The 72,089-nt window shown below is 38.7% G+C and overlaps 2 protein-coding genes and 1 pseudogene across 3 annotated transcripts; 1 reads left to right on the forward strand and 2 right to left on the reverse strand.

The window, feature by feature from the left end:
• Positions 1–13,831: 13,831 nt before the first annotated feature.
• Positions 13,832–15,382, forward strand: LOC140798458 (rust resistance kinase Lr10-like; annotated as a pseudogene).
• Positions 15,383–15,531: 149 nt separating this feature from the next.
• LOC140798468 (uncharacterized) lies at positions 15,532–20,816 on the reverse strand. Of its 2 annotated transcripts, none has more exons than XM_073152307.1 (4): positions 20,296–20,816; positions 20,094–20,191; positions 15,880–15,950; positions 15,532–15,792 (listed from the first exon to the last, which is right to left on the reverse strand). In XM_073152307.1, the coding sequence occupies exons 1-3, from the start codon at positions 20,591–20,593 to the stop codon at positions 15,891–15,893; spliced, it is 456 nt and encodes a 151-aa protein (XP_073008408.1). In that variant the 5' UTR covers positions 20,594–20,816; the 3' UTR covers positions 15,532–15,792; positions 15,880–15,890. The 2 variants fall into 2 exon arrangements, with proteins under 2 accessions (XP_073008408.1, XP_073008417.1); XM_073152316.1 differs by having other exon boundaries at positions 15,875–15,950; positions 20,296–20,761.
• Positions 20,817–63,951: 43,135 nt separating this feature from the next.
• On the reverse strand, positions 63,952–70,780 carry LOC140780493 (uncharacterized). Its single transcript, XM_073126092.1, has 7 exons — positions 70,483–70,780; positions 69,659–69,810; positions 69,494–69,544; positions 69,105–69,156; positions 67,652–67,710; positions 65,085–65,130; positions 63,952–64,304 (listed from the first exon to the last, which is right to left on the reverse strand). Exons 2-7 carry the CDS (start codon positions 69,722–69,724, stop codon positions 64,174–64,176), a joined length of 405 nt encoding a protein of 134 aa, XP_072982193.1. The 5' UTR covers positions 69,725–69,810; positions 70,483–70,780; the 3' UTR covers positions 63,952–64,173.
• Positions 70,781–72,089: the final 1,309 nt, after the last annotated feature.

The following is a 72,089-nucleotide window of genomic DNA, read 5'->3' on the forward strand; positions in this document are numbered from 1 at the left end:
TTCCTCCGCTGAGTCCTCACCGATGGGACTTCTATCACCGCCCCCACCTCCAATAGCCGCTTTGTCGGCGAGATCTCCCCTTCTCAACTTACCTCCTGCAACAATGCATCTCCATACTCCTATCAGTCTCTCCCCTACCTCTGATCTGATCCATGTCGTCGAGTCCATGTCACACGATGTCATCATTGGGATCCTAGACACTAGGCATCTGGCCCGAATCTCCGAGCTTCATTGACAATGCAATTAAATCGCTCTAGCTGGTGGTGGGGGATGGTGAGGGGCGTGCGAAGCTGGGGTGGATAATCGAAAGCTAGTCGCTGTGGATAATAAAAAGTTGGGGTCGATAATCGTGGATTTCTTCCTATCACTTTGTAACTTGAATCTAGTCGGGGCTCGAAGCTTCTCGAAATGATTTTGCACCGCCGGTAATGGGAAGGAGTTTGCCTCACTGTGTAATTGAGCTGCATCCTATGGATTGCTTACAAGCTGTCGAGTCGAGCTCAAGCCTCATTGAGCTAGATCCGAGCTGAGCTTTTTCAGCACAAATCGAGCTCGAACCAGAAAAATATACCTCTCAAGCCGAGCTGAGTCGAGCTGGGCCCAGCTTGCTCAAGCTTGACTAGTTTACACCCCCTACCTAGAATTTGATGCCCTTCTTGGAAAAAAAAAGCACATTTATTTAACTTCATCAAAGCATGACAATGAACTCGGCATGCTCATTGTCATGCCGAGCTTATTCTCTTGAATCTTACATGTACTTTCCAATAGCACAACGGATACAAAGGATACAGTATATTCTCTTGAAACTTACATGCTCGCCCGTCTCACTGAGTGTTACTGTGAGAGAGTAAAATTGGGGAGATGCTCACTTCAATAACATGCCACAACTACCACATATACCTCAAACTTGTAAGTTTTTCATTCGATAAAAACACAGGATAACAAAAACCAGAAGGAAGTATTTTTTTTATAATTGAACTGCCACAATACAGGACCAACACGGCACAAACCAAGCAAAAAGCATGAAACAGGTAAGCAAATTTGGATGACTGGACAAGAGATTGATATTATTATGACAAAGGTGGCCTTTGAAAAGTGCTTTAGACCGAGGACTGGAGATGGTTGATCTGCCACGTTGGACATAACTTTATCTTTCTTAAGTGTGGAAAGCACAAGTTATAACTTATTTAGCCTTTTATTTTATTTTATAATTATATATTTAGAAATACTCTCATATAAAAGGAAACATGCCTCTTCTCCTTATGTTATAACTAACATTTTATAATAATACTAGAATTATAATATTTGAATCGTATCTATATTATAGACCTAGTTATGTAATCAAAAATAAAGAAAAGTGATTCTAAACCTAATAAACATTTATATTTTAACTGAATTAATTCTAATTAGATAAACGGCTAACTTCATACTACTTAAATATTTTAGATCCCGAACCCCCTTATTTGAGACCCCGTGGACCTTGCTAGCGATGAGTGTCACTCGGTTATCTGACGGACATGAGAGATGCGTGGTTTGTGTCTTCTGATCAAACTGTGAGTAGTCTTATTCCCTAGACGCCTTTCTCAAATTAGGATATATTATATCTTATGTACACGCATGTTTTGGCCTCCAGCATGATTATATGATTTTATCTAGAGATGATTTCAGTCAAGCATATTTTATCATACATTTGATTAGGTTGATCTGAGATATGAGTACATTGGTGATATATAGAGATGATTATACTGTTATGGTTTTTATGTCGGGATGATCTCTATATGAGTATGCATGTGATAGACTAGCAAAAGTATACATAGTTAGAGTCGGCATTACATCATTTTTCTCTCGGCTTATTTACTATCTAAATTCCTGAGTTGCATGATTTGTTGTCGTACTGGATATATTCATATGATTTATCATGTATAGGAAATCATAAAAGTACATGTGTATGTGATGTGATGTGATATGATGCAATGGCTGGAACGGTATCTGGTCCGGACTAGTACTGAATATACTCTTAGCGTATGGCAGAGTATGGTGATAGCTGATGGTTGTACTCTTAGCGTATGACAGGGTACAACTATCATTAATATACCCTTAGCGTATGGCAGGGTATGATTTATCTCCAGAGATACTCTTAGTGTATGACAGGATATGCTCTGTGTTTGTGACATGATGTATATCGAGTTTGGGGCCGAGTACCGTAGTCCAGCATGGTGGATGATATTTAGAGTTGAGACGGATGATTGTGATAGTGAGAGATATGTGGATTATATTTGGCTCTGACATATACGATTATTTAGTGGTTGGCATGCATTATGCATCATCATTGATGTGACCAGTTTCATTGGATCATAATTGTTATACATGATATGTTGTTATATTCGGTGATGTTATATGGTAATTTCATCATGTGATATATTTTTGGTAATATGCTCATTCATTAGAATTTATTTCATTCATATATATGTCATTAAGGATACATATATACATGTTCATATATGGCATCATGCTACTTTCTGATTCATATTATACAATACATGATTTATTCTCTATTTGACATCACTGATTCGGGGTAAGGTCTATTCAGTGAGCCTTTTGCTCATGACTCTCTTTATTTCTTTTCTAACCCCCTCAGATATGTGGTATGTGATAGTGACTTGAGATATCTTGAGAAGATATTTTAGAGCGATGATGAGGTGAGTTATAGATACGAGATGGTATAGATGATAGTTTATATAGGAATTGAGTTGTACTAGTATTTGATATTTGTACTCTGTTGTATTAGACGATGAATTGTATAATACAGGTCGAATCATAGTTGTATTTTGATGGTTTGTTGTGGCCTGTGTGGGTCCTGCTAGATTATGTAGTGGTTTAATGTATATTATTATGGACTGGGATATTCATATGTTAGCAGGTAGTATTTGATGATGTCATGATTGTATGTGTACAGGAGAATATCTGTACGTGACGGGCCTCGCCCGTCCTGTCGCATGCGCCGCGCGTGCCGTGTGGGCGCGTGGGTGTGCACGTGTCCGTGCCGGGCGGGGGCGTTACAAAACCGATCCCCCATCTTCCCCTCCTCCCCCTTCTCCCACCTAACCATCGACAGCATCAACGATTGCATAGATCTTGAGGGGCAACGTAGACGGATTCATCCGCTACCCTTGAGGAGAAACTTTTGCTTGTGGCTGCCGAGGAGGATGTCATGGCTCCAATGAGACTAGCCATGGGCAATGAAGGCAAGGGCAAAGTTGGCCACCACCTTGATAGTGGTGGCACACTAGGGCACGAGCCTTTCTCCGATAGCATAGAGGGCGGGGATTGTAATTAGAGTTTGATGGGTTTGAGATGAGGAATGATAGTGGGGCCTTAAAAATTGATACTAGTATGATCTCCCCTTGGGCTAAGATTTGATCTATTTCGTTTTCAGATCTGGATAGGATCTGGCATGAAACTTTGGAAAAGAATCCCAGAACATATAATCGTCGGATCAACGTGAAAGTTTGATATTGTAGCCCCGGAAAGGGCTTTCCAAGAAATCTAATTTCAGGAAAATCGGACGGTGGGATCCTAGGTGATGATGGATGGTGGTAGACCAGCGGTAATGGGGTGGCACCGGTGAGTAAGTAGTGGTGGAAGGATTATGGGTGATGGAAGGGGTCAGGGAAAGGTAATAGATAAATTGGAAGAAGGGGGAGAAGTGGGCCGCCGCCTCTAAGGGTCTAGGGTGAGTGGCCGGTCAAGGGAGGCTAAAAGTTGCGACGCTAGGGAATGAGAGAACGAGAGAGAAGAGAAGAAGAAGACTAGGGCAAAACTCAATTCATTCAATAATGACTCTTTGGTTGCCATCCACACCTCTAGAGGCTAACCAAGCAATTCATAAATGGCAATTATTAACCCTAGAAATAGTAGATTTTCGCCGACCGCATTCGAACAAACACACATTTTGCGTTCCTTGTATTTACGAACCTAATGCAAGCGCTCGCAAGCGCGTTCGAACGCACCCCAGCCGCGTTCAAATGTGACATAGAGAAAACTTATTTTTCTCTAAATTAAATAATAAAACAAGAATAAAAGACACTCATAATAATGTATCGACGCTCGAGACAACATCGGTGAATTTCGAATCGTATCAATCCACCACATTTTCGCAACCTTGTTCTCAAGGTGTGAAATTGGGGAAGCGATCATTGAACTCTGACTCAAGCTCATCCATGACTCGATCCTCTGCACTGGTTCCCCACAGATCTGAAAATAGAATGGTGCTGAAAAGGAAGCAAGCTCACTTGTGTCCGGTTGGCGCAAAAGGGCATCAGCCGCTCGGTTCTCGATCCCCTTTTTGTATACTAGCTCGTAGTCATACCCAAGGAGTTTTGTGACCCACCGTTGTTGTGCTGGGGTGTGTACACGTTGCTCCATGAAGTAGGGTAAGCTATGTTGGTCCGTGCGGATAGTAAATCGTTGGCCAATCAAGTAGGATCGTCATTTTGGTGACGGCGTGTAGAATTGCTAGCATTTCACGCTTGTAGGTGGATAGCTATTAAGACTGGTTCGATAATACCTTGCTCATATATGCCACGAGCCTGCCCTCTTGCATCAAAACAGCTCCAATGCACTCACCCGAAGCGTCGCATTCCACCACGAAGGGCTTACTGAAATTCGGTAGAGCCAAAACCGGTGCGGTAGACATAGTTGTCTTCAATGCTTCAAAAGCCTCCGTCGCCTTGCTCGTCCATTGAAACCCTCCTTTTCTAAGGAGATTAGTGGGGCAGTGATCTTGCCATAGTTGGCAACGAATCACCGATAGTACCCCGTCAACCCAAAGAATCCCCTCAATTCCCGCTGATTAGTGAGAATCGGTCAGTCCACCGTGTTTTTGATCTTGCTTGGGTTGGCTTCCACTCCTCTTGCTGAGATTATGTGACCCAAGTACTCCACTAGTAGTTCACCCCAAAGGCACTTGCTCATCTTGACTTTCAACTGGTTTAGTCGCAAGATATTCAACACCTCACGCACATGCTGTAAGTGTTCGCTCCAATTCCTACTATACACTAGAATATCGTCAAAGAAGACGAGCACATACCGATGCAAGAGCGGGCAAAAAAGGTCATTCATCAGCCCTTGGAATGTCGTCGGTGCATTGGTAAGTCTAAACGGCATGACTCGGAACTCGTAGTGGCCATCGTGAGTTTGAAACGTCATTTTGTGCACATCTTCTGGGTCGACTCATATTTGATGGTACCTTGCTCTTGAGTCAAGCTTACTGAAGTAGGCTGACCCTGTAAGTTCGTCCAGCTGCTCCTCGATCACCGGTATTGGGTACCGGTCTTTGACGGTGATCGCATTAAAGGCTCGAAGTCGACGCAAAACTAGCAACTCCCATCTTTCTTTTGAACCAGCAACACCGACGATGAATAAGCACTCCTACTCGGTTGAATGATCCCTTGATCTAGCATCTCCACCACTAATTTTCTACTCTCCTCCTTCTAGATATATGGGCATCGATATGGCTAAACATTTGCTGGTTCAGCCCCTAGAATGATTTGAATGCGATAGCCATGTCGATGGGTCGGCGGTAGTCCTCAGGGCTCCTCAAAGAGATCCCTGAATTCCTACAGCAGCTCCTTCATGTCATCGGGTATTTCACTTGATGGTGGATGTTCTGATTCAACAACAGCCATTTGCAAGAGTAGAGCTCGGTCCCCTGCACATGGAAGTCCCAACAGCGATTGCAACGTCACCCTTGCCATGGTTGATTTCCATCCAGCAGCACCATTCGACTATTCCTCCGAAATATAAGTGTGAGGTTTGAAAAATCAAATGTTACGGGCCCCAAGCTTTGAAGCCATTTAGTCCCCAAGACAATGTCGGCACCTCACAAGGCCAACGGATAAAGATCCAATGTGAAAATTTGGCCTTGCACCTTCAACTCCACACCACAAATAAAATCTGCTCACAAGGTGGTGCCATCTCCAATCGTCACATCGAACCCCTCCGTGGATCCGGCTCGAGCCCAATCTTCCTAAGAAGCCTCTTGTCAATGAAGTTGTGGGTGGACCCGGTGTTGATCAAGATTCTCACTATGGTTTTCTTGACTATACCGTTCACCCGCAAAGTCTTTGGCGCAATTGTCCTAGAATAGGCGTGGAGGGAGATTTTGGCCATCATGTCCTCCATGGGTTGCTCCTCAACTACTCCTTGCTGTCTAGCCACACCCTCATCTTCAGCTGCAATCTCATCCTCTACCTCCTCCAACCCGTCTATTAGCACCACCGATCCCATCGATTTAGTGCAGCGATGTCCGGGTACAAAATTCTCATCACAACGAAAGCATAGGTCTTTAGCTCTTCGCTCCTCCACTTGAGTTGGTGTGAGTGCTCGACTCGGACCTCTAGGTGAATACTTTACATCTTGGGATGGCTTCAGGGGTGCTCGAGGAGGCACCATTGCAGTAGTGGCTCTTAGTACGCTGGTAACATTTCCTGCTGCTATGGTAGGACGAACCGAATTGCGGCTTTCATGGCTCATCTAGTTTTGTTTGAGGTGTAACTTCATGGCTCGATGTTTGTCTTCCATGAGTACTGCATCTTCGAAGGCCTCCTTTAAGGTTCTAAGCCTTAAAGTCCTCACGTCGTCTTGTATATCTCCCCACAGCCCGAAGATGAAGGTGCTGCGATGTTGTTGATCCATCTATGGAGGTTGGTATCGGCTACTTATCTTCTCAAATTCTTCTTGGTATGCCCCGACATTGGTCCTTTACACCATCTTTGAGAGGAGAGCATCGAAGTCTTCATATCGCGACGCTCTAAATCGCCGCGTGATATCGATGCAGAAATCGGCCCAACTTTCAATCGTTCATGGGCATTGGCTGCTCCAACCCAATGAAGTGTCTCATCTTCAAGGTGGAAGCTCGCAAGCATCACCTTATATTCTTCCATTGTACCCTGATATGTAAAGAATTATTCCGCCCTATATAACCAATCGATCGGGTCACCACCTTTGAACTTGGAAAATTTGAGACACACGATTTGCCCACGGATACCGTTATCTTGATCTGGATCATTTCCAAGTCCTTGTCTAACCGGAGGAGGATGCACCATGAATGGTTGATGATCTCTCCTTCGGTGTTGGTTAACTCGACACGGTTCCGGTTTGTATTGCCCCACCCAAGGATCTAGATCTCCAAGATGATCTCCATTTTGGTTCGCTCGTCAGATGGGCCCACTCGCAACTTGGCTTGGTGGAACCATACTTGCTTGTCTCTGCCCATAGGGTGGTGGCAGCAAAGGTTCTTGTTGGTCCAAATTCTGAACCGGTGGCGGCTAGTTCATGGAGGTGGACTCGCGTCGTGGGGTCGTTGGTGCATTTCCGTTTGACATGGCTTCTCTTGTCACTCGTATTTCCCGTATCATCTCTATCATCGTCTGGTTATTAATAGCCATTTACTCTGAAAGAGACCCAATCATGGCTTGAACGCTAGTCTCTTCGGTATTTAGATTTGGTCGGACGGTTCCACAGGTGAAAGTTCCTACAGCCGTCTCCTCCTCCTCTATTGGGGAGATCTATTCCTCCTCCTTTTGCCGTGCTGCCATAGCTCTGCTAGTTGTCATCGGAAGCGCGTGTCCGAGAAACGGTGGCTCTAATACCACTCTTGGTACGATCTCCCCTTGGGATAAGGTTTGATCTATCCCGTTTTTAGATATGGATAGGATCTGGCATGGAACTTTGGAAAAGGATCCCGAAAGATTAGTCGTTAGATTGATATGAAATTTTGATATGTTGTAGCCCTGAAAAAGAATCTAATTTCAAAAAAATCGGATGGTGGGATCTCGAGATATTGTCCGAGAAGTAGACAAACGTCACGGAGTCTGTCTATGGATCCGTGGATGGAGGCACGAGATCCTAGGTGATGATGGATGGTGGTAGACCGACGGTAGTGGGGTGGCACCGGTGAGTAAGTGGTGGTGGAAGGATTATAGGTGATGGAAGGGTTAGGGCAAGGTAATAGATAGATTGAAAGAAGGGGGAGGAGTGGGCCGCCCTAAGGGTCTAGAGTGAGTGGCCGGTCGAGGGAGGCTAGAAACGACAACGCTGGGGAATGAGAGAACAAGAGAGAAGAGAAGAACAAGACTAGGGCAAAACTCAATTTATTCAATAATGACTCTTTGGTTACCATCCACACTTTTAGAGGCTAACCAAACAATTCAAAAATGGCAATTACTAACCTTAGAAATAGTGGATTTTCGTCGACCGTGTTCGAACAAACGCACATTTTGCGTTCTCTCTATTTGCAAACCTGATGCAAGCATTTGCAAGCGCGTTCAGATGCACCCCACCCGAGTTCGAACGCAACATACAGAAAACTTATTTTTTTCTGAATTAAACACTAAAACAAGAATAAAAAACACTCATAATAATGTATCAACGCTATCAGATACATATTGGTTAGAGCTGATCCACAACAAGAGTCTATTCTAATACCAAATTAATATGAACCGACCTAGGTGGCAACCGAGCTCTGGTACCAAATTGATATGAACCACTTTGAAACGGCTTGATTTGGTCCACAATGATCTCTAGACATATTCTAGGACAAACTTTTCAAAGGAGATTGTGGAAGATCTATCTATTGAAACCTCTTGAAATTTGGATATGTTATCGTTCTAGAATAGAGCTTTCTAACGAATATAAAATCGTGAGATTTGGCTAGCTAGATCTTGAGATATTGTTTAATAAGTGGATAAAAGTGGAAGAGCACAGATTTACAGAATGGAGGTCTTAAGCTAGTTGTAGGGATTTTGTGGGTGGAGGCAAGGCTTTTTAGGTGCCAGACGGAGGTGAGAGGCTGATGGAGATGGGGGTGGGACAGTAGAAATGAACTTTGGCTTGTAGATACTGATGCAAATGCAAGATGCAATAAATCTTAACCGCACAAGCCTAGGCTGGGCCTATCCCCATCCCTAGAGGAGCCGTATGAGGCAGGCCCAGTTCTCCTTAGAATAAGCACTTGATTGACAGATTGTTTGACCGAACTACTACTACCAAGCCAAATGGGATAAGACAATACATAGTTTTTGTAACTCTCACAAGCAAATAGGATAAGTGTAAAAATAAATTGAAGCATTGACCCTTAGTGGGTAGGGCTGTCAAAATAATCAAGCCAACTCCGGTTTAGCTTGATAATGCTCTATCAAGCTCGGCTTAAAAATATGTTGAGCCGAGCTTGATCATTAAAGCTAGGCTCGAAATTAAATTTGAGCCAAGCTTAATCCCGAGCCGGCTCGATCGAGTTGCTCGATACGGCTCGAATATATATATATATATATATATAATGAGTAATATTAAACTAATATGAATCATCAGATCAAAACCCTTTTACCTATTCAGAATTTCAACCATTATTTTCTGACACAATTGTCTTTATTGTTTGTAATTTATATTTTAGTTGCTTGTAGTTTTTTGACACAATTATCTTTGTTACTTGCAATTTATATTTTAGTTGCTCGTAGTTTTTTTAACCCATTTATCTTTTTTGCTTGTAATTTATATTTTGGTAATATTTATATCTTTATAGTTGAATTAGATTTTATTTCAAGCTTAATTCAAGCTTACTTAGGCTAAAAAATAGTTTGAAATTGATAAGGCTTGAAATTGCTAATTGAGTAGCTCATTTTAAGCTCGTTTAAGCTCGAAATTGGCTCGAGTTCGAAATTAGCTCGGATTAAAATTATTTCAATTCAAGCTTGATCACAAAGACAAGTTCAAAATTAATTTCAATCCAAGCTTGATTAGAGCCAGGCTCGATCAAGCTCGGCACGTTTACACCCCTGTTAGTGGGAAATGAGTTTCCACCAACTTAAGGTATGTTGTTCCACGTCTTTTACTATGCCTATCAGAGGCTTTGCCTCTAAGTTGACTAGTTAAAAGCTATGTTTGCCGTACAGCTGTGGTAGCGAGCAAAGACGAAAATTATACGGGAGATAAAGACGATCAAGGCAAAGAGAAGAAAAAAGGGGGAGAAGTTAGAGATGAAAGGTTTATGTATGGTGAGAAAGAGTAAAATTTGTAGTGAAAATGAATATTGCTAAGAGGAGAAAGCGGCAAGGGAGAAAATAATTTACTAGATGATAGGGAGAAGCTAGGGAGAGAGACAAAGAGATTAAGTAAAACACTCAAACCTCCAAATACACGTGTAAATCGCATGGGTAAATCCTCCCCCACCCCCACGCGATGTATCACATGATCTGTCAGTAATAGGATTTCACAAGGCACATAGCAGCACAAATTCATACTATAAATAAACTCAATCATAAGAGTCTGAATACAAGTTCCACATGCCACAACAAGTCTTCAAGATACACATCCAAAATACAACTCTAAAGTCCAAAATACATCGTCAATCATAACGCCCTCGCAGGGGCTCAATACAACTAATAAACATACTGAATAAAAAGACAGCTACTCCTTGCTACCCGCACCGAGCACACAGCCCAACGAGTAGGATTCATACAATCTATAACAATGAAATCACAGGTGCATATCCAATGCATGACTATAGTTGCTAGTAATAACAATACGCTCGTTTAAATGATCTACTATGAGTTACTAAATCCATGCATCAATAAGGACTACACGTTACTATTTTAGAACATGTCAGTTCCTAAACGTATTATGATAAGTCCACACAGATATCATGCTTGACACAATTTTTTATTCGTACAAATCTCAATAATAGTATTTAGATGTTATGCATAGCAATAAAAGAGTAATTAGTCATCTCATGCTTACCAAGGCATTAATCATGTTTTATCATAGCTCACTGAGCCATTCACCACACAGGATAGATACTCTCAAGAAAATCATCCATCATATAACTATCCATTATATCATACATCGAGGGGGGATATATACACATCTAGCGGTAATGTCACCTACACATGCATGGTGATACTGCATGTAACCAATTGTCTGTGGCCATCAGACTAAGGACCCTGGTCGTAAGCCCATATCTCACTCTCTCTAAATTATCACCGCCTTCAGCGGGAGAATCGGGAGCCCTCAGCTTATCAATGGACACCCTAACTCTTCGTCGTCGGGTCCCGCTAGAGATATATCCCCACCTCACAATCATGTTCTTCTATCATCATAATCTAGTCCTGACTATGCAATATAATTACCTGAATATCATGCAGGCTCTCAACCTCAAGTGTAGGCCGCTAATAGTATAGTCATATAAGACACACTCTATCCTTAACTCTAGGCTGAGTGAGTAGGGGCACTGTCTAGTCAGAACCCGATTACTAATGATAGGTGAAAATGGTGCAGTGTCTGTGAGTGTATAAGGCATGTTATAGTCATCATAATCATTACATTCTATATTCACAACAGATATTTATACAAAAGTTTATCATACAGGATACATGTAGAGCATCGTTACACTAATGCATATGCTAACATTCTCATAATATCATGATGAGTAAATTATCAATAACTACACATGTCAATACACTAGATGCATATATTAATACCGACATTTCCTACAGTGTCATGGAAGGTATAATAATTGTAACTATATTATTCTAGACTTGTATAAACTCTACTCGCTTGGGGGTCTTCACAGTACACTAAATCTCGTCAGCTAGCCGGCTCCTCCGGAATCCCAAAATTCTCCTCACGTAGTGTCAATCCTATTAATTCACATGAGTCAAGGGTTACCTAGGGTGAGTTCTACGTTATCCTAAAATTTACATGATAATAAATTGTCATTATTGGGGTGGTTAGGCTAATTAATCAAGTGAAATAGAGAAATGGGGCTATAGGGTACAAATGGCCCTAAATAGGCTAGGCTAGGAGTATTGGGTTAGGCCCATGCCCAACTCAACAAGTAGGGAGGAAATAGCTCGTGGGCTGCAGTCCAAATTGCAGCCCACGAGCTCCATAAGTTGTGGTTCAAACCACAGCCCAACAGGCCCGTGGCTTCATGGGCTACGGTCTGAACCACAACCCGTTTAGCCCTATGGGCTACGGTTCAGACCGCAACCCACAGACCTTGTGGGTTCATGGGCTACGGTCTGGATCGCAGCCCGTTTAGCCTTATGGGCTCATGGGCTGCGGTCTAAGTCACAGCCCAGTGGGGGTGTGGGTGGGGGTTAAACAACCCCCACCCTCGCACGCCCTTCCCTTCTAAGGGAAGGAGATAGAGGGAGGGGAGAGAAGGCCCACGAGGCCGCAGTGCCGGCGGCGCAGCACGAGGCCGAGAAGGGTAAGTAAAGGGGAAGAAAAAGAAAGAGAGAAGGAGGGCTCGACGGCGGCGGGGCACGCTCCATGGCCGGCGGCCATGGAGGTCCCTCCTCCCTTCACCAAGGGCCCGAAGCCCATTTAGAGAGGGTTTCTCTTTTTCTACCAGAGCCCTCGGATTGGCGGTTTGACGCGGAGTTGTTGGCCACCACAGACTCCAACGACGGCCAGGGGGAAGGAGGTTAATCTATTGAATTTAACGGCGGGGTAGGAGGGCTTATCGATTCGTGCGCTTGGCCTCGTCGGCTCTAGTGTCGGCAACTCGCGAGAAAGGAGAGGGAGAGAGGTAGCGAGGTGGAGAAGAAAATATGGGTTGGGATGGCTGCGGTGAGTGGAAGAAGTGGAGGATTTAATGGAGGTGGGGATGGTGGCATGCATGGCAAGGGAAGAGGAAGAAGAAGAAGAAGGACAGGGGTGGCAGGGTGCTACATTCCTAAGCATTCCAAAGAAACAAGAACCCTATTTATAGATAATCAAACCGAAGAGTCATAAATCAAATAATAAACAAACTAATAAACTTTGTTGAACCAATCTCCTTATATTTCTCGAATTAATTCTCCATTTTGCTATAGATAGAGTTTAAATCTGAAGAATCTTTAAAAATTTTAGATCATGACATCACATAAGCTAATTAAATAAATTCTAATCTACTAGGATTCCAACTAAATTACCTAAGCTAATAAGATTAATAGACTTAATCTATCGAGCCCAATGTCTTATGAGGTGATTCGATTATGTTCGAATCACATCAAAAACTATAAATGAGTTCAGACTTTTTGGTAATTTACTAATTTTATTTTTTTTTATTGGCTAAATTAATGAGCTTGCTTATTTATTAGAGATATAATTATTATGAGGCATTTTTTTAAAACTATCATAAGCCATTACTTTGCTCCAAAGTTTAGTAGGAACATAATAACGAAAAAAAAAATTTAGAGTCCCCATAAAAGCCAAGTATAGTTCAGTGGGTATAAATATAATTAACCCTTAAAATATAATTAGTCAGGTTGAGTTTTTTGGGGGTTAAAAAAACTATGCATATGATTCCGGGAGGATTTGAGAGTGGCATCATATATTTTTTAGTATTTCACTACCTAAGAATCGGAGACTTTTATCAAATTAGAAAAGCCAACTCCAAATAGCACTTTATGTGCATACATCCAACATGGCATCAACAAACGTTAAAACTAGCTAACATATCCAAGTGAATAAGTTTCAAGCTGACCAATTGGTTCATAATTTGTAACTGGGCTTAGTTTGATCAAAATCTCTCCGTACTCCTGTGGAAGATTCAAAGAGATAAGAACAAAGAAAAAATTGAATAGATAAAGCCTCAATCCCTATTATTCAAAGTTATACCGCGCCTTTTTAAGTGAGTCAAAAAAGACTATATTTGCCCTGACGTAAAAGTAAATAGACACCTTGGACCATTCAACAAAGAGAGAAGAAGCAAAACGTTTTCACACTTCTATTACAGTGCACATTTATGAGCAACAGCCATAAGAATGGTCATTAGAAGCAATGGCGTTTTCACACTTCTATTACAGTGCACATTTATGAGCAACAGCCATAAGAATGGTCATTAGAAGCAAAAGCGAGAGTTCTACCTTGAGGCTCTTTGCATTCTAACTGAGCAAATTCATACAGGAACCCAACTAATCAATGGCATCATCAAACTCGGATTCCGTTTCAGGGGGCGATGTTGCAATTGTTATTGGTAAGTAGACTCTTCTTATCCACGATGCAGAAAGTTCTCTATACATATTTTTCAGTTCATCAAACTATGTACCTCCATCAATTCTTTTTCTTTTTTTGCAGTATCAGTAATCACGATTGGCGCAATGATAATTGCTGTAACATATTTCATATATAAGTGTGTCAAGCAGTTCAGATCAAAGCGAAACAATGCATCTATAAACACAACTATCAACAGCTCCACTGCCATCAATGATGTGTCCACTTTGATCACAGAATCATGGGATACTGAAGTAGGAACTGTGAATAGGTTCATTGATGACATCTTGAAAGAGAAGCCGATGAGATTTACTCCACAGAATCTAAAAGAATTTACATCAAACTATGCAGAGAAGCTGGGATCAGGCGGTTTTGGTGTCGTCTACAAAGGGAAGTTCCCTAGTGGAGTTCAGGTTGCAGTGAAAATTCTAAATGGGACTCTGGATAAGAGGGCTGAGGAGCAGTTCATGGCAGAGGTTGGCACCGTTGGTAGAACAAATCATATTAACCTGGTCAGGCTTTACGGATTCTGCTTCGAATCAACCATGAAAGCGCTCGTGTATGAGTACATGGTGAATGGATCGCTTGACCGATATTTGTTCAACACAAACTACGAGATCAAATTCGAAAAGTTGTATGAGATTGCAGTAGGAACAGCAAAGGGGATCAGATACTTGCATGAGGAATGTGAGCACAAGATTGTGCACTATGACATAAAGCCAGGCAATGTTTTACTCACTGCAAACTTCTCGGCCAAGGTTGCAGACTTTGGACTTGCAAAGCTTTGTGATAGGGCGAACTCACAGCTCACAATCACAGGAGCCAGGGGGACTCCAGGCTATGCTGCACCAGAGCTGTGGATGCCAATGCCAGTGACTGATAAATGTGATGTGTATAGCTTTGGGATGCTCTTGTTTGAGATCCTAGGGAGGAGGAGGAACCTGGAGTTGGATAAGCAGCCTGAGAGCCAAGAATGGTATCCGAGATGGGTATGGCAAAAGATGGAACAAGGGTTAATTGGGCCAATTCTATTGCAATCTAGGATTGCTGAGATTGATAGGGAGAAGGCAGAGAGGATGTGCAAGGTTGCATTGTGGTGTGTTCAGTACCAGGCAGAAGGAAGGCCTCCAATTAGTACCAGGCAGAGGGGATGAGGAGATTATTTCGCCCATAGATCCATTTGCATACTTGGCTTCTTTCAGTCCAGCATCTTACTCCAGTAGTAGCACAGGGGATTCATCTTCGCAAGCGCTTATTAGTGGTAGTAAACTAGCTGCATAATTTGAAATTTTTTGTATTATTTTATGCTAGTGAGTGCTATTTTTTCATCTTCTTAGCATTTGGTTGCTTAAATATCTTAAAAGAAATTTAGCACAATACTAGTTACTTCAGTTTCATTGATAAGAAATTCAGCTAAAATTGACATCGGCAAACAGGCAGAGCTGAACAAATTTCTCTATACAACTTATTACCATCGAGAAAAGAGAGCTGGGATTTTGAAATTGCAATTGCATTAGATTTAGCTGAACAGCCAGAACTTACAGGTTCTAGAGAGACAATGCTTAACGGATGATATACGACCACCTAAATTAACAACCACTCTCTGCTATTGGCAGTGAGGCAGGAAAGATATGGTTACACCAAAATGGACATGTGAGAGAGATTTCCTTTCACTGCCTCCGAGATCATAGCAATGATGCTACAATCATATGAAGTTGCTTATCATTGGAATTACACTTCAATGGCCAAAACATACTGCATGAGAAAAAAAAACATATAAATGATTCACATATTGCCGCAGGCAAAGGAAGAAAATGGAGAGGGCAAATGAATTTACCATACCATCAACATATTTAGACAACTTGCCCTTTGCCGACTTCCTTAGTTTTGCTACATTTAGTACCATCCTTGCCCTAGAAGAAATTACAAAGGGGAGAAAAGATAAGGAAACTCCATTTGCATAATTAGAAAAACAAATAGATATTCAAGTCTTCCTGTGTTTATCAATTAGCAGTGGCATTGAGGATTTTCCTTTTTATGAGGAAAGGACACATAACAAACCCTTCGAGTTGTGGAAACAAGAAAAGCCTTTTATATATGAACAAGTACACTAGCAATATAATTTATCATAAGGTAATGGAAAATAAAATATTGACAGTAAAAGTTTAAACTTGAATGAGTATTAGATCTGCAATGCACGTGCATAACCATTAAGTTATCTCATGCAGGTAAGGGCAGAGATAGATTTTACTACACGAAGAAAGCACCAAGTATTTTACAAGAGGATGTCTTCTCTGTCTGATCCTATATGTTTTGGAACATTGTACCACATTGTGGCGGTAAATAATGAGTAGCCAACAGCAAAACTTTTCTTATGTCTCCTGATGACACCAATAGTTTAACAAGATGAGCCAAGATAAGAATGATTGTACCTTCAAGAAAAATATTACTAAATTTTAAAGCTGAGAGAAACCCTCCAAATACTAAAGGCAAATTACAAAGGGAGCTAATGAATATCCAGAAATGCACACTACAAGGTACAAGCACCGATTTCACATACCTATATGGATCTACAAAAGCCAAGCTGTAAATGAAGTGCCATAAGTCATTTATGTATGTCTTCTCTGATATTCATACTCCAATTTTAACAACATTAGCAGAAAGAAAATTTCATAATTCTGATGATTTTAATAACATCATAATATACCATTTCATGAAAACAAGTATTTGAGATCAACAAATAGAGTTAGAATTTGGCAACTTCAAAGACCAAAACAACCAGGATAAGCTTCGTAGACAAAATAATCAAATCACCATGGAACCTATTATTCAATTCTCCAAATAGTGCTACTTGCTAACTAATCAGAATCTACCGCACCAATTGAAATTTTAAACACCACAATATAATTAATGTTAGCTTGCGAAAAGGAATGAATACCTTTAGCTCTTCCTATGGCTCATACTTAATAGACTTGCAATACTTGTAAACATTGATTTGAGCTTAGGTTCTATTTGATTCTTCAGATAGTTTACACCTCAGAGAAGAAGACAACTCTGTGCATTAATAGACCAGCTTTCTCCTCCACATAGGCTCCTTTTATTCTAGAATAAATTCTAATGGGCAGATCCTCAACCCAAGGAAATAAAACACTAACCATTCAGCTACTAGCCAATTGACCTACTAGATTTTAAGACGAGCTCCACTCTACTCTCGTAGATATTAAAAGTTGACATTGAAGTTCACATTGTTGGCTTGTTGCCCACTCACTATCCTAGTTATTATAGAAGTAACTTTAAACTGATTTTCCATCATATTTGTCCATTTTTCTCAATATGGTCTTGTTGCAAGCTTGGTTAGCCTTTAGCATTTTCATACTTCACCTTGTACCAAAAACCAACTTGTTTTAACCTGGTGACTGATGTATCATTTCTACCCATTACTTCTCCCTTTTATATGCGATACTTCTGCTGATGTGATATACTTTTGAGTTTTGAGCTTTACTTATTATATTTCGTCATCATTATTTATTGTTTTTTGTAGCATATTCTCCTAACTTATTTCAACATTTATATGTTTTATAGGTAGTAATATTTATGCTTTCATGTATCAAATGAAATAGCATATGCTCCAATGGCAGTAGAAATAGAGATTGAAGATCTACATAAGAGCATGATAAAAAGCTTGTCTTGACGTGAGGCACCAAAGAAAATCTTTAGAGATTTCTACTCTGGTCACTGTTCAGGATTGTATATCTTCAACATAAGATGTACCTTTAAAATTTCTTTAATATAGCAGAAAAGAAGGTAAGTACCTTCAACAACATAGTTACTGAATGAGTGTGACTAATTATTTGATCAATTTTATGAGATCATATCCCATCTAAATAGCAAAGATTCTCAAATATAAGCCCACGGATCATTCTTCCAAAATTCAAACTTAGAATAAAGCGTCTAGTAATCAGCTTATGGTTTACAACATAATTTATTAAGATAAACCTTTAATTCTCAAGCTTCAAGCATTTTCTTGAAAAAACCATTTTGCCTCTTCTTGTGGCCACTGCAAAACTATGTAAAGATATAGGGAGAAACTTTGTACTGGTAAGAACTGGCACCATACACTAGAGGAAGGGATATAAACTTCAACTGTAATGGGTCTTAGGTTAGGACCTTCTACTTCACCTTTCTTACACTGCTGGAAACAAATAAGTCATGCAGCTTGAATTGCACAAGAAAATTACCTCAGTTGCTAACAATTATCAAATTTTCTACTGCTAGTGATATGTGACTATAGCCTACTTTTCTCATATGCCCATTGTTATTTCTCATGAAGTGTACTCCTTAAACTATGAGAATTAAGAAATTTCTGTTTCTGTAAAATGTGACAATATTACCCAATTTACCCTATTCCCTCTAAGGCAACCTAGATGAAGTCTTGGAACTATCCAAGAACATTGATGGAACAGAATAACATGCTATGCAACTATCCAAATGAATGGAGAACAAGACTCCACAAGCAATCAGAGATGGTGATATCCACGATAGACTAATCAATCATGTGATGGTCTTTTCCAATGCAATGTCCTTTCAAGCAAAAAATATAAAGCATGTTGGGGAAAAAACCTACATGGCAGGACGAGAATGATAAAACTGAAAAGGTAGTTCCAAATTACATATAGGATCCATAAAGCCAATCTCAAATTCTTCTGATTGAAAATTTAAGTGTTCCAGGAAAAGAAACTTCCAAATTATTTCAATATGGAATTGTGTTATCTAGTAAACTATCTAGCGGGATGGGGATGATGAGAATGATACACTATAGCATGAGTTACCTCAATAGTCAATATTATGACCTTAAAATCATATCTGTGTGCGAGAGTCTCATTAAAGATCAGTGAGCATACATTATGAACAATACATGAGAATCATGAGATTACCCTCTTTTTGTAAAGTTCACCTATCACTACAAAATTTACTTAATTCTTCACAAAATCATCATCTGAGCACTTAGATCTCCTTTGTTCTTTCATTACAAAAACAAGTTCCAAGTTTCAAGATACATCCTATTCACAAATATTAACGCCCAACATTGCAAAGAACTGCAAATCCTCATCACTCACTGAAGTGGAAATTTTTGTGTCTCCTACCAGATACTTCCTTGGGTCAAAAATATCATGGCAAACATGATGACATGTAACACATGCTATACAAATATAGATGCACAAAAGAACCATTGCAGGAAATTCACTGACCACATTTTCCCTAAAAATAAAAAGAAAACGAAAAGGTAGAAGTCCAATTTCCATAATATCAATGACCATAAATCTTATATAAAATCATGTCATGGAACCTAAGAATAATGTTCTGCACCTTCAACAAGACAATTATGCCCCAACTCCTACCCCATTGACCAAAAAAAATATATTTTAAGTAAACAGCACAGGGAAAGAAAGATCATGCAGAGCTTTTAACAGTAAGAGTGTAAGGCACAGTAAAGTCCAATCACCCAAACTAGATGACAGATCTAGAAGAAAAGCATGCGATGTAAAAGCGAAAGGTAAAACAGTTTGTTAACATTATCAGCATCTCCACGTCACTATAAACTGTGGCTTGTAAGAGATCACAAGTTGCACTTAATTTAGGACAAATCATTACAAAATGTTCTCATGGTAAACAGTAGGTCGCTACAAATTTTCTACAAAAGGTCTGGCCAAAATCAATTCAGCCACCCTTTTGTGTGTGAAAAGATAACAAGTGATGGCTCACATGTGACTTCCAAAGAAAGGTACAGATCCAATCAATTGATCTAAGAAAGCAATCCTTAAAGGTTAAAAAAACAATCACGCAAGAAAACAGAGAACTAAGCTTTCTCCTTTCAAATCCAAATTATCATAATTTCAACTCATAAACCAGAGTCAAATTAGCAGGACAAAAGGAGGGGGATCGATTTAACGGGAAAATACTCTACTAAAAGTGCAGCTAAATCCAGATTTTGAAGCACAAAAGATCCATTGAGGATAAAATCCCACAAATTATCAACAAAAAGAAAAAGGATTCACCTTTCCATTGTTCTCGTAGTAATCATCCAACGCCCACTGATACTTCGACTGGTTCAACCCAAACCAGTCCGCCAAGTACTCATCCAAGCTCGAATGCACTGCCAACCAATACCACCAAAAACCTCAAAACCTATACGAAAGAAACCCTAACAACCCATCACACCAACCATCCAACTCCAACCACCAAACACCAAGAAGTTACCATCTTGGACTTTTGCAACGGCGTCCCAGAAGAACCCAAAAACGGAATCCGACGACCTCGCCGCCGGCTTCTCGAACTGCTGCGGCGGAACCTGAACCGGCGGGGGCGGCGCCACCGCCGGCGCCGGAGGCGCCTTCTCCGTTAAAGGAGATGCCTTTGTTGGGCTAGGTCTTGCTATCTTCGACCTCGGGGACTCTGACAGCCTCGGTGTCGGCGGCGGTGTGATGAAGACTGTCAACCTCCCGGCTTTTCCGATCACCGGCGGCGGCGTGGCCTCCCGCGATAGCGATGAGGCCATTAACGGCGAAAAAGAGAGAAGGAATTAGGTACAGGTTTAGGCTTAGGGCTTTGGAAGAGTGAGGGAGGTTATGAGGAAGCTCGAGACGCCATTGTAGTGGGAAAGGGAGGATAGCTTTTAAACAGCATCCAATGCGGTTTCCTTTTTTTTTTATTGACCTTTCGATCCGAAGACCTTTGTCTTGGTTTTCCTTCAGATTCCGGTTTTCCTTCCGATGGGGGGTGAGGATATCATTCCACTGGTTTGCCCCTGGTTTTGTACATATTAGCAAAAATGACACTGTTGCCACGTTGTTGGCGTTCGGATTGGTCATAAATTTGGGAAAGTAGCTTTAGTTTTTATTTACCAAACTAAGGCCGTTTGAGTGCGACCGAGGTAAAGAAAATTTAGAATGGGAATAAAATAGGTATATTATTTCAGAATTTTAAAAAAATAGTTAATTGAAATAGGTTTATTTTTATAATTTTTGGCTAAATAATAATTGGACTTAATTCATCATAGTTTACATAATATAAATATAGTCACAAATGGATATTTTATATAAAAGTCTATTTTATTATAAATATATTCCAATATATTATTAAGTATATGATAGTTATATTATATCATTAAACTTAAATCTAACAGTAATATATAACTATAAATAGTACATAGATAAACTGAGGACAAATTGATTATTTGTTTTTTGAAATAAATGGATGACATGTTTTAAAAAAATTATTGTAACCAAAACTATAAAAATATCTAAAATAATAAAATTTATAAACTTTATTTCACTGAAGTATCGATAAGTTAAACATTTTACTTATCAAATATAATATTAAATTTAGTAATGCGTCATCATTAACTATCCATTTGTTTAGGTTATATTAAACTTCTAAATTTATTAGTAATTTTCGATCAGATTTATGAGGTGAGCTATCTAGAATAAGACTCGTATTAAGTTGGTAAAATACGCGAGGTAATTTTGTGGTGAAAAATGTCGGGCACCGACAAGGGTAGAACAGGAAAAATAGATTTTAGTAACGTTTCATGGATTGTTTGGGCGGCGGTTGCCGTTCTGACACGAATTTGAACTGTGTAATTGCCGTTTAATACAACTCAGAGGAGGATAAGATCATCTCGTCCTTTTTCAAGGTAAAATTTGCATATAATGCCATGTTATTTAATAAAATTATGATTTACTGTCTATATTTTTATTATTTATATAAAAAAAAATCTGTTTACTATTTATAAATTGAGCATTATAATTTAGTAGGCAAAAAATATATTCCGAATTTTATTTAAAGTGAAAATATTTTATTAATTAGAAATATTTTATTTCTATATAATTATAATGTTCATAGGGGAGGTCCGAGTTAAAGTCAAAAGACATTTTGATCTATAAATTTTATATATATATTTTTTTTCTCTATAATTTTTTTTACTTTTTAATATTACATTAAATATGATAATTATATTGTTTGCGTAGTTCACAATTAAATGTCATATTTTCTTAGTGTAGTTTAAGCTACCTAAACAAATAATGCTAGCTAGCCACATTCAGTGTTTAGATTCAACTCAAATTTGATGAGATTACTTAATTTTCCACTTTGATTTATAGGGTGATTTGCATTAGAAATGCATAATTATTTTATTTTTATAAATCAGAATCTCTTTATATTTTTCTTACAGGGCAATCTTTTTTCTTCTTTTAATTTTTCTTTTGGAGTATGATAGAATGGCTGGAGTTTATCTATGCAATTAATGACTTTAAATAATAAAAAATATGTTTCGCAATTTTATTACGTAATTTGTGGTCATGGAACACAGTGCCTGTTTGTTTTAAGATTATATTATTTTTCTATTTTAGATTAAAAAATAAATATCAATTATCTCTGCTCTAGTACTAAAGTTATTTCAAAAAATTTATATTATCTTCTAACATCTACCTATCTTATTCCACAAATTAAACGTTCTCATTCAATCTTTTATCTTTTATCTTTCTTTTTCTTAAGTATGCATTGTGTACACACAAGAAATTAGAATACTTTAATTTAAATACATGTCAAATTAAGAGTCCTTGAATCAATTTCCACTTTTATTGTAATTTTATATCAACTTTATGCCACATTAAATATAATTATTACATTATCCTATACTATAAGTAAATACTAGAATATTCTACCTTTAGATTAGAGATATAATATTAAAAGGAAGAATCTATAATCTCTCTATAAGTAGGGGTGGGATACGTTAACCGCAATCAATGAGTCTAAATAAATATTTAATTATTTTTCATAGTTTTATTGTGTCACTCTTAATTATTGAACACTCGTATTATTATGTCACTCTTAATTATTGAACACTTATACGTTAACCGCAATCAATGAGCTAGACAATCGAAACGTTTGTCGTCAATGAGTTTGACTAGAAAACTAATTATGCTTTATAGTTTTATTATATATTTTATTATTAAACACTTGTATTTATAGGAATTTCGTAGTTATTTTATTTAATTTCTAGTTTTCCCTCAATTCTTACGTACGTCCATTCAGTAACTTCTATATATAAAAAAAAATCTTGTGTGCAATATTTATATTTAGTGAGGCACTCGTAGAATGATAAAGTTGGAAAAAGAAAGAAAAAAGAAATTAATATGCAAGAAAAACATAAAATTGGCATGACTCACAAAATAAAAAATGTACGATGTATTTTTTTAAATTATCCTTAGTTTACATGTTGATTGTGATCTAAATCTCGTTTGGTTTGTAACATAATTTTTTTTAAAATAATTTTATGCACATCTCTTAAATATAAATTAGATATATTTATAATTTTATTCACATTTTATTATAAAATATAATTATTATTAATAAATTTATGTAAGAAATTGTGTTTAGTTATCAAACAGTGATTAAGTATGTCAACTCCAATAGAAATATTATTTAAAAAATATGCATAATTTTATCGCATAAAAATTCCTTCTTTTATTAAAGACTTAAATGGTAATATAGGTTCAGATGGTTGACAGTTGGGAGAACAGGTACTTTCCTAGAATACAATATTCTATAAATTTTCTTAATGGCAATTATATATATATAAAGTAGCAGAATCAAATACTATTCGCCGACTAGAGACTTTACTTGAGTAACAAGTCAAAGTACTAATATAAATGAGCAAAAGTTCCTAGTCAAAAGTCTAGTACTGAGAAATTTTCACCCTATATTTTAGTAATTTTTTAATCTTTCATGTCACATCTAGGATTAACTAATCTCTAACAATATTCCATTAGGCTGCTAATTTTGCTTTTTTAAAATAGTCGAAGTGGAAGTAACGCGTGATATAAACTTATATGCAAAAGAAAGGACCGGATTATAAATAACTCAAAAGATAAGTGTTAATAAATAAAATATCTAAAATTTAGGGTGATTCTATTCTCGTGAAACTAATAAAGCACGTACATGCACTCAATCGTCAAAGTTGCACATCAATGAAGAGATGCCCCACAAACATACATAGCTTTTGTAGTCATCTTTGCCATCAATGAATGTGTTATCTATTCAAAAACTTTTTTGAAGATCGTCACCGACGGAGAAAAGAAAAGCTAGTTGTCACTTGGATAATACTAAATTATTTGTTTAGATTCGACTCCCAGGGTAGTGTATTTGCGAATTTGGTCTCTATCTAAAAAGATTAATAAAGGCTATTAATTAAATTCTTACTTCTCTCTCTCTAAAAAAAATTTCTCATAATGTCAGTGTTGACAATGAGCCCCAAAAAAGCTGTCTCACTGCAAATTGAAGCCTTTGGCAAAATAATAATAATAATAATAAATGAGAGAAATTTGCAAAACTAACTGGAAGGCAATTATTTTTTTATTGTTTATGAGCTTGAAATTTAAATATGGGTTGGTTAAAGAGCCAACTAACCATACTGTCGAGCCATCAAATGAATTGAGCTAAGCCACTAAATCACTAAATAATTTTTTTACAATATTATTTGGAGTTGGAATCGAACTCATAACCTCCTTAGTCATGGGTTTTGAGTTCTTGTGGAGATGTTCTTTATATCCCACAGTTCAAGTTCAATCTCCTCTCAATAAGCTCTTTGCTTAAGAATACTAATATTCATGTTAGATTCTTTGATGACTATTATGATATTTAAGATCTACACAACCAAAAGATGATTGTCAGGGGTAAAAAGCTAGTAGGTCTCTATGTTTTTGAAGCTATTTTCAATTCTAACATATGCCTACTTCCATTGATTGGAATGCACTTCAATTTGTTGCTAATGATGTTTCTTCTAACATATGATATAAAAGACTTCCATTTATCTTTTAAAAGGCTTGACTTGTTGAAAGATCAACTTCAGTTTGATTCTAATAAATCAAATTTAGCTCACCCTTGTTCAATTTGTCAATTAGCAAAACAACAAAGATTGTCCTTTGTTTGTCACAATAATATAAGGAAGAATATATTTGATCTTATTCATTGTTATACATGGGGCCCCTATCATGTTCCATCTCATACTAGTTATAGATTTTTTTCTCACTTTGGTGGATGATAGCACTAGATTTACCTAGATTTTTCTAATGAAGCATAAGTCTGATGTCAGTTTCCTAGTACCAAGATTTTTCAAACTTATTGAGACATAATTTGGTAAAGTCATCAAGCAATTTCGAATTGATAATGCATCTAAACTCTAGTTCATAGAGTTTTTTCATTCAAAAGGGGTCATTCATCAATTCTCGTGTAGAGAGTCATAAGCAAAATTCAGTGGTTGAGCGGAAACATCAACACTTCCTCAATGTTGGTCATGACTTGTTCTTTCAGTCAAGAGTTCCTATTCAATTTTGGGGGCAATGTGTTTTGACTACTGCATTTCTCATCAATTGAACTCCTTCACCTCTCCTTCATCATGAAACTCCTTATTCTCTTCTATACAAAACTCTTGTGGAAAATAGCTCTCTCAAAGTTTTTGGAAGTCTATGTTTTGCTTCTACCTTGCCTGCACACAGAACCAAGTTTCAACCTCAAGCTACTCCATGTGTTTTTGTTGGCTATCCACCTGGTAACAAAGGTTATAGATTATATGATATCATCTCTAAGTTTTTCTTTAATTCTAGAGATGTCTTTTTTCATGAACATTTTTTTTTCTTTTCATACTATTTCCTCTACTCAGGATGTAGTTGATCCATTTCCTGATTTAGCATTAGCATTTTCTTTTCCTGATTCCACTCTGTTAGGTTTTTATTTGTTGGCAATTATGTACAAAATATTCTAAGTGTATTTTTTCATGTATATGAGCTTTATACAAGTCTAGAATATCTCTGGTTTGAAGAATTGCAAGATTATTGGAGAAAAGCCGTTGAGTTCACATTGCGTTCACAAACGCGTTCGAACGCGGGTACTACGTTCACACAGACCGAGAATTGCGTTCACAAACGCGTTCGAACGCAACCTGAAGAATTCAAGTTGTCGCGTTCGAACGCACTCGGGCTCGTTCAAACGTACCTGAGATCAAGTCATGCCGTTCGAACGCACCCGAGTCGCGTTCGAACGCACCAACGAAGTTTGATAAAATTTGGACTTTCGTAAGTACGGATAAAACTTAGATTTGGCTCTATCTTGGAGATCATATATAAGGATTGTGTTGCCCTATCTCTAGGGTGGTTGAAGAAGCATTATTGAAGGAGACTTCTTGAGGCTACATCGGTTCTTCAACTAACAAGGTTCTACTGATCATTAAAAAATTAATCTTTCGTCTTAAGGGTTATCTAGACGAAAGATTAATCTCGAGGGTTACTGAGGTTGGACTTCAATCACGAGAAGTAGTGAATCGTGGGTTCTAGCGAGCAAGACTAAGAAGAACAAAGTCGTTTGGATCGACAGGTTGTCTTGTGAGTCAGTCTTGTAACTGCTACTATTCTAGTGATTGGTTTTGATCCGAGTTTGGATCTGTGGTTTTTTCCCGTTTGGGTTTTTCCACGTTAAAATCTTAGCGTTCATCTCTGCTTTCGGTCTTAATATTTCTATGGACTTTTACTTAAGCGAACGAGTTATATCATTGCCTAGTATTTAGATACATACTTGTGTCTAGGGGTTTTTCAATTTGTATCAGAGCGGGTTCTCTCACTCTTTGAGAGAGATCAGATAGGCATGGATTTTCATAGAGATGGACCATCATCTATTAGATCTCCTATCCTAGATAGATCAAATTATGAATATTGGAAAGCTAGGATGAGAGCTTACTTGAAGTCTATAGATGAACGAGTATGGTTTGCCGTTGTGAATGGTTGGAGTCCACCAATGTACATGGTGGATGATAAACTTGTTGATAAACCGATAGAGTCATGGGATAGGTCAGACTATGAAAAAGTTGGATGGAGTAACAAGGCAATAAATGCAATTTTTAGTTATGTTTTATCGAAAGAATTTAGAATAATATCTACTTGTGAGATAGCAAAACAAGCTTGGACGATCTTAGAAACTACTCACGAAAGAACTATGGCTGTAAAACTTTCTAAACTTCAGAGGTTGACTACTAGTTTTGAAACTCTACGTATAGAGAAGAATGAGACATTTGATGAGTTCTATGCAAAGCTGAGTGATATAGTCAACTCCAGTTTTAACCTAGGAGAGAAAATTCCTGAAAACAGAATTGTCCGTAAGATCCTTAGATCTCTTCCAGAGAGGTTTCAGGTGAAAGTTACATCTATTGAGGAAAGTAAGGATATCGATTCTATGAAAGTTGAACAATTGGTAGGAAATCTACAAACATTTGAGTCCAGTCTTTCAAAACTGAGGAAGTCCAAAGGGATTGCTCTATCCACAGTTGAAGAAATTATATAGGAGTTTGATGATGAAGGTGATTTAGATGTTGAGATGTTGGCCATGTTCGTCAAAAAGTTTAATAAATTCTTTCGGAAGCCAAACAAGTTAAATGCTGAAAAACTTGAGAAAAACAAAGCCTTTGTGAAAAAGAAGAATACTGCGAGTTCGAATATAGGTGTGAGCAACAACAGTGTCAAACAGAAAAATAAGAATTCTGAGAATAAAGTTCGATGTTTTGAATGTTCTGGTTTTTGACACATAGCACAAGAATGCCCTAATATCCTTAAGAAGAAGGGTAAAGCTATGAAAGTTACTTGGGATGACTCAAATGAATCTGATGATGATTCTGGAAAAGACGAAGAAAACTTTGTTGCTTTTGCCTCTTCTTTACTTAATATCGATTCTGTTGTTGATACTGATAGTACAGATGATTAGGATATGTTACCAGCTGAGGAAGATGAATCTGAAATTCAAAAGGCATATAATGACCTGTACCTAGAGTCGTTTAAACTCAAGAAAAACAATCTTAGACTACTTCAACGACTCAAGGTAATCGAACTAGAAAGAATTCAATTTGAGGAGAAGTACAAATTGGAACTTGAACGTGTCAAAGACTTTTCTGAACAACTTGACAATGCAAAAAATAAAATGAAGGCTGATGAAATTGAACTAGAGCGACTGAATAAGGAAGTGACATTTCTAAAAGGGAAGAACAAACTTGACAAGATTCTAAAGGCTCAGATCTCTGAAAAAGACAGATATGGTGTTGGATACACTAGTAATTTAAATAATAATAAAGTTGTCTTCGTTTCTACAGGTATACAAAAGGAAGAATATCTGAAGTCATCAACTGCATTTACAAAGCAATCCTGGATGAATGCTTCTAAACTGAAGGTGAATCTACAAACTGGTGAATCGTCAACGGCATCAAAGGTAAACTTTAGTCACACTCCTCGACAAAAGGTGAGAAGAAAAGGGTTTGTTCCGACATGCTATCATTGTGGCATTTTAGAGCATATTCGACCTCATTGCAAATTTTTGCAAAAACCTAGAACTGCTTTCATTTATGGGATAAAAACAAAGGCCATATGGGTCAAGAAAAGTGATTTGAATTGTTATGTTGTACATACAACCTTGAAAGCTTTAAATTCTGATTTGTGGTATTTAGACAGTGGCTATTCAAGACATATGTCGGGTGACAAGTCGTTATTTTCTAATCTTGAAAAACATGAAGGGGGAGTTGTGACATTCAGAGATGATAATTCATCCAAGGTAATAGGTAAAGGAAAGGTAAATTCTCCGGAGGTTCCTATTCTTGAAAATGTTCTTTACGTTAAGGGCTTGAAAGCAAATCTTCTGAGTATCAGTCAATTTTGTGATGAAGATTATGAGGTAAAATTATCCAAAAATGATTGTACTATTCTAGATCATGGTGGTAATGTTATATGTTATAGATCTAGAACATCTGATAATTGGTATGTTGTTGGAACGTCACATAAACTAAAATGTAATAGGGCATCTTTCGACATTGCAGATCTTTGGCATCAACGCCTTGGACATGTGAATCACAAAGAATTATTTACTCTGTCCAAACAAGAAGTGGTAAGAGGAATACCTAAGATGAAAGAAATGTCAAAAAGAGTGTGCGGTTCGTGTTAAATTGGAAAACAAATTCGGATCTCACAGAAGAAGGTAAATGCAGCTACCACCGATCGTGTGCTTCAATTAGTTCACATGGACTTGATGGGTCCAACAAAAACGGAAAGTCTTGGAGGTAAACACTATATATTCTTAATGGTCGATGATTATTCCAGATATACCTAGGTTGTCTTTCTACATGAGAAGTCTGAAACCTTTGAAATTTTTAAATCACTATGCTTAAAATTGCAGAATGAAAAATCTACAACCCTAGTTAGGATTCGTTCTAATCATGGTAGAGATTTTGAAAATGAATTTTTTTTATATTTTGCGATTCTCTTGGTAGTCATGAGTTTTCAGCTCCTATAACTCCACAACAGAATGGGATTATTGAAAGAAATAACCAAGTTGTGCAGGAAATGGCTAGGGTTATGCTTCACGCTAAAAAGGTTACTCAAATGTTTTGGGCGGAGGTGGTCAATACAACGGTACATGTGATAAATCGTGTTTATCTAAGACCAGGTACAAAAATGACTGCTTATGAAATCCAAAAAGGTAAGAAACCTAATATTAAATATTTTTGAATTTTTGGTTGTAAATGTTATATCTTGCGTGATCGAGAATATTTGACTAAATTTGACACTAGAAGTAGCGAAGGCATCTTCTTAGGGTATTCGAAATCAAATAATAGTAGAGCCTACAGAGTATTTAATCTTGACACTTCTACTGTTATGGAATCTGCTAATGTTATGATAGATGAATCAACGACTGATTTAACTGAAGCTACTCATATTTCTGTTTCTGCAGATACATATGACGAAGAAATAGGAAAGCAGCTTGATCTGGAAATTGAGAATCAGGACGAGGATAAAGTTGAAATGAACAAAGATGACTGCAACGTATCGGAACCATCTGCCAGAGTGAAATCAAATCATCCACTATCACAAGTGATCGGAGACGTGAATGAACCAATTAAGACAAGACGACAAATCCAAAGTGAGGTATCATTTACTTGTTATAGATCTTTTTTTGAACCTAAAAATGTGAAGGAAGCATTGTTAGACGATTCTTGGGTTAATGCTATACATGAGGAATTAGAACAATTTTCTAGGAATGATGCTTGGTATTTAGTTCCTAGACCTAAGAATGTGAACGTCATTGGAACAAAATGGATTTATAAGAATAAAAGTGATGAACATGGCAATATAGTTCGAAATAAAGCTAGACTCGTAGCACAGGGATATACTCAGGTTGAGGGTATAGATTTTGATGAGACATTTGCTCCTGTTGCTAGATTAGAATCTATTCGTATACTGCTTAATATTGCTTGTCATTTAAAATTTAAATTGTTTCAAATGGATGTGAAAAGTGCTTTCTTGAATGGTACTCTAAATGAAGATGTTTATGTGGAACAACCGAAAGGGTTCGAAGATCAAAAATTTCCTTCTCATGTGTTTAAACTGAAAAAGGCCCTCTACGGCTAAAACAAGCTCGAAGAGCTTGGTATGAGAAGTTGACCACTTTTTTTAGTGGATGCAGGGTTCACTCGAGGGAGAGTGGACAAGACATTGTTCATTAGACGGTTCAACAAGAGTTTAGTTGTGGCACAAATATATGTGGATGACATTGTCTTCGGGGCAACGAGTCGATCATTAGCTAAGGAGTTTGCAGATCTTATGCATAGTCATTTTGAGATGAGCATGATGGGTGAGTTGAAGTTCTTTTTGGGACTTCAAATTACTCAGCTGGAAAGAGAGATATTTATCGCTCAAACCAAGTATGCTAAGGATCTTGTGACTAAATTCGGTTTAGAAAATGCAAAACATGCTAGAATTCCTATGAGTATAACTACCAAACTAGGTAAGGATATTTCAGGAAAAAGTGTTGATCAGACACTGTATAGGAGCATGATTGGTAGTCTTTTGTACTTAACTGCTAGTAGACCAGACATTGCATTTAGTGTCGGTGTGTGTGCTAGGTTTCAATCTGAACCTAAGGAGACACATTTGTTTGCTGTGAAACGTATTATAAAATATGTCGGTGGCACAATTGACTTAGGTATCTGGTTTACGTATGACTCGGGAGCTATTATATCTGGATACACAGATTCTGATTGGACAAGTTCATGTGATGAAAGAAAAAGTACCCCAGGTGGATGTTTTTATATTGGAAACAATCTGGTTGCTTGGCACAGTAAGAAACAAAACTCGATATCTTTATCTATTGCGGAGGCCGAGTACATTGCAGCGGAAAGTTGTTGTTCTCAGTTACTATGGATGAAACAGATGGTCAAAGATTACGGCATTGAACAAGATACTATGGTGCTTTATTATGACAACATGAGTGCTATTAATATTTCGAAAAATCCTGTTCAACACTCGCGTACAAAGCATATTGATATCCAACATCATTTTATACACGAGTTAGTTGAAGACAAAACAATAGCACTAGAACATGTTGAGACGGAGAAACAGTTGGGTGATCTATTTACAAAACCTTTGGATTTACAGAGATTTGAGTATCTTCGTACTTCTTTAGGGATTTGTGCTTTGGATTGATTTTTTTTGTTTGGTTTGCGTGTTTTTTTTTATTATTTCTTTTCGTTTCTTTTTAGGTTTTCTTTACTCTGAACTTTTCTTTGGTTTTAGTTTCAGATTTGTCAAGAGTTTTTGTCATAAAATTTTTTTTTTATGCACTCCTAGATTCAATAATATACTCTTGACATATAAATATGATTTTTCTCTTGATTATGAGTTATGATAGTCAATTCTGTCATCTTGTAGTATATTGTATCATTTTTTATTTGTTCACTCTCTCGACTTCTATAATAATTAAACTAAATTTAATGCACTCATAACGTGTGTATATTTTTGAGTGAGTATGACATCATGAAATATTTTTTTTAAATAGCTCATTATTGACGTTGATTTGCACAGTTTGACCTCATGCTTAGTCATCACAAATGTGTTCATAAAAGATCAATGAAAAAGGCTAAAATGAGTTTGTGTGAAAGCCATCTTGTTTAGAGTCTAGTTTGACTCAATACATTGCTTGCAAATTAAATAAAATTTTTGATGTTTGTGAATATCTTGTTGCACATTGTTTGATATGTACTACAAGAAAATGACTACCTACTCATGTGTGAAAGCCATCATTGCACCTATATGGTTTATGTATAAAAAATATTATAGGAAAAATTCCTATTCGATTATGGAGAATAAGTCGAAAAGTGCAAATTTAAATACTAAGTCGGTTTGACTACTGTATTGTATCATTGTTTAAATAGGAAAGTTTATTTTAGAAGAATGTTTCATGTTATCTATGCTCACCTTGCATATGTATATTGTTATGATCAATCAAGATTAATTTAATTTTGAGTGATGCATTAGAATTGATTATAATATGCTTTTGATGATTTGATTGATCTGTGTATGACTTATTTCATTCGATTGTCATATTCTATGTCTTGAATCTATTTTGAATTTTTAGAGGTGCATCTCCAAAAAGATTTTCTAATTTTTTGTTAGATTTTTTATTTTAAAAAAAAAGGGTGTTCGAACGCAACTTTTTGAGTTCGAACGCGCAGACTGGTGCGTTCGAACGCACTCGAGGATTCTTTATATATTGCGTCTAAACCCAAGGGTTTTCATCTTTCATCTTCCAAACCCTAGAAACCCTTCATTTTCTCCTTCTCAAATCTTCGAGATCTTGGTATTTTTCATCAAATTTCTCACCACAAACCCTTCTAAAGGGTAGTTCTCCTCCGGATCTAGCGTCTTTCGGCCGAATTTCTTAGTTTTTCTTCACTTTTGCGAGGTATGATCATCCATCAATTTTCCTATTTTTTATTCAATTAAGTCTCTTGATCTTGATTGATTTCGTGTGTTTTCGAGTTTTGATCACGTTAAAGTTACTATCTTGATATTTCTTGTGTGATTGAACGTGATATCTTAGCGTTTTCAAGTGGATGATGGATTTCATTTAGGGCCTTCATGGTTTCTTGGATTTGTTTTATTTCTTGCTATCTTTTTGTTTGCTTTGGGCATGTATTGAATCTTGCATCTTGTTTCTTTCTCAAGAATGCATAGAAAAGCTACAGTTTCCAAGAAACCTAGGCCGCTTTCCTCACCTACTTCGGCTCTCAAATTTTCGTCATCTACGACTGCGGAGCGTTACAAACATAATTTTGGCAACCCGTCCTGTTATCTGTGAACGACCCGTGGTCATTTCCAATTTTTCTTCTTTGGGGATAGAACAGATATTTACTGAGCGAGGATGGTTATCGGTGTGTGGGATGAGCGGGACTGCTTATGTGGAAGTTGTTCGGGAATTTTTTAGTAATGCCACGGTCTTAGACCGCTGTATATGTTCTACTGTTCGTGGGGTGTCTGTATACTTGGACTCAGATGTTATTCGTGCTGAACTTCGTCTTCCTGATGGTGAGTTCCAGTATCCAACGTCTGCTCCACTTCCAGATATCGATGAATATGCTGGCACTGTACTGATCAAAGGGGAACGTTGGAAGGGAAACATGATGCCGCATGCGAAGCTGACGTCCGTGGCTCGCATGCTTCACCTGTTTTGTCTGTACAACGTCACCCCCAAGACTCGACATTCAAGTATTAGTCTGGATCGTGCATTCCTTCTTCATGCAATGTTATCTGGAGTCTCGGTTGATTTGGCTGCGGTGATCTATGATTCAATACTCACAACTGCACAGAAAGAAGCACCTCGTGAGGGGTTACCGTTTGGCATCTTTATTACAAATTTGTGCACTCAGAGTGGGGTGCGTGTGGATGCTTCGAAACCTTCTCTTACTCCGCACAAACCGTTGGATCGGATTACTCTTAAGCGGAGTCAAGCTCACGACCAGTCGTCTCCTCTCAAGCCGTCCTCTTCCGCCGCTGGTCGCTCATCGCACCTCGATAGTTCTGATGATAGCTCTGACGATGACACATCTCACTCTGAGGGGGAGTTACCACAGTACTTGGACCATTTCGATCAGCTTAGTACTCAAGTGCAGGATCTCCATTCGGTAGTGAATGATTTACGAGTTAAACAAGCTCGTCAGGGGACTGTACTTGACTCTGTGTTGACGATTTTTCATCGTCAGTTTCCTCCGAGTTCCTAGTCTTTGGCATTTGTGTCAAAAAGGGGGAGAGTGTCTAGGTGTCTAGGTGTGTAGGGGGAGCATGGTAATAGGGGGAGTTTATTATAGTCTTTAGAGTCTTTATAACCTTGCTTATAACTTTGCTTGGAGTAATTATGAACTTTGTCTGCTTAAGTACTTTTAAACTTATGCTCCATTGATAACTTGTGTTTGGATTGTTTATTCATTTCAAGTTATTTTCACTTGATCTTGGATTGGTATATGTTTATTTGCAGGGATTGATGTGCAAAATATTCTAGACTTGTTGATTGCTCAATTTGAAGTCTTTGTAATATCTTGTAACCTAGGTGTTTTGTCACAAATTGCCAAAGGGGGAGATTGTTAGGTTTTTATTTGTTGGCAATTGTGTACAAAATATTCTAAGTGTATTTTTTTCATGTATATGAGCTTTACACAAGTCTAGAATATCTTTGGTTTGAAGAATTGCAAGATTATTGGAGAAAAGCCGTTGAGTTCACACCGCGTTCACAAACGCGTTCCAACGCGGAATCTGCATTCACACAGATAGAGAGACGCGTTCACAAACGTGTTCGAATGCGAGTACTGCGTTCACACAGACCGAGAGCTACATTCACAAACGTGTTCGAACGCAACCTGAAGAATTCAAGTTGTCGCGTTCGAACGCACTCGGGCCCGTTCGAATGCACTTGAGATCAAGTCATGCCGTTCGAACGCCCCCGGGCCGCATTCGAACGCACCAACGAAGTTTGATAAAATTTGGACTTTCGTGAGTACGGATAAAACTTGGATTTGGCTCTATCTTGGAGATCATATATAAGGATTGTGTTGCCCTATCTCTAGGGTGGTTGAAGAAGCATTATTGAAGGAGACTTCTTGAGGCTACATCGGTTCTTCAACTAACAAGGTTCCACTCATCTACAAGAATTTAATCTTTCGTCTTAAGGGTTATCTAGACGAAAGATTAATCTCGAGGGTTACTGAGGTTGGACTTCAATCATGAGAAGTAGTGAATCGTGGGTTCTAGCGAGCAAGACTGAGAAGAACAAAGTCGTTTGGATCGACAGGTTGTTTTGTGAGTCAGTCTTGTAACTGCTACTATTCTAGTGATTGGTTTTGATCTGAGTTTAGATCCGTGGTTTTTCCCGTTTGGGTTTTTCCACGTTAAAATCTTGGTGTTCATCTCTGCTTTCGTTCTTAATATTTCTATGAACTTTTACTTAAGCGAACGAGTGTTATCATTGCCTAGTATTTAGATACATACTTGTGTCTAGGGGTTTTTCACACTCTTTTTCATACTCTTTCTAATGAGTCTCCTTTCGACATTCCATCTCATCTTGATCATATTTCTTATGTCATTGATCCTATTCCTAATGTCATTGAACATACTTTAGATTCTCTTATCAATAAGCATATACTAGATCCTCTAGTTACTGATCTTTCATTCGAAAGTCTTCTTGTGTGCCACGGCCACCAACCTATTTAAGAGATTTTTATCGTAATTTCTTAACTCATTCTCCTATCCGTTCTTTTTCTACTTCATACCCTCTAAGCAATCATCTCTCCTATAACAGACTTTCTTCCTCTCACTATTTTTACACTCTAAATGTCTCAGCAAATTTTGAGCCTCAATTTTATAATCAAGTAGTGAAACATCAACAATGGAGAGATGTTATGTGATTCTAAATTAGCTGCTATGAAAGCTAATAACACTTAGTTAGTCACTTCATTACCTCATGGCAAGCATTCTATAGGTTGCAAATGGATCTATAAAATCAAATATAGATCTAATGGTAGTATAGAGCGCTATAAGACACGTCTTGTTGCCAAAGGGTACACACAACAAGAAGGCTTGGATTTCATTAGAACTTTTTCTCCCTTTGGCAAACTCGTCACTATTAAAGACCTTTTGGCTATTGCATGAAATTCTAATTGGTTTTTGATCCAACTTGATGTTAATAATGCATTTTTGCATGGAGATATTTTTGAGGAAGTTTATATGGATTTGTCTCTTGGTTATTCTAAAACTGGTTCTCTAAGATAAGACAGGGGGAGAAATTAGTTTGCAAATTGCATAAATCCATCTATGGCTTAAAACAAGCTTCTCGGCAATGGTTTTCCAAGATTTCTCAAGCCCTTATTTAAAATGGTCTTCAATAGTCCAAGTCTGATTACTCATTGTTTACTAAAGGGTCTAGATCTTCTTTCATTTTCTTGATTGTTTATGTTGATGATATTATCATTCCTGTTGCAGACCCTCCAGCTATTGATTCTCTTAAAGTTTTTTGAACACTCAATTCAAACTTAAAGACCTTGGCAAGCTTAAATACTTTCTTGGTCTAGAAATAACTCGATCTACTCAAGGGATTTTTCTCTCATAGTGGCACTATACTCTTTAATTACGTGAAGACACTGATTTTTTTGCTTCTAAACCTGCCTCACTGCTGATGGATTGCAAGGCTAAACTGAACTTTTATGAAGGTGATCTCTTAGAAGATGCTTCTTTGCATAGAGGGCTTATGGGGCGACTTCTTAATCTCACCATATGCAGACCTGACATCACTTTCACTGTCCATAAACTCAGTCAATTTGTATCAGCCTAGGTGACCTCATCTTGCTGCTGCTCTTCACCTCATTCAATACTTGAAAGCAACTCCTGGCCAAGGATTACTTTTTCCCACATCTTCTTTTCAGCTTCGTGCCTTTGCTGATGTTGACTGGGGAGCTTGCCTTGACACACGCAAATCAATAACTAGTTTTTGTGTTTTTCTTGGAGATTCTTTAGTCTCTTGGAAAGCAAAGAAATAAATTATTATTTCACGCTCTTTAGTTGAAGCAGACTACCGTGCATTGGCATCTACAACAAGTGAACTTATTTGGCTTCAACAACTCCTTTGCAATTTTTAGGTTGTCTCTTCTGATCCAATCCTTCTTTGCTGCTATCCACATTGCTTCTAATCCCATTTTTCATAAGAGAACGAAGTACATTGAAATTGATTGTCACTTTATTCGAGACAAGCTTACTAAAGGTTTTCTCAAGCCTTTACTAATTCGAATTACTCATCAGCTTGCTGACGTTTTTACAAAAGCTTTACCAGCCTCTTTGTTGTTTCCATTATTAAACAAGATGGATGTTTATAACATACATAGTACAAACTCTATCTTGAGGGGGAGTAATAAAGTCAGTTATGAAGAAGTTGTTAATTAATTTTAATTATACAGCTAGCACCATCTTGTTGGTTGGGTTAGTTTGAGTTTGTTATTACAGCTGGCTATATATTAGCTTTCTTCTCTTGTAAATGGACTTACTTTTGAGATACAAGTTCTTGGACTTCTCCATCTTCTCTAGTTTAATATGTATTTTTTAGAAAAGAGAAGTTTATGATTTACTTACAATGCCAGAAATAAAAGAAAAATAACTATTTAATAGATAAGAAGTAGTGGCCTAGTATTAATGTCTCGTATACCAAGAAAATGTATCTTTAATGTATTTGCAGAATATCTCATATGATATTATGTGCTTATATACAACATCTTAACATCTATTTTAATTAAATAAATATGAGAAAAATATTCTCTTAATTTTTAATAAAAATAAAAGAGAAAAAAATATAAGACTTTTATTTACATTAAAACACACAAAATCAAACAGCCATTATGGTTTTCAAAAAATCTCCTCTCTCGAAGATCTTTTTTTTTTTTTTACTTTTTTCATTTTTGAAGGACATAAAATGCCCTATTATGTAGGTTAAGGGAGGGACTAAACGCAGGAGGGAAGGGCAAGGAAAGACCACCTAAAAGAAAACGCAAGCAAACGACCTAGACCATTTCCTTGGGATAGATATTATCAGAAGAAGAGAATTAATCAGAGAGAAGGTTTCGAAAACAGCAAAAAGTGTTAAGTGGCTTTACCAAAAGAAAAACTTATTTGAAACTAAGTTTTTGACCAAACCAACCCTCTCAATTTATTTTTTATGCCTCTAGTACTCTTTAAAATTTAAATATGAGACTAGATAATTTTTGCAATGCGAATCCAGTTTAGCAGTATTGTTGAATCGGATATTGACTTTCAAATATAAATTATTGAACCAAAAGATGATTTATGTGAAAATAGTATTCTAGAATAACTTATGTCTTAGAAAAACTACCAAATTGGAGCGGAGTGTTGAAAATATTAATATTTCTATGGTGTTATTTTAAAATAAATAATTTTGTGAGTGGGTGTTTGGGTAAGACACCTTTTCATGATTATAACTAATTGTTAGTTATTTAAATAGTATCTTTTGATCTTTGAACTACCTTAACTATTTTTTAGTTATCTAACTACTAACATCTTTTAGTTGATGCCTTTTTATTTTCTATAAATAGAAGATTATGCTATTATTTTGGATCATTTCAAAAACCTTAGTGCTTGCTGTTACAATTAACTTTTATTCAGATCAATGTTTAATTTTGTAAATTGCACATTGATTCATGATAGTCTTATATCCCAAGAATATATTGTCTTTGTAATTTATAAATTGTAACAAGTAGATGACAAATTTGTTTAAGAGATAAATTTACCTTCGCTTGACCGTTGAAAGAGCCTAGCCATTTAATTTTATTTATCTCCACTTTTCAGTTTTCTCCAACAATTCTTGAACAAAATTTTTCTACTTGACGATTTCAAATGGCTACTTCAAATGCTGCACTTTTATCCATGTTATCGTATGACAAAGTTGATCGCTTTGATGAAAATAACTATAACCGATGGAAGGAGAAATTGGAGTTTGTCCTTACGGTGATGAAGAATATGTACTGAAAAAGGAGTACCCAATTTCGACCGAGAAATCTATTGTAGAAGAAAAAGCCGCAAAGCAAAAATGGGACGAGGATAATATTTTGTGCTGTGGTACTATTCTTGGATCCTTTACCAACTATATATTTGATATGCATTTTCATATGAAGATTGCAGAGAAGATTTGGATAGCCTTGGAGAATAAGTACAAAATAGAAGACTTTAGCAATAAAAGCAATATCTTATCTCTAATTATTTTAATTTTAAAATGGTTGGCAATAAGTCTATTTTTTCTCAAGTCCATGATTTACAACTTATTGTACAACAAATGCTTTCTGAAAGTAGTTTTATAGAGAAGAAACTTTAAATTAGTTCTATCATTGCTAAATTACCGTCAAGTTGGAAAGACTACCACAAGTCTCTTGAGAGAAACGATGATAATTTCACTCTTGCGACTCTTCATGATAACTCAGAATTGAGGAAGAATTAAGACTTTGAGATAATGCTGAGAAAACCGCAAAAATGATAAAAAGTTGCCCATGTTATTGAAATAGACAACAATAAAAGGAAGAAAACCTAATTTAATAATCCTTCTAGTGAGAAGAAGAACAATAACAAAAAAAAAATATAATGTCATTACTGCAAGAAGAAAGGTTACCACAAAAAGGAGTGTCGCATTCTTAAAAAGAAGCAACATTAATCCAACAAAGTTGAAGAAAATTTTATTGTTGTTACGTCCAAGACAAATTAGGTAGTCTCTAGAACTAATTGGTGGGTGGACAGAGGTGTGACTCGTCATATTTGTGGAGAGATAAATCTTTTCAAGAAAGCTTGACGAAAGAGTAATACTTGTACTTTGGTAGACTTTTCCTTCGTGATCTAAACCTATTGTACGTAAATGGATATTTAAGCAAAAACTTAAATTTGATGGATCTATTGACAAGTATAAGGCTAGATTGGTAGCCAAGGATTTAGACAATCCAAGGGCATTGATTATTTTGATACCTATGCCTACGAATGTAAATGAGCCGAGCTTGAGCAAGTTGGCTCTAGCTCAAGCTCGGCTCAAAATTAATTTCTAGCTCTCTAGAGGTGTTTAGGCTCAGCTTAGCTCAACTCGAGCCAAGCCAGACCGGATGAACTAGTTGATGGAGGAGGAGGAAGAGGAAATGAGAAGGAGAATAGGCATTAGGTTTGTTGGGAATTTTTTTTATTAGTTTAGAGTTATAATTAGAGATAGGGTAATAACGACCATTGGATCAGATCTAATGCTTATAAATATATCTATATATTATATATATTAATATATATAATATTAATAAATATTATATTTAAGCCGAGCTTATTGAGCTGAGCTTGAGCGAGCTGGCTACAGCTCAGGCTCAGCTTGAAATTCAAATCGAGCCTTAAAATAAGGCTTAGGCTCGGCTCGACCCAGCTTAAGCCAAATTGAGCCAAGCCTGAGCTTCAGCTAAGCTGAGCTCGAGCCACTCGTTTATTTTGAAACCCCTATCTATGCCCCCATGGCTAGGATATCTACAATTAGAATCTTGATTTCATTAGTGTCAATATATAACTTCAAAATTCATCAAATGGATGTGAAAATATTATTTTTGAATGGTTATTTGGATGAAGAAGTTTATATGGATCAACTATAAGGTTTCATTTTGCAAGGTCAAGAAAACAAAGTATGCAAATTTATATAGTCTAAAATAAGCCCCTAAGCAATGGCATGGGAGATTTGATAATGTTTTGCTTTCTAATGGATTCCAGTCAAATGAGGCGGATAAATGCAGCAAATGTCAACATATGAGCGGGAAATGCTTGCTATACTCCATGCGGTCACAAGGGACTCGATTGAACCTTAGCTCGGCCTATCATCCAGTAGTCAATCAGGAGATTAAGCAATACCTCCAATTGATACAATTCGAACCACATTGAGTCATCTCGAGCATGGATACAACCTATGGGGATCTGTTCTTATTTTATTTTAGTTGTTTCCTTCAAAAAAATAAGGATTCTGTATCTCGCATTCAAACGCCCCTTGCGAATGCCTACAGATGTTCACATCGACAGAAAACACAATTTGTGCATTCGAATACACTCGATCTCATTCGAACGCCCGCGTGCGAACACCTTCATACGTTCGCATCGATAGTGAACGCAAGTTGCGCGCGTTTGAATGCGCTCGACTCTGTTCAAACTCGGTTGGCAAGAATTCATTGTTTCTAGGATCATTATTTATTATTTTGGCTTATTAGTTTAGCCTCGTAAGATGTGGATGGCAACCTAAAGGAAAATTATGAATGAATATTGATTTTCCTTCCCTTCCTTCTCTACCCTAATTCTTCTTCCTCTTCATTCAAGCCCTAGCCGTGTGCCATCTCGACGTCGATTACCTCTAATCCCCCTCGACTGTCAATCCTCCCTCCTCGGGATCTCGACCAACTTCTCTCCCCTCATTCTTATCCCTTCAACACCACGTGCCACCCAATCCATCTTCATTATCCCCTCTCTATCGAGTCCTCCCTCCTCCTTGGGATCTCGACCAACTTCTCCCCCCTCATCCTTATCCCCTCAACACCACATGCCACCCAATCCATATCCATTATCCCCTCTCTTACCCCATCATCACCATCACCCGTCATCTCCACCTCCACCTCACTTTTGCGTATTTTGTATTTTTGCTCTAGGTGCAGTTAGAATCTACAAAGGACATGAATACCAAAAATGCATATTAGGAAGTTATGGATCGACCAACACTAGTTTCGTAATTTTCTGACTATGGATGAATATTCTGAGATTATTTTCCTCTAACTACGCGGATTGCTTTCCTACATCCGAGCTTGATCGAGTAGCGGAAACTCGGTCCATATCACCAATGCTTTATAGGCGAGAGACCAAGGCGCTGGTTGGACTTTCTACCACAGGCAGAGTGGTCATATAGCACTTATCATCACCGTAGCATAGACATGACGCCGTTTGAGGTGGTGTATGGGAGGTTGGTGCTAGTTTTGAGGACTTTTGACCTGGTAGCATCATCGGTGAGAACGGAGGCTGATTTGGACCTTATGGACCAAGGCTAAACATTGAGGAGGTTGTGGGCACACATGGCTCAAGCTCAAAACCGCATGAAGCAAATCTATAACCGAGGGCATTGCGAGCAGCAATTCAGCAAAGGTGACCTAGGTAGGTTTAACCATATTGATAGATTACTTTGAGGCCCATAAAAAAACAAAAAGTTGGCGCACTAATTCATTGGACCCTTTCAGGTGTGTTAGAGTGAGTTGGACTAGTAGCATATCAACTAGAGCTACTAGAGGGATTGCGGGTTCACCCTATTTTTCATGTATCAGTCCTACGAACCTAGATCGGACCTAGCTAGATTGTAGGAGCTGATCTACCTGAGCCCATGGATGAGATCCAGATTATACAACAGGTTTGTGTCTTATCTCGACAATGATGGCTTTCACTAAGGGTGACTTGAGATGGAGATACTAGTTGAGTGGTTTTCGATAAGCACTCGGACGAGGCTATGTGGGAGCTCAAGTCTGATATGGCAGGTCGTTTCCTAGACTTTGCACCTTGAGGTCAAGGTGGTGGAAGCGCGGTGGATTATTGTGGCTCACCTGGACCAAGCCTAGGCAACCCACAATGCATTAAACTCGACGCCCAAGAGGAGAGTTAGGGGTTGGTTTACATGTCATCCCCTAATATTTGTTTTTTTTTTTTTTGCATTGTTTTGCTTATTAGTTGTCGTTTTGCATTTTAGACCCTATGGGTCAAATCATTTACTTAAGTAGTTAATGTGGAGTAGAGAAGACCTGTATTAATCGGACCTAAGCCTATGAGGTTCAATCGACTTGAGTTAGAAAGGTAGCCACCTATAAAACAAATGTGGTGCGCACTTAGTTGAATTGTCAATGAATGAACCTGTCATCTTCCTCCATCTTTCGACCTAGCTCTTCCCCTTCTCTTCCAACCCAGGTGAGGTCGACCATTACTGGTTACCAAGCTACCTACCCTTTCCGTCTGGTCACCCTTTTTATCTTGGGGAAACAACCCACTTCCCCATTTTCTCTTCTCTACCTTGCTTAGCATCCCTATTTTACTTACACCACCATTACTCCACCTACTCCACCATATCCACCACTTGGCCACCACCTCTGCAATCCATTCTGGTAGATAATTTTCCCCACCTTTGATCTACCGAACCTCTAAAAAGCACTTGATTCCAACAGTCAAATTGCTATTTAGCTCTTAACCTTGGTACCTGTAGATACCTTTGGGATCCACCAAATATTCCTCAAAATCTAATTCTAAGTTCAGATTTGGGCTCTATATTTAGTTTTGGATTACGGTTTCTAGCGAACCCGAAATCTATCATCCCTCTAGCTGCCAGCTATGGTGTGAGACTTGATCGTCGTCGACTGCCTTGGCCAATGTGCCCCACCTTGTGTGGACTGTATGTCACGTGGGTGGATTTTGTGTGGTCAACTAATACAATCTTCCCTGGATTAGGTTTGATCTATCTCATTATCAAATTTGGGCAGGACCTTATATGGTAATTTAGAAGGAGATTCCTAAAGATATAACCGTCGGATCAACGTAAAATTTTGACAAATCGTAGCCCTGGAAAAGATATTTCTAACAAATTTAATTTCAGGTGATTCGAACGGCGGGATCCAGAGATATCTTCGGATAAGTGAGTGAATGTCAAGGAGTCTAATCTACAAGGTTCAGATCAGAATGTGATTTTGGATCCATGGATGGAAGCACGGGATCCTTGGTGGAATATGGAGGTGGTAGGCCAGAAGTAATGGGTGGCATTGACAAGGAAGTGATACGATTCAGACTTCACCGACGTCGTCTCGAGCATGGATTCACTTTAGGAGTGTTTTTATTTCATGTTTTAGTGTTTAATTTCCATTAAAATAAGTTTTCTGTAAGTCGCGTTCGAACGCGGGTGGAGTGAGTTCGAACGCGGTTGGTGAACGGGGTTGTGAACGTGGTGAAGAGAATGTACTGTGCGTTCGAACGCACTGTGAACGCCTGCATCATGTTCGCAAATACTGACAGACGCGTTCGATCACGCGTTCGAACGCCTGCATCGCGTTCGCAAATCCAGAAGAGCTAATTCGGTGCGTTCGAACGCGGTCGGGAGAGTTCGAACGCGGTCGGCGAAAATTGTGTTTTAGGGTTAATGTGAGTTGTTGGTTAGCTTATAAAAGGATGTGTAGGGCAACCAAAATTATTATTGATTATTGAGATTGAGTTTTGCCTTGCCTCCTTCGTCTTCTTCGCTCCCGTACCCTCAATCCCCGGCGACGCCGCTTCTAATCTCCCTCGACTGGCCAATCACCCTAGTCCCTTAGGAGTGGCCCTCTCCTCCCCCTTCATCCAATCTATCCAACACTTGCCCTAATCCTTCCATCAACCACAACCCTTCCACCATCACTTTTCACCGGTGCCACCCCATTAACGCCGGTCCTCCACCATCCACCATTACCTAGGATCTCGTGCCTCCATCCACGGATCCAAAACAGAGCATCCTGACGTTCGTCCACTAAACGAACGATCTCTCGAGATCCCCAACTCCGATTCGCCTGAAACTTGATTTGTTGGAAAGCTCTTTTCCGGGCCTAAAACATATCAAAATTTCACGTCGATCCGACGGCGGAATAGTTCGGGATCTTATTTCAAAGTTCTGTGCAAGATCTAGTCCAGATCTGAGAATTAGAAAAGATCGATCTTTAGCCCTAAAGGAGAGATCGTATCAAGCTGGTATCAGAGCTCCATAGCCAGAGGTGTGATCGTATCAAGCTGGTATCAGAGCCTTAGCCCCAAAGAGAAGATCGTACCAGGAAGGTGGTGGGGAAGGATTATGGATGGTGGAAAGGGTTAGGGCGAAGGTAGAGAGAGATTTGAAGAAGCAGGAGGAGTGGGCCGCCCTAAGGGACTAGGGTGAGTGGCCGGTCGAGGAAGGCTAGAGGCATGGGATGAGAGAATGAGAGGGAAGGAAAGGAAGAAGATTAGGGCAAGAAACTTAATTTATCGGTCGTCCCCTTTTTGGTTGCCATCCATACCTTAAGAGGCTAACCAAACAAGCCAAAAATGATAATTATTAACCCTAGAACAGTGAATTTCCGCTGACTGCGTTCGGACGCACAAATTGTGCTCTCTGTTGATGTGAACGTATGTGATATTGGAACGATTCCTTTAAGATATGGATTTATTGCAGAAAGCAGTCCGCGTAACCGAGGGAAAATATTCACCAAATATTCTCCTGTAGTCAGAAAATTATAAAACCAAGTGGAATCAATCCGTAACTCCCTGATCTACGTTTTTCATATTTTGCATATTTGACCTACAATTGGGATGAAAACATGGTATATTACGGATGATGGTGGTGGTGACTAGTGGAGTGGAAGTTAGGGTTATAGATGAAAATGGAGATGAGGGTCGATAGTTGATGTTGTTTAAGGGATAAAGACGAAGGGGAAGAAGTGGTCGAGACCCCAAGGAAGAGGGAGGACTCGACAGACGAGGGAGTTAGAAGTTAGGAGAGACCTTGCCAATGGTACAAGTGGTAGGTTGGTGAAGATGGAGGAGAGAGATTAGGGTAGAGAAGATAATGAGAAGATAGGAGGCAAGAAACCAATGATCCAATGGCATAATGATTTTGGCTGGCATCCACACCTTTATAGAGGCTAGCCAACAAGCCAAAATAATAATTATTAACCCTAATTCTAGAGGATTCCCATCGATCGCGTTCGAACGCGCCTGATCGCGTTCAAACGCACAAAAGGCGTTCTCTATCGATGCGAATGTGATGTAGGCGCCCGACTGCGTTCGAACGCACATATCATGTTCTCTGTTTTTGCGAACCTAATGCAGGCGTTCACAAAGCCATTCGAACGCTACCCCTTTCTCGTTCGAATGCGACCTATAGAAAATTTATTTTAATAAAAATAAATAACTAATGCAATAAGTAAAGACCCTAACTAAGTGTATTAGCCCACCATGCTTCCCACCACAAAGTCGTTCGAACGCTACCCCTTTCTTGTTCGAATGCGACCTACAGAAAATTTATTTTAATAAAAATAAATAACTAATGCAATAAGAAAAAACCCTAACTAAGTGTATTAGCACACCATGCTTCCCCCATCTTGTCCTCAAGGTGAAAAGTCGGGAAACGCTCCAAAATATCCGTCTCTAACTCCCATGTCGCGTCATCGGATGGCTTGCTAAGCCACTCGACTAGAATCTCCATCTCTAATCTAGTACCATGACGTCCGCAGCGCCTAGCAAGTACACGAACTGACTCTACGATCTCTGTCTCCTCTAATGGCTCCGGTAGAACTGATCCAACGATCTCATGATCTCCAATCCGTTCCCTTAGCAATAAAATATGGAAGAGAGGATGCACTCTCGACCCCTCCAGCAGCTCCAAATGATATGCAACCAGACCAATACGCTCTGACACTCGAAAGAGACCGAAGTAATGATGTTCTAACTTTTAGTTTCGCATCAGACGCAAGGTCACCTGTCAATATGGTTGCACCCTCACGAACACCCAACTACCAATGTCGAACTCCTACTCCCTATGGCTGCGATCATAAACTTCTTCACACGATTGGGCACACAACCTCCTCAATGTGGCATCTCTATCCATCAAAGCTAAATCCAGCTCCGTTCGATCCGCAGATGCTACTAGATCATAAGCGTGTAATGTCGGGGCCGTGCGCCCATACACCACTTCGAATGGAGTCATGCCAATGCTACTGTTGTAGGCGATGTTGTAAGACCACTCTGCCCATGGCAAGAACTCCAACCATCGTCTCAGCATCTCTCCAACAAAGCACCTCAAGTATTGCTCAATGCCTCGATTGACCACCTCGGTTTGGCCGTCAGTCTGTGGATGGTAGCCCGAACTAAAGTTCAATCGAGTCCCCTATAATCTGAAAAACTCCATCCAAAATTTGCTCATAAATATACGATCACGATCCGAGACAATCGTGCGTGGCATGTTTTGTAACTGAGCAATATCTTTCACAAAAATTTTAGCTATCGACTTGGCTAAAAATGAATGTGACAATGCAGAAAAGTGCGCATTTGCTCAACCTATCAATGACCACAAAAATAACTGAATAACCATGTACCAGCGGAAGACCCTCTATGAAATCCATAGAAATGTCTTCCCAAATATGGTCCGGTATCGGTAGAGGCTGTAGTAATTCGGCTGGTTTCAATGTGGTTGCCTTAGCCCTTTGACATACTTCGCAAGCACGAACAAAACTCCTCACATATGGCCTCAATCCTATCCACGTACAACTCTGAGATATCCTCCTATAAGTCCTCAAGACACCCTCATGACCAGCCTCTAGAGTTTGGTGGAAGTGCTCTAACAATTTCTATCGCAATCCATCATTTACGGGCATCCGAATGTGTTCGGGGTCCAGCAGCAAACCACCTCGATTGTCCAACTCTGGATGGCGCTCCGGATCATCCAACACCTCTTGTAACAATCTCAGAACATCTAGGTCAGGTGTACATGCATATCTTAGCTCATCAAGAAAAGAAAAAGTAGGAGAAGAATAGGTTGTAAGCTCGACGATATTGGGTTGGCGTGATAGTGCATCCGCCGCTCTATTTTTTGTTCCTTTCTTGTATTGAATTTCATTATCATACCTCAGCAATTTTATGACCCATCTTTGTTATGCCGGAGTGTGAATACGCTGTCCCATAAAGTATAGAAGTCTCCTTTGATTGGTTCAGATTATGAATCGCCTACCGATCAAATAAAGCCTCCACTTTGTCATCGCATACAGAATTGCCAACATCTCTCTCTCGTAAGTCGATAATTGCTAAGATTTTTGTCATAAAGCCTTACTAAGAAAGGCTATGTGATACATTTAGTTAGGAACTTTTTTTACTACATTAGTTATTTATTTTAATTAAAATAAAATTCCTGTAGGTCACGTTCGAACGCAGGAGGGGTTGCATTCGAACGCCCTTGCGAACGCCTGCATCAAGTTCGCAAATACAGAGAACGTGTAGTGCGCGTTTGAATGCGGTCGAGCAAGTTCGAACACCGCGTTCGAAGCGTTCGCACATATAGAGTATGCTTTTTGTGCGTTCAAACGTGATCGGTGGGAATCCTCTAGAGTTAGGGATACTTATTATTTTAGGACTTGTTGGCTAGCCTCTATAAATATGTGGATGGCAGCCAAATTCATTATGCTATTGTAATATTAATTTCTTGCCTCTATCATCTATCTACCCTAATCTCCCTCCTCCCTCTTCACCATCCTTCTACCTCTACCATTGGTAAGGTTTCTCCAAACTTCTAATCTCCCTTGACTATTGAACTGCTCCTCTTCTTTGAGATCTCAACCACTTTGTTCCGTTCGTCTATATCCCTTAATTACATCCACCATCCACCTCCATACCCATGCATAACCCTAACATCCACCAACCATGTTTTCGTCCCAGTTTTAGTTAGAATCTATGAATGCTATAAATACGAAAGTCATAGATCAGGAAGATATGAATCTAATCTATTTGGTTTTGTAATTTTCTGACTATAGGATAATATTTGAAGAATATTTCCCCACGGTTGCGTGGACTGCTTTCTGCAATAAATACAGATCTTAAAGGAATTAGTTCGTAGCCGATCTTTTGGTTCAAGAACTTATCAATTTGGTATCAAAGTAGGCGAACCTCAGATCTCAATTAATGGTTGAAATAAGGAAGATGACATCAATAAGGAAACCTATAGAGAGCACACAGATAAGGAGACCTTTGGAGCGACCACGGCAGGACCGAGTCAACCAACATCCATGGGTGTGAATATGGGCTTGGCGGATGAACTTAAGGCATGTTCCAAACATTGCTGCATAGAGTTGAAGCAATTCAAAAGAATCACAATGATTTAAAGAAATATGTCATGAGCTGATTGGGTTCATCATCTCCTCGACGACGATCGGAGCTTTAAGAAGGACCAATGGTGGGACCTAATCGAACCGATACCCCATAGATCCAGGTGCATCATGTGAGTGTCAATGATCCCTTCTTACCTATGCCTACACATCATCCATCACCTCCGTTACAAAACCCAAGACCAGCGGTGGTGGAACCTAAGAGGCGTGCGGCACCGGTGCGCTTCGTTGATGAGGAGGATTGGCACTTTGAAGATGAGGTTGATCCCTTTGGAGATGGTGATGGACGTGCTTGAGGATTTAGAGAAGGTGATCAACATGCACAAAGGCATAGACCTGAACCAAGGATCTTTCACGAACCCAACAATGTTATTCGGGGGAGAACCTCATGCTTGGACTTTCCAAAATTCGAAGGCGGTGATCCAAGGATTGGGTGTTTCAAGTTGAACAATATTTTTATTGTCAAGGGACAACGGAGGATGCAAAGGTCCAGATGGCAAGCTTTCACCTCCAAGGAACGGCATTGCATTGGTACAGATCGATTATTCGTGGTGGAGGATTTATCAGTTGGGCTGACTTTTATAGGAGGATTACACGCAGATTTGGGGCAGCGGCATATAAATATTTTGCTGCCACATTAAGCAAGATGGTTCAGAGGACGACCGTCTTGGAGTACCAAGCTGAGTTTGAAAGAGTTAGTAGTCGTTGTGAGCCACCTTGGCCTGAACCTATATTGATAAACATATTTATTTCAGGGCTGCGAGAGGAGATACAAGCAGATGTTCATGCTCTTTGTCCTACTACTCTTGAGGAGACCTTTGAGAAGGCCATGAAGATGGAGCAAAATCATAAGGCTCTAAAGATGGCAGCGAAAATCAATTGGGGCAACCGAGATGGGCGGTTTGCACCTAGAACGTCGGCTAGAAATTCTGCAGGTTCAAAGACAATGGCTGCGAGTACTAGACCATGACTATCTTTGAGACCTTCTTCCAATGTTAGAGGAGGCGCAAGACCTCTCGTTCGAACTCTCACACCTTGCCAAGTGGAGGAGCGAAGGGCCTTTGCTTTCGATGCGATGAACCACCCCCGGTCATTAGTGTTCTAAACCAATCGGGAGTGTGATGCTCATCGATGGTCTCAAAGAGGATGATGAGATTGTTGATGATGGGGAGTGTCCAGAGGAGGCCCATCAGGAAGCCGTTGAGGAAGGCGTGGAGGAATATACCTAAGCAGAAATATCGATCCATGCATATTTAGGTACTTCCGCGCCGAGGATATTTTGGGTAGGCGGGCTCATTAGAAAGCATTGTGTGCATATCCTCATCGATTTGGGGAGTACACACAACTTTCTAGACGAGAGGTTAGTGAGAAGATTGGATTTAAATGCCAAACCGACCACGAGATTTGACGTTGCTATTGGAGACGGCACGAAGCTTAAGGCGGAGAGCTTGTGTCATTGGGTCAGTATACGGGTGCAAGGACACGACATCATTGTGGACTTGTATCCATTGGCGCTACGAGGAGCGGACATTGTCGTTGGCACTTAGTGGTTATAGAGTTTGGGACCCGTCACATTTTTCCGAAGCATGTGGATGAAATTTAAACAAGGAAACAAAGATGTGCGGCTTGATGGCGTTCGGTCTTCGCCGATTCCTACGATGCAGCCTATGGTGGGGCTGCCTTGTGCATATGATTTGGCCTATCTTCTTCAGTTAGGACAATAGGAGATGAGACTCAAATGAGTTTAGGTACTACCATTGAATTGTCTAATTTATTAGATAACTTTTTTGGACTGTTTGAGGAGCCACAGGAGTTACCACCAAGATGAACGGCGAACCATCACATAGAGATTGTACCCGGGACTACACCGGCAAATGTGAGGCCCTATTAGTATGCACATGTGCAAAAAGAAGTTATTTCTAAGTTGGTAGCCGAGATGTTGGAGCAAGGCCTTATACAATTAAGTCATAGTTCATACTCATCCCTTGTACTATTGGTGCAAAAAAAGGACAGGATGTGGTATTTTTGTGTCGACTATTGGGCACTAAATGCTATTATCATCAAGGACCGGTATCGTATTCTAATTATAGAGGAGCTGTTGGACGACCTTGCAGGGTCGACCATATTCAGCAAGCTTGACATGAGGGCTGGGTATCATCAAATTAGAGTTCACCCGGCAGATGTGCATAAAACTGTATTTCGGACTCCGGATGAGCATTACGATTTCTGGGTGATACCTTTTGGTCTCACCAATGCTTCAGCTACCTTTCAAGGCCTCTCTTGCGAAGGTATGTCTTAGTATTTTTTGATGATATTTTGGTGTATAACAGGACTGAATTGGAGCATTGGCGGCATTTGGAGGATGTGCTGAATTTGTTAAACCAAAATCATTTTAATATCAAGAAGTCCAAGTGCCTATGGGGAGTATCACAAGTGGACTATTTAGGCCACATCATCTCAGCGGCAGGTGTAGCGGCGGATCCTCAAAAGGTTGCATGCATGACTGCTTGGCCTATTTCTACTACTACCACTGGATTAAGAGGATTTTTAGGGCTGACCGAATACTATCACCATTTCATCGCCGAATATGGCAAATCGCTGCTCCTCTCACTTCTTTGTTAAAGAAGGACTATTTTAGATGAATGGAAGAAGCCAATATAGCCTTTGAAAAACCGAAAACAGCAATGACGGTGGCACCCATTTTAGTGCTACCAGACTTCACCAAAGAGTTTATTGTTGAATGTGATGCATCGGGAGTTGGCATAGGAGCTGTACTAATGCAAGAAGGACGTCCCATTGCCTATCTTAGCAAATATTTATCACAAAAATCTCAGCAATTATCAACTTATGAGAGAGAGAGATGTTGGCAATTCTACATGAAGTGACAAAGTGGAGGCCTTATTTGATCGGTAGACGATTCATTATATGAACCGATCAAAGGGGTTTTTCATATTTTATGGGATAGCGTATACACACTCTGGCACAGTAGAGATGGGTCACAAAATTGTTGGGGTATAATTATGAAATACAATACTATAAGGGAATAGAAAATAGAGCGGCGGATGCATTATCGCGCCGAGCTTACAGCCTATTCTTCTCCTACCTTTCCCTTCCTTGACAAGCTGAGGTATGCATATACATCTGACCCAGATGTTTTGAGATTATTGCAGGAGGTGTTGGATGATCAAGAGCGCTATCCAATGTTGGAGAATCGAGGCTTGCTGCTGGACCGCGGATGTATTCGGGTGCCCGCAAATGAAAGATTGCGGCAGAAATTGTTGGAGCACTTCCACTAAACTCTAGAGGCTGGTCATGAGGGTGTATTGAGGACTTATAGGAGGATATCTCAGAGTTGCACGTGGCCAAGATTAAGGCGGGATGTGAGGAGTTTTGTTCGTGCTTGTGAAGTCTGTCAAAGGGCTAAGACAACCACATTAAAACCGACCGGATTACTATAGCCTTTACCTATACCAGACTGTATTTGAGAAGACATTTCTATGGATTTCATAGAGGGTCTTTCGTTGGTACGTGGTTATTTTGTTATCTTTGTGGTGGTTGACATATTGAGCAAGTATGCATACTTTTTGGCATTGCCACATCCGTTTTCAACCAAGTCGTTGGCTGAAATTTTTGTTAAAGATGTTGCTCGTTTACATTACATGCCATACATGATTATCTCAGATCGTGATCATGTATTTATGAGAAACTTTTGGACGGAGTTTTTCAGATTGTAGGGGACTCGATTGACTTCAGTTTAGCCTACCATCCACAGATAGACGGCCAAACCGAGGTGGTCAATCGAGGCATTGAGCAATACTTGAGGTGCTTTGTTGGAGAGATGCTGAGACGATGGTTGGAGTTCTCACCATAGGCGGAGTGGTCTTATAACACCGCCCACCATAGCAGCATTGGCATGACTCCGTTTGAGGTGGTGTATAGACACACGGCTCTGACGTTACGCGCTTTTGATCCAATGGCATCGACAGATCGGACGGAGGTGGACTTAGCGTTGATGGATAGAGACGTCACATTGAGGAGATTGCGTGCTCATCTTAAACTTGCTCAAAATCGCATGAAGCAAGTTTATGATCGTAGCCATAGGGAGTAGGAGTTCGACATTGGTAGTTGGGTGTTTATGAGGGTACAACTGTATCGACAGGTGACCTTATGTCCAATGCATAACTAAAAGTTAGATCATCGCTACTTTGGTCTGTTTCGGGTGTTGGAGCGTATTGGTCTGGTTGCATATCGTTTGGAGCTGCCGGAGGGGTCGAGAGTGCATCCTGTCTTCCATGTTTCATTGCTGAGGGAATAGATTGGAGATCATGAGATCGTTGGACCAGCTCTACCAGAGCCATTGGAGGAGACAGAGATCGTTGAGCCAGTTCGTGTACTTGCTAGACATCGACGACGACATGGTACCAGATTGGAGATGGAGATTCTAGTTGAGTGGCTTGGTAAGCCATCCGATGAGGCGACATGGGAGTTGGAGACTGATATTTGGGAGCGTTTCCCCCGACTTTTTACCTTAAGGGCAAGGTGGGGGAAGCGTGATGGGCTGATACACTTAGTTAGGATCTTTTCTTATTGCATTAGTGTTTATTTTCATTAAAATTAAATTCCTGTAGGTCACGCTCGAACGTGAAGTTCGAACGTAGGAAGGGTCACGTTCGAACACCCTTGTGAACGCGTGCATCAGGTTCGCAAATACAGAGAATGCATATTGTACGTTCGAACGCGGTCGGGCGAGTTCGAACGCCCGCATTTACACATACAGAGAACGTCTTTTAATGCGTTCGAACGCGATCGATGGGAATCCTCTAGAATTAGGGTTACATATTATTTTAGGACTTATTGGCTAGCCTCTATAGATATGTGGATAGTAGCTAACTTCATTATGCTATTGGAATATTGATTTCTTGTATCTTTATTCTCTATCTACCATAATCTCCCTCCTTCCTCTTCACCATCCTTCCACCTTTACCATTGGCAAGGTTTCTCCTAACTTCTAATCTCCCTCGATTGTCAAGCCACCCCTCTTCTTTGGGATCTCGACCACTTCAGTTCCTTCATCTATATCCCTTAATCACATCCACCATCTATCTTCATCTCAATGCACTATCGCGCCAACACGGTAACGCTGAGCTTGCAGCCTATTCTTCTCCTACCTTTCCCTTCCTTGACGAGCTAAGGTATGCATGTACATTTGACCCAAATGTTTTAAGATTGTTGCAGGAGGTGATGGATGATTCGGAGTGCCATCCAGAGATGAAGAATCGAGGCGGTTTGTTGTTAGACCGCGGATGCTTTAGAGTGCCTACAAATGATGGATTGCGGCAGAAATTATTGAAGCACTTCTACCAAACTCCAAAGGCTGATCATGAAGGTGATTTCAGAGTTGCACGTGGCCAGGATTGAGACGGGATGTGAGGAGATTTGTTCGTGCTTGCGAAGTCTATTAAAGGGCTAAGACAACCACATTGAAACTCGCCAGATTACTTCAGCCTTTACCTATATCGGACCATGTTTGGGAAGACATTTCTATGGATTTCATAGAAGGTCTTCCGCTGCTATGTGGTTATTTCGTTATCTTTGTGGTGGTTGACAGATTGAGCAAGTATGCACACTTTTCGGCATTGTCACATCCGTTTTCAGCCAAGTCGGTGGCTGAAATTTTTGTTAGAGATGTTGCTCGGTTACATGGCATGCCACGCACGATTATCTCCGATCGTGATCGTGTATTTGTGAGTGAGTTTTGGACTGAGTTTTCAGATTATAGGGGACTCGATTGAACTTCAGTTCGGTCTACCATCCCTAGACAAACAGCCAAACCGAGGTGGTCAATCGAGACATTGAGCAGTACTTAAGGTGATTTGTTGGAGAGATGCTGAGACGATGGTTGGAGTTCTTACCGTGGGTGGAGTGGTCATACAACACTGCCTACCATAGCAGCACTGACATGACTCCATTTGAGGTGGTGTATGGACGCACGGCTCCGACATTATATGCTTGTGATTCAGTGGCATCTGCAGATCGTACGGAGGTGGACTTAGCTTTGATGGATAGAGACGCCACATTGAGGAGGTTGCGTGACCATCTTAAACTTGCTCAGAACCGCATGAAGCAAGTTTATGATCGTAGCCATCGGGAGCAGGAGTTCGACATCGGTAGTTGGGTGTTCGTGAGAGTACAACCGTATCGACAGGTGACCTTGCGTCCGATGTGTAACCAAAAGTTATCACATCGCTACTTTGGTCCATTTTGGGTGTTAGAGCGTATCAATCTGATTGCATATCATTTGGAGCTACCGGAGGAGTTGAGAGTGCATCATGTCTTCCATGTTTCATTGTTGAGGGAGCAGATTGGAGATCATGAGGTCGTTGGATCTGTTCTACCGGAGCCATTAGAGGAGACAAAGATCATAGAGCTAATTCGTGTAATTACTAGGCGCTGACAACGACATGGTACCAGATTGAAGATGGAGATTCTAGTTGAGTGGCTTAGCAAGCCATCCAATGAGACGACATGGGAGTTGGAGACGGATATCTTAGAGTGTTTCCTCGACTTTTCACCTTGAGGGCAAGGTAGGGGAAGCGTGGTGGGTTGATACATTTAGTTAGGAACTTTTCTTACTACATTAGTTGTTTATTTTTATTAAAATAAAATTCATGTAGGTCGCGTTCGAACGCCAGAGGGATCGTGTTCTAACGCCCTTACGAACGCCTGCATCAGGTTCGCAAATATAGAGAACGCATATTGTGCGTTCGAACGCAGTCGGGCGAGTTCGAACGCCTACATTGTGTTCGCACATATAGAGAACGTCTTTTGGTGATCGCGTTCGAACGTGATCGACGGGAATCCCCTAGAATTAGGGTTTCATATTGTTTTAGGACTTGTTGGCTAGCCTTTTTAAATATGTGAATGGCAGCCAACTTCATTATGCTATTGGAATATTAATTTCTTGCCTCCTATCTTCTCTCTAAGCTCTCTCCCTCCTCCCTCTTTACAATCCTTCCACCTCTATCATTGGCAAGGTTTCTCCTAACTTCTAATCTCCCTCGACTGTCGAGTCACTCCTCTTCTTTGGGATCTCGACCACTTTGTTCCCTTCGTCTACTTTCCTTAATCACATCCACCATCCACCTTCACCTACATACCCATTCATAACCCTAACATCCACTCCACCCGTCACCACCACCATCACCTACGTTATTCTGTGTTTTCGTCCCTGCTACAATTCAAATCTGCGAAGGATGTAAATACAAAAGTTGTAGATCAGGAAGTTATGAATCTAACCCAATTAGTTTCGTAATTTTTTTGACTACCGGAAAATATCCGACGAATATTTTTCCACGGTTGCGCGGACTGATTCCTGTAATATATTCAGATCTTGAAAGAATAGTTGCGTAGCTTATCTTTGGTTCCAAATCTTAACAAATTGGTATCAGAGCCTATCAAGTGGTATCAGAGACTAACAATTGCTATCAGAGCTTAACAAATTGGTATTATAGCTTATTAGATATGTGTTCCATTATGCTTATTTGTGCGATAGAATATCATATCACTCGCACATGTGCATGACTATAAATGGAGTGACTTCTATATCTCTATAGCACCCGACACCTCCCCAACCAATGTTAAGGGCAAGGGATAATATTATACTTATATATATTAGGGCCCATGCTTGAGGTCTTAGTCTGTTGATCATAGATAATCAAGCAACCATTTCGCTAAGAGATAGGTGATTTACTGTTGATCAATGAGAGTCATACCCTTTAGGGTATTTAAGTTAGGTAGAGAAAATATAGGATGACGTAGACTTAGTAGTACCCAATGACATAGCGTGATGGAGTCCTTAAGCAATGACTCATGAGTTTCTACATATTGGTGCAATGATGTAAAGCTGAGGCTCAGATGGTAGTATCGATGTGCGAGACTAGCTTATGTAATAGGCTTACGACTAAGGTCCTTAGTCTGCGATGGCACAATCGATCATGTTATTCGTCGACTGATGGGCTGACGAGTTATCGCTAGGGTCTACCCTCCCTTGAGAGTGTTTATGTTGTCGGGCGAGAGTGTTAATATGGTCTTCAAGGGTGAGTGTTGATGTGGCATACTCGCGCGGCTCTACCTGAGCTTGCGTTGAAGAATTAAAAGTCTAAAAGGATGTATATATATCCTATTGTATATTGTTGACATGGCTTATGGGCGGAGCTCAGTGTGAGCTCGAGGTTGAGGACATGATAGTCTAGATTGATGCATGTCATATTATTAATTGTTAATGTATGTGTGCATTAGATGTGATCATGATGAGTATGTGATACTAATGCCTTGATTATAATCGTGAGGAGCATATTCACATTTACCATATTGTTGCATCTTTACTTACCTTACTTTTATATTATAGAAGTAAAATCTTACTAGGCTTTATGCTCACCACCTTTGATGGAAATGTTTTTAGCTTGTGGAAGATCCGAGTTCGTGGAGAAATTGACGGGAATCCTTTTCATATTTTCTTTTAATTATTTCTTCCCATGTAAACTTAAGCTTGATGGCTTGTAGCTCCTACGTGTGCATTTTTGCTTCTATTTTCGGATATGTATTTTGGGGCTTGTTGTGGCCCTTGGTGTTATGGGCTTTTGTGGTTTGTATTATTTATGAAAATATAGGTTCTCTCTAGTTTATTGCATTGAAACATTGACTAACATGTCATGTGGGTTCCACCCACATAATGGGCACATGTATTTGGTGGCGAGTGTTACACAAGGAGTGAGCTCTGGAAGTGTTAGTGGTGTTGGATCATCTCAACCTCAGCCAATTGTAAAGATCTGCTTCAATTGTGGTGTGGAGGGTCACATATCCTGAGAATGTCCTAGTCCTTGCATCGACTTGTTATGGACAAATTAGGCGTATCCGTTTGCGGTGCCTTTTACTCTAGGGAGAACACCCCCACTGTTTTGGAACATCAAGAGTGACCAATGCAGCAAATCAAGGACGAGGAGCTTTGCAACCTAGTTCCTCTAGTAGAGGGGGAAGTAAAACTAATGCAAGAATCTTTGCCATATCAATGCTGAAGGGGGAAAAAGCAACATGTAAATTTAATGTCTTTTCTTGCATTGCTATATGCTGACTTACAATAATAACCAAGCTGGTTCATTCTACATCATTAGTATATTTTGTTTGGAATTAGAACTTTTAATAAATTGTCTTGAAATTGCTTGATTTTTGGGGGTTTCTTTCGCAAAAATTATCCTATTGTTAATTTTTTTTTTAAATTTCACCTTATTTAACCTCTTTCACTTAGTAACTTAGGTGTAATTTCGAGGATGAAAGTTTTCTTTTGTTGGGAGTAGTTGTAACATCCTTTTTTTTATTAAAAAATGCACGTTCTCGGCATGTGCGCTATAGTGCCATCTTCCTCCCCACCTCTATTCTAATAAGATTTGATCTGAAATCTTCGACGAGATTTTGGATTTTGCTATCATATATAATCCCTAAAATTTATATATAAATATCTTCCTCTCTTCCTCCTCTCTTAGTTGCCGTCGATTGAAAAAAAATTTCTCTCTATATTTTTCTCTCCTTTTCCCTGTTTCGGTTTGAAGGAAAACGTTCGCCGCCAGTGAGCGATCAAACTCCTATGACCACTCCATCCCCTGCTCTGATCAGTGAACTTAGCCTCCATGTATATAATTTGGTTTTTATCTAGTATAGAGGACTATAACATCAATTTTTTCTATTTCTTCTTTTCTGTCAAATTCACTGACCAATGATTGTCGTCCAGCCTGGCTTTGACTCGAGAAGTTTCTCCTGGTGTTGCATTGCCCGTGGTACCTTTCATTGGCCAGCTCAACCTCTGATTGAGTCTAAGACATGTGGCTTTTTTCGTCGGCCTCGTGACTTGTCTGCAGCCACGATCGCCGTCGTTCATGCTTCTTCTTCGGCTAGAATCACTTCCCTCACCACCCTATATCTAGTTAAAGTGTTTACATGCCGGATTCCCTTGTCTTTGGATGGATTGGATTAGTTTTTGGTTTAATAGAGTTTTTTTCTTTCCCTCTTTTTATGGATCGTGCGTCCATTCCCGATCAAGCTCGGATGCAGGGAAATAGTCTGCTCAGTTAGAGGAGAATATTCTCAAGATATTCTCCCATAGTTAGAAAAGTACGAAACCAGTGGAGGTTGTTCCGTATCTTCCTGATCTATATTTTTGATGTTCATGCCCTTTGCAGATTATGACTACACCTAGGGAGAAAATAAGAAATATTGCGGTGAAGATGGAGATGACGGATGATGGTTATGATGGGTGATTAAGGTGGTGATAATAGTGATGGATTTGGTGGCACGTGGTGTTGAAGGGATAAGGATGACGGGGGAAAAAGTTGGCCGAGATCCCAAGGAGGAGGGTCAACAGTCGAGGGGGATTAGAGGTAATCGGCATTGGCACACGGCTAGGGCTTGAACAAGGAGGGAGAAGAGTTAGGGTAGAGGAAGAAGGGGAAAGAATTCAATATTCATTCATAATATCCACTTAGGTTGCCATCCACATCTTAAGAGGCTAATCTAACAAGCCAAACTAATGAGTAATAACCCTAGAAACATTGCATTCTTGCCGACCGCGTTCAAACATGCAATTCACGTTCATTATCGATGCGAACGTATGCAAGCGTTCACACACGTTTGTTCGAACAGGGACGAATGCGTTCAAACGCACAATTTGCGTTCTCTGTTAATGTGAACATATGCAGGCGTTTGCAAGGGACATTCGAATGCGACCTCCCCGCGTTCAAACACGACATCCATAATGCAATGATTTTCTAAAGAAAACAACTAAAACAAAATAAAAAATAGATCCCATAGGTTGTATCCATGTATCAGATGACTCGGTGTGGTTTGAATCACATCACCTCTATGAGAGCTCCATTTGGCCCAACTCGAGAGCATGGTGAGGGTGGGTTGTGGGCAGCCATAGCCCCCGTCCCTTTGCTTAGGCTATGGGCAAGCCCAAATATTTTTTTATAGTAATTTTTTATTATTTCATGAGGATTGAATAAATGATTTGCACATTATATGCATTTTAGCCCACGTATACATATCACCAAGTAGTTAGATCCCATTTCGGCAATACCCTTGTACTCACTTAGCCAGGGTTAGGAGTAGAGTGTATATATATTATTTATACGTATATTGGTCTATGACTGAAATTGTTACTCCTAAGAGGATAATCAAGTTAACTGTACGCCAGGTCTGAGCAGATGTGTTTTCTATCGAGTATGGAGGTTGGACACTTGTTGATCTTAAAAATAATAATTGTGAGGTAGGGTTTATAGCTTTAGCAGTACCTGATGATATAGGGATAGAGCATTCATTTTAAGCTAGGGGCTCGTGATTTCTTACATTGGGTGCGATTATGTGTGAGGATGGGCTTATGACTTAGATTATTAGTCTAGGGCCACAGATAACTAGTCATATGCAGTGTCACTGAGCGTCTTTTTTGATGATTGAGGCTCTAGGAGAGCTTGTGATGTTATTAATTGTTATGATATGGAGACTTAGGGAGAGCATGCACTATTATGAATTACCATGAACTTGAGACTCAAGGAGAGTATGTTACTATGATTATGATTTTGTTTTATCGATGAACCCTCGTTATTAAATTTATGTTTAATAATATATTATCATTTAATAATATATTTAATTGGTCTCAACTCAAATCTGAAAATTATGGGTGATTGGTGTAGGGCAAGGCATAGAATATGATTTCGGTGACAGATTTGGGCGTGTGAGTAGACTAAATTAATAAAAAGAATGAGAGGAACCCACATCGATTAAAACAATAGGCTGCCTAGAGAATAACATCATACCCTGATTAAAACAATAGAAGGCACTAGCTATACTACCAATAGTCGAACCCATTTGCACGAGAGAAATAATACAAAAATTAGACAGTAACAATAGCCTCATATAACAATCATCATAATCAAGTGGAATTAATTATCCCTTCTCTAATAAGGAGTGGCTCCAATAGTAACAAAAACTAATTTGTCCTCGTTAAATTTAACCTAATTCAAAGCAACATGATCATATCCAAGAGAAATAGCAACTCATAAAGAGAACTTATGGAAAACATTCAAAAACATCTCTAAAGGACAGGACTCATGATGTGGCCAGGGAAGAAGATAGCGCATTGCCGAGCCGGACGCCGAGCCGGATTGGTGGAGGGAATTGTGTTGGCATAGAGAACGGTTGGAGAGAGAAGTCACGGGTGAGGGTAGTAGGGCTTAGTGATGGGCTTGGAATGGAGATGGTGGTTGTGGTGGGAAGTTTAATGGTGGTGTGGCGTCGGGCTGGGGAAGAAGAAGGGTGAGCGGCAATTGTGTGAGCTAAAGGGGGATTAGTGGGGTGACGTGATGGAAAGGAGTGTGGGTCTTAGTTGGTGGTCTCAATGGGGGCGCCGCCAGCTAAGAATAGGGCTTGGAGAGAGAAAGAGAGAGGGAGAGGGAGAGATTAGAGAAATTCTTCTTAATTCTTGGGATGCTCACCACACCTCATTTATAGTGGCTACCTCATACTAGGTTACTTGCTATCCAGGCAACCCTAGACTAGACTCAACTTACTAGACCAACCCTGACTCGAGTTGACTTGACTTAGACTAACCCGACCACCCAGCTCTGGGCTGGTTCACAACAATCCACTAAGCTTTTGCCACTTTGTCCACAAGGTGTGAAGTCAAGGAAGCGCTCGGCTATCTCGGACTCAAGCTCTCACGTAGCGTCATTGGAGTGTTAGCTCAACCACTCCACTAGAATCTCTATCTTTAGCCTCCCCTCTTTGCGTCGTCGCCTCCTAGCCAGAACTCTCATTGGCTCCACCGGGTTTGTCTCCTCCACCTGGTCGAGTATGTCCACATCCACAATTTGGTCTGTCCCAACTCAAGCCTTCAGGACTAAAACATTGAACACTAGATGGATACGAGATCCCTTAGGCAATGACAATATGTATGCTATTAGTCTAAGTCACTCGAGCACTTGGAATGGCCCAAAGTACCAGTGCGCTAGTTTTTGGTAGCGCATTGGTCTTAGAATCACATGTTGATACAAATGAACACGCACAAACACCAGGTCACCAATCGCAAACACCTGCTCAGGATACGTGCGATCATAGACCTGCGTCATGCAGTTCTGTGCCTCTGCTATGTGGGTCCTTAGCCTCCTTAGGATATCTCTATCCGTTAGCTCTAGGTCTGTCTTTGTTCGTGCTGTAGAGGCCACGGAGTCAAAGGTCCACAAGGTCAGTGGTGGCCTACCATACACTGCCTCGAATGGTGTCATCTGAATGCTAGTGTAAAAGGCAGTGTTGTAGGACCACTCTGCCCAAGGCAAGTAATTGAGCCATCTCTTGGGCCTCTCTCCTACAAAGCATTGAAGATATTGCTCGATACCTTAGTTCACCACCTCGGTTTGGCCATCTATTTGTAGGTGGTAGGCCAACTCGAGGTCTAGCCGGGTCCCCTGTAGCGTGAAGTACTCCGTCCAAAAGTTACTAATGAAGACCCAATCTCGTCTTGATACTATGGAGTGTGGCCTACCATGGAGCTTGCCGACGTCGCATGCAAACACCTTCGCTACAGTCTTTGTCGAGAATGGGTGCGAAAGGGCTGAGAAGTGGGAATATTTGCTCAGCTTGTCTACCACCACAAATATGACAGAGTACCCCCACACTACTAATAGAATAATTAAATATTAAGGATAATTATGTAACTTTGCAAAATACTTGACCAATTTGCCGAAAACTAGCTGGGTTGCATGGGTTACTAGTTTAACCGCCAGATTAGACAATTTCTATTAGATCTATTGCTTATCTAATCTAATAATAAATTTTAATCGGTTTGGTGGTCGATTCATCGGTCCAACCATCCAGTTCGGTCCAGTTCTTATAACTATGGTTAAAATGGAGAGATTTTTTTTTCTAAATATTGCTACATAGAAAATTATTTTCCAAAATATACTACTTAAGCTATTTCAGATTTTAGTTATCAAAATATTAATATACTAGAATATTATTCTTTGGAAAGGCATAATTTTGGAAACAAAAATCTATTTTGGACATATGATATGTTGTGAAGATGAAAGAAAAATGAATATAATAATTTTGATCATAATTCAATCGAATCTCAGATGAGAAAGACATAAATAAAATTATAAACAAAAAAAATCTAGGATGTCTTAACTTTGCATTGAGTTATTTATTTTGGTCATAAAATATATAGTCGTGAAGATATGTGAAAATTTATAGTTGAAATCGTGTTGCATTTTCTAACAATATCGTGTATTTAGAATTACCAAAATAGGACGATAGCTACTCTAAATTTTACTTTTAAAATTTTTTATATAAGAATTTATAAATCACTCCCAAAGTGTTTTATATAATAAAAAAATAACTGTGTTGGTATATTGACAAATAAATCTTCATTCGCGAGATCGATTTGTAAGTCGCTTTCTACCAGAGCGATTTATGAGTTGCTTTCTGAAAGGGCAATTTATTAATCGCTTTCCGTAAGAGCATTTTATATATAAAGGAATGATTTTTCAGAAATAAAAAATGATTTTTATTAATCACTTAAGAGTCCATGTTTGAAATAACAATCCTGAATTAATAAAAGTTATGGTAGTTTTGGAATAGTTTAAACAATGCTATATTTCAAAAAATATTGTTTCCTATAGCAGTACTTTGAAAGACCAACTTAAATTGGATTTAGGTTTGACCACTAGAACAAGTAGTTACTTGAAAGTTTAAATCTGCATAGAAAGAAAAATATAACCTTAATCAACAACAAAAAACAATGAATCTCATTAAAAGAGAATTTTTATTTGGGTAATAAAAAGCAATTAGCTGAAAAGTATAGAAGATTGTCATTGGACAGCCAAAATATTTTGAAGCTACGACCTGACTCAGGCGCACCCCTGTTTATCCAGCTAGGTGATACCAAATCATGTGGCATAATTTAATAGGAATCTGAGGGGAAAAGTATGTTTTGAAAAAATCTTGAGGGCAAAGTATTTAGTTCACTTTAAATAAAATAATAAACTTTTATTAAACAATAGAACTTTAGTGATTTACAGATGCATGCTCGGAAAACGCAAAGACATTCTGGAAGATATACATATGATGAACAAAGATGTTTGAAGTTCTCTGGATAAGGAAGATCAGGAAGCCAAGCCTAGCTTATGTTGAGTGCTTCATCAATGCTTTATAAATCAAAAGACCACGGCACCCCAAAGTTATAGAGTGGAGGAATTTCTTGTTTTGTGCATGCCATCCTCGCGGGATGCAGGATGTGCTAAGGAAGACGACGACATAGCAGCATGATATGATGAAGAAACAAGCTGGGCTAGAGCAGGCATAGCACCACCTATAAGAGTCATATGAGTCACAAGTCAGAAAACCAAATTAGATACATGATAAGAAGAGTACTACCACTTGATGAACCCTTTTTCCTCAAATATATAGAACAAAAAAATAGTAGTCCTAGCATGTGATTAGATTAGGTCAAATAATATCAAAAGGAGTGTATTCAGCAAGACATCAGAAGTTAAATTGCATTGATGCTCAAACATAACATCAACCATGGTTCCTCTATTCCCCTGGTTTTATGGCAAAGCTATGTTGGGTTACAAATGCACATGGTGACAACAATTGGTGTATTTTATCATGTCAACATCCACATGAAAATTGGATTAGCTTAGTGCTTCGTATATAGAACCGCATTACCTTTTCAACACGTGGCAGCTTGTGCAGTTACAAGTCATCACTTCTCATCAAAATTTACAAATAAGCCCTCATTCCAATTGTCCATAGCTAACAGTCTAACAATACTCCCAAGGTGTTACATTTAAACTATATGAAATGTCCTTTTCCTCTCTCCAACAACCAGTCTAACAATACTCCCAAGGTGTTACATTTAAACTATATGAAATGTCCTTTTCCTCTCTCCAACAACCAGTCTACCACTATTATCATCAATCTAGAACGAATTTAATACACAAGCACCACCTTAAGGCAGGACACGAAGACATCTATAACCCAATAGTTCACATTTTTATGAAACAAGAATTCAAAATTATAAAAAAAATATCACTACAAACAATTCTATATAGAGAAAACGAAAATTAATTAAAGAAACAACTTTGACCTGCTAATCCAGCACATGCTGAAGAGAAGATAATCACAGGTGGTGTCTGCACAAACCAAAAAATAATAGGACAAATTTGAGATTCCTCTAATTGAACTACCATAACAATAATATGTAATATATCGACTCACCATCGTACGACAATGTTACCAAAGAATGTGTATATGTGTATCTATGTAATACATAAAAGAGGTGATTTTTCAATCAGCTCAAATATTAACTAGTAAAAGAAACATATATCAAGAAATGAATTAGAAAATAAGCAATCATAGCCTCTGAAATTATTTAAGTCATTCCCTCTTTTTCATAAAAAAGAGGAGCACAAATAATCTAGGTGGTCGTTTCACACAAAGTGATTAAGTCAAGCCCCCCATATAGCAAAAAAGGGTTTATAGAGGATGTTCCAAAGTAAGTGGTTATGCATAATTTTAATCAATCATAGTTCTTTTCCATGACGAAGAATCAGTTGCCGAACATTAAGTAATTATTAGGCACTGTTACAGCCCAGAATAAAATGGGTGAGATAAACAACTATCACAAAAATAGGTGATAAAGGTTGATTGAGTAGTTAAATTCACCTTATTCTTTTTCAAACCCATCATACTTTAAGCTGCCATGTCTTTATACATAGGACAGAAATTTTCAATATTCATGTACCTCTAATGATCCACATGTATTAAACTCTAATCGAATAAACTGTATAAAATGCTTCCTATCTACATTATGATTATTTTAGAGAAAACCTCCTAAAGAATTAGAGGCTTAGTAAACTATAACTACTACATCATATCGAATCAAAGTCAAAAACTATCATCTCATTAATCTAATTGCAGGCTCAAGACGGCCTAGTGAACGAACTGTAATACACAATTTAATCAAAATCTTAATTATGTGCATTCAAATTTTGAAACTATCATTGCATTTACTCTGGTAAGGAAAACCCAGCTTCCGGACATGAGCTTTGGCTTAAGAATATCATAAAACAAAGCATAAGGATACTCACTACTTCCACATTGAAGGTAGGTTGACCTCAAAAGTTAATTGATATTAGGTAACAAATTACATATACTCTTGACAAAGTAAACCTAATAAATTTCAGCCAGATATTTAAATTGACTCAAAAGTAATCAATATGGTTTAAATATTTTAAGCACAAAATGGTGAAATAAGGTTTTTTTCCATTGGTGTAGACTATGAAGCACGGACACGAATACGGGATATAGGAATTTAGAAATACAGATACAAGAATACGATAAATTCTTAAAAGCAGGATACGGATACAGCTTGGATACGCCAATAAATAAATAATATATTTTTAATTTGTTGTCAATCAATAAAACATATGATAAAAAATGAGTATCCCAGAAATGATAGGATAAAAAAAAGAAAGCTACAAATTCAGTATCTATACATCTAAAATTTTAGAATGATATTGTAATAGAAATTAATATAAAACTCAAAATATTACTAGAACATTGAAATTTAATTCAATTATTAATCTACAAATAATTTGGATCTGTGGATAGTTTTCAAGTAGAAATGATAAGATAAAAGGAAAGAAAGCTACAGATTTATATCTACATATCTAAAATTTTAGAATAATATTGTAATAGAAACTAATATGAAACTCAAAATATTAGTAAAACATTGAAATATAATTCAACTATTAATTTACAATTAATTTGAATCCTTAGATGGCTTTCAAATTATATGCTTAATTCATTATCAAATAAATAAAGTTTTAAAGTATTCTTCACATGAAGGATTGGATAATCGTATATACATATAAAGTAGATGTTTTCTATCATTTTTTAACACAAAAAAACAAAAAGGATTGGATGATCAAGAAATGTCTCGGAGCCATATCAACGCCATATCGAAAAATTAAAATTAATTTTTTAATTTGGATACTCCTCCAACCGTATCCGATACGTATCGAGCCGTATCCGATACGTATCGAGACGTATCCGTATTCAATACATATCAAATCCTGGTACGGATGGGCAAACAAATTATCTGTGTGCTTCATAGGGTGTAGATTGTCTTTCTATAGCAGGGAACAATAAAAGATTTGCACGTTCTCCGTTAACTTGGCTAGAAGAATAGCACAAACTGCATTAGAACAAATTAGGAACTGCTACATTTAGCCAAACAACAAAGAACTCCAAAGCAATGCGTCACATAAATATTGCTACATAAGAAATCATTATTTCAAATATCGACTCTTAAGTGATTAATGAGAACAATTTTTTTAATCATTCTTTTATATATAGATGCTCTCATAGATAGCGGTTAGTAAATTGCTCTTTAAGAAAGCAACTCATAGATCGCTCACCTAGAAAGCGACTTATAAATCACTCTCGAAAGATGATTTATTTGTCAATATACCAAGACATTGTAAAATATTTTTTCTATATAAAACGCTTTGAGAGTGATTTATAAATTCTTATATAAAAAATTTTGAAATTAAAATTTAGAGGAAGTGCTATGTTTAGCCAAAAAATCAAAGAACTCCAAAGTAATGTGCCACAAAAATATCAAGAAGCTAAAATTTATTTTGTACTTACACCAACAAGGAAATGCATCCACATTGGCCCTTTCACCAACCGCTTGACAATAGGCATAGCTGCAACAAATTTCACACATTATGACTAGATAAGATTTATCCGTTGCATATTGGCACAGAAAATACATCATGGACATAGTGACACTTAAACAATTTACAGTGAAAATACATCATGGACATAGTGACACTCAAACAATTTACAGTGTTAGATGGAATTTTGAATTTACTAATAAATTCCTAATTGAGATAAAACAGCACAAGGGTTATGCCCAACAACTATGCATGGACAAATAACTTAATTTTAGAAAAATACCACAAAGGAATAAGCATAAAGACCGACCAACAGGCATGCACATAAAACATAAGAGAACAAGAGAAGGCATGCACATCTATATACTTTGTCCCCAAGGCAACACAAATGCATAGGAAGGCATGCACTAATATAGCTATTTAATCATATTTCAGTACATAAATAGTAAGAATCCTTTACTATTGCATGTTACCTATTGAGTCCCTTAGTCTGCACATTTTAATATTGTGGTCCTCCATTGTGTGAAAAATATTGTGCCTAAAATCTGACTCTTGTATTGGTCACGAGCCAAAGCTAAGGACATAAAAATGTCACATCAAATTCATAACATTAAAAGAAATCCAACATTTACATCATGGTCCTATCAAGTTCTTCAAAACTAATACTTTTAAAATGCAGTGCAATTAGATAGGAGAACTAAATTGGATAATCTATGTATATCAGCTATGATAAATAATTAGCTCTTTTGCTCTTAAGCCAATAGCATTATGTCAAAAAGAATGTCAAACTTGTGAGTTATGTCCTCACAATCATTTCAGAAGAGAACATCGTAAGAAACTAACATACTGCGACAGAGCTACAAATGCTCCAAATCTTTTGAAAGTACTGAGATACAAATTCAGATAAAGGCAAGTTGGTGGGATTAAGGGGTGTAACTGGATTAGATTCAGTTAGATAGTAGTGATTCTAGTGAAATTGATTCCAAATAGGTGTTTGTGAAGCATTCCACATAAACTAATTATACTTTGACCCTCCATAAACTTAGTGTATGCTCTAAAAAACAAACAGAAAGAGAAATCCATTTTACAACTCAATCAAGTCCGTGTTCTTTATTTCCCAAAACCCATTTGTTCACCAAACCGTGAAGCAGAGGTTGCTTGCTTGGAATTGGGCTTGATAGCTCTCTTTAGTACAATCCTCCTTACAAGAACAACCTCAGGTTTGTTCCTAAGACTACACCAACTGCTTCCTTTGTTCATGTTCTGGCATAGGAGATCTAATGAATTAGAGGGGAGTTGGGGGACTCGCGGGTTGTACGGTGCTTACTCTATCAATTTAATCTTTTTACATAACTTCTCAAGCATGTAAGCAAATAAATTATCACTAAAAAAAGAGAATGAACTTTTGAGAAATAATATTATACCATGATTAAAACCATAGAAGGCACTAGCTGTACCACCAACAGCAGAACCTATCTGCAAAGAGAGAATAACACAAAAATTAGGCAGTGACAATAACCTCATATAACAATCATCATAATCAACGGAAACTAATGATCCCTTCTCCAATAAGGGGCTGCTCCAATGGTAACAAAAGTTAATTTGCCCTCGTTACTTTTAATCTTTAACATGATCATAAACAAGAGAAAGAGCAAACAATAAAGGGAACTTTTAATAGAAAACATTCAAAAACATTTCTAAAAAGGAAAAGGACTCATACTGAGCAAAAATGAGCATAATTTAAACTACCAAGCATCACAATTGATATTGAAAAGAACAAATATCAAAGAACGGATGGAGATTGGACACGAACCATGCAAAAGCTGTCCCGGATCAACGGCGCAACAGTCCAACTGCTGGTTTCCTTCAATAATTCCAGATGGGCATTAAAAGAAAAGAACTTACAATTAATCCAATGAATCCAATAAAGATCCAATCTTTGGATAAAATAAGCATGAGAAAGATCCAGAATCAATACCATGTTCTTGGAGAGAGGTCCAAAGCATTGACGGCACCTACGTAAAGTGGGATCTGAGTCCGCCATTGGATTCTTTTGAGCTCTCAGAGCCACGAAGCGCCTCTTGATATGGATCTCAATCTTAACCGTGGGAAAAATCCTCGTCTAGAACTCTTACAACATAAAAATAGCAATTCTAATAATTTACCATAACAGAAATTCATACAACAAAGTTTAAAGTTTAGAAAAAAATTTCAACTCTTATCCAAACAACAAATTGTATAGAACAAATTCATACAACAAATTTTAGTTCCAACTTTCAAGATTCACAAACATAACTATTAAACTTTTTGAATAGGAACATTAACCTTTTTGAAGAACTTCATCGAGATTCATGAACATAACTATTGAACTTACAAGGTCTAGCACAAATAGGTGAATAACCATGTCTCTTTAGAAAGTCGAATTTTAGCATAGAGGCATCAAATGACAAGTTAGCGAAACATCATTAACCAAAGAAATACCTATAAAAAATACAACTTAGGCTACTAACAGATCTGGCTGTTTGACATAATTAGCGTGTTGTGATGAAATCAAAGGTATTCTTATCTAAATACAACAAAAAGAGTATTAACTTCATCTTTACTATACTGGCAGACTTATTATGCTGTTCTTTTCCGTAAAAAATAAAGAAAGGCACTACGAGTATAAAATCTATATACATAAGTAGTATACGTAGATCCAAATTTCTGCGAGCAGATTTTCGGAAGTTAACTTGTAGTGTCTTGAATAATCAAGAGAATGTCACGCAGAGATTCACTGGAACAAAATGTTAAGGAAAAGACCTCGGGCTCGGCAGGCGGCGGCGGTGACGGCGATGAAGGCTCGGCAGGCAGCGGCGGCGGCGGCTGCGACGAGGAGGGCTCAGCAGGCAGCGGCGGTGAGAGTAAGATGGTGAGGAGATCCGACGGCGGTGATGGCTGAAAGCACGGCGGTGAGGGCCGGCGGGAAGACGGCAGGCGGAGACAGAGGCACCGCGGCAGGCGGCAGGCTGCAGGCGGCAGAAGGAGGCGGGCGAAATTTGTTTGCCCTTCCGAAAGTTTCGATGAGGCGACTGGAGAGAGAGGAGGGTGGATTAGAATAGAGTAGTTAGGGTTTTAATTTGTATATATATAACGGTTTCGCGGGTCCGACCCGACTCGTATACTTAACGGGTCAATAGTATAAATCCGAACACTTAATTATTAAACGGCTTAAGGGGTTTGACTGACATATTTACGATCCGACCTCTTCTATTTACAAATAGTTGAATTTAACTAATTTACGGTGTTATATAAAATAATAGCGAAAAAGAAGAATATGTTATAAAATCCTCAAATATCTTATTATTCGAGCGGATTTAGGCTGGGCTTCAGCGGTCGAACTATTTGATCAGAATTCGATAAGGTGCTATTTGGATTAGAGTATCAGAACCCATCATGTTTAGCTCGGTAGATGTTAGTGACAAAATTCATGAACCTTGATATTTTTACTCAGATATTTTAGAGCTACAGAAAAATTGCTGTCAAGGTAGGTTCCCTCATCTCTCAAAATATAACATAGAAAAATATAAATATAAAATTACTATAAGCTTATAAATTTTGTGAAGTATATATTTCCATGCTTGGCATAAATAATAAATATTATGAGATCACCAAGAAAGACAAATTTCAATACAACACCCATGTAATCTCAGACAAGCATTGAGTTGCAGCACTAGTGCCAAGATAAAATAGTATGAATTGCTTTGTATTTAAGATTTTATAGCATGAATATACCATGTTCTTTTATCTGTGTGTTTATTTTCTAGAGGGAAACAATAAAAAAATTGACCAAAATTCAGCTCTTCATTATATCTCCATCATCCATGGAAGATAGAAAAAAACAAAAAAGGGAAATAGAAATACAAGCTAACCGTAACCTATAACAAATAACGACATTGGAAACTCTTCAAGTTGGTACAAGATAGGATAAAAAGATACATCTCATTTTTGTTCCTATGACCTTCGAATCTTTCTCCTCATCGAACTTAATTTTCTTGGCAATGGCTGACCAACATGTACATCATAGTAATAAAAGGAAAAGGGAAAATCATAAGCAACATCCTAAGTTTCATTATCATATATCTAAGTATTGAATCCAAATAATTTGAGATGAAGTAACATTAATCAACAGGAATATCAAAGTAGAAAGATGCGAACTTATTACTTGCTGATGAAATTAAGCTCTCTTCTTAGATGGTCATTTAGAATAATAAAGAAAGCTATGGTCTCTTACATGAACCCTCACTGTGGAAAAAACAAGTGGCGCCAGCCCTAGCATTGCTAGGGATTGGCGCAAGTATTGCCTCCCTCTAGAAGGGATTCCTCCCTCACTGTTGCCGTCGGCGAGGTTTATTCTCGCCCCTCCCCTA

The sequence above is a fragment of the Typha latifolia genome, chromosome 1 (genome assembly GCF_019914945.1).
Source record: "Typha latifolia isolate L0001 chromosome 1, TyphaL0001v2, whole genome shotgun sequence".
NCBI lineage: Eukaryota > Viridiplantae > Streptophyta > Magnoliopsida > Poales > Typhaceae > Typha > Typha latifolia.

Excerpts from the sequence above, each read along its gene's own strand:
- LOC140780493 (XM_073126092.1), bottom strand. The coding sequence starts at position 69,724 with ATGGCGGACTCAGATCCCACTTTACGTAGGTGCCGTCAATGCTTTGGA. Across the intron at positions 69,157-69,493 it reads TCCGGGACAGCTTTTGCATG|ATAGGTTCTGCTGTTGGTGG; the intron begins GTTCGTGTCCAA and ends CTCTCTTTGCAG. Across the intron at positions 64,305-65,084 it reads AGCATGTGCTGGATTAGCAG|GTGGTGCTATGCCTGCTCTA; the intron begins GTCAAAGTTGTT and ends TGACTCTTATAG.
- LOC140798468 (XM_073152307.1), bottom strand. The coding sequence starts at position 20,593 with ATGGCCTCATCGCTATCGCGGGAGGCCACGCCGCCGCCGGTGATCGGA. Across the intron at positions 20,192-20,295 it reads CGTTGCAAAAGTCCAAGATG|TGCATTCGAGCTTGGATGAG; the intron begins GTAACTTCTTGG and ends ATTGGTTGGCAG. Across the intron at positions 15,951-20,093 it reads ACTACGAGAACAATGGAAAG|GGCAAGGATGGTACTAAATG; the intron begins GTGAATCCTTTT and ends AATTTCTTCTAG.